The 72,089-nt window shown below is 47.1% G+C and overlaps 1 protein-coding gene across 1 annotated transcript; it reads right to left on the reverse strand.

Annotated features, from left to right (window-relative positions):
- Positions 1-14,384: 14,384 nt before the first annotated feature.
- Fam160b1 (family with sequence similarity 160 member B1) lies at positions 14,385-39,831 on the reverse strand. The gene is made up of 17 exons (XM_032892249.1): positions 39,497-39,831; positions 32,451-32,529; positions 29,806-29,975; positions 28,180-28,284; positions 27,854-27,976; positions 25,982-26,275; positions 25,648-25,844; positions 23,999-24,113; positions 23,623-23,699; positions 23,353-23,545; positions 22,392-22,561; positions 21,941-22,081; positions 20,993-21,083; positions 19,547-19,690; positions 18,390-18,530; positions 17,395-17,498; positions 14,385-17,311 (listed from the first exon to the last, which is right to left on the reverse strand). Exons 1-17 carry the CDS (start codon positions 39,539-39,541, stop codon positions 17,206-17,208), a joined length of 2,295 nt encoding a protein of 764 aa, XP_032748140.1. The 5' UTR covers positions 39,542-39,831; the 3' UTR covers positions 14,385-17,205.
- Between the last annotated feature and the right edge of the window lie 32,258 nt (positions 39,832-72,089).

Consider the following 72,089-nt stretch of genomic DNA (forward strand, 5'->3'; position numbering starts at 1 on the left):
TCTGGTTGGTTGGCATTGTTGTTCATATGGGGTCTCGAGCCCCTTCAAGCTCTTTTTAGTCCTTTCTCTGATTCCTTCAACGGGGTCCCATTCTCAGTTCAGTGGTTTGCTGCTGGCATACGCCTCTGTATTTGCTGTATTCTGGCTGTGTCTCTCAGGAGAGATCTACATCCGGCTCCTGTCAGCCTGCACTTTGTTTCATCCATCTTGTCTAATTGGGTGGCTGTATGTGTATGGGCCACATGTGGGGCAGGCTCTGAACGGGTGTTCCTTCTGTCTCTGTTCTAAACTTTGCCTCCCTATTCCCTCCCAAGGGTATTCTTGTTCCCCTCTTAAAGCAGGAGTGAAGTATTCGCATTTTGGTCATCCTTCTTGAGTTTCATGTGTTCTGTGCAGCTAGGGTAATTCAAGCACTTGGGCTAATATCCACTTATCAATGAGTGCATACCATGTGTGTCTTTCTGTGATTGGGTTACCTCACTCAGGATGATATTTTCCAGTTCCATCCATTTGCCTACGAATTTCATAAAGTCATTGTTTTTGATAGCTGAGTAATATTCCATTGTGTAGATGTACCACATTTTCTGTATCCATTCCTCTGTTGAAGGGCATCTGGGTTCTTTCCAGCTTCTGTCTATTATAAATAAGGCTGCTATGAACATAGTGGAGCACGTGTCTTTGTAATATGTTGGGGCATCTTTTGGGTAATGCCCAATAGAGGTATAGCTGGGTCTTCAGGTAGTTCAATGTCCAATTTTCTGAGGAACCTCCAGACTGATTTCCAGAATGGTTGTACCAGTCTGCAATCAATGGAGGAGTGTTCCTCTTTCTCCACATCCTCCCCAGCATTTGCTGTCACCTGAGAGTTGGTTTTTTTTTTTTTTTTTTTTTTGGTTCTTTTTTTGGAGCTGGGGACCCGAACCCAGGGCCTTGCGCTTCCTAAAGGCAAGCGCTCTACCACTGAGCTAAATCCCCAACCCCTGAGTTTTTGATCTTAGCCATTCTCACTGGTGTGAGGTGGAATCTCAAGGTTGTTTTGATTTGCATTTCCCTTATGACTAAAGATGTTGAACATTTCTTTAGGTGTTTCTCAGCCATTCGGCATTCCTCAGCTGTGAATTCTTTGTTTAGCTCTGAACCCCATTTTTTTCTTTTTTTTGGAGCTGGGGACCGAACCCAGGGCCTTGCACTTGCCAGGCAAGTGCTCTACCACTGAACTAAATCCCCAACCCCTGAACCCCATTTTTTAATAGGGTTATTTGTCTCCCTGAAGTCTAACTTCTTGAGTTCTTTGTATATTTTGGATATAAGCCCTCTGTCTGTTGTAGGATTGGTAAAGATCTTTTCCCAATCTGTTGGTTGCCATTTTGTCCTAACAACAGTGTCCTTTGCCTTACAGAAGCTTTGCAGGTTTATGAGATCCCATTTGTCGATTCTTGATCTTAGAGCATAAGCCATTGGTGTTTTGTTCAGGAAATTTTCTCCAGTGCCCATGTGTTCAAGATGCTTCCCCACTTTTTCTTCTATTAGTTTGAGTGTATCTGGTTTGATGTGGAGGTCCTTGATCCACTTGGACTTAAGCTTTGTACAGGGTGATAAGCATGGATCGATCTGCATTCTTCTACATGCTTACCTCAAGTTGAACCAGCACCATTTGCTGAAAAGGCTATCTTTTTTCCATTGGATGGTTTTGGATTAAGGAGCTTTTAAAGCACGCGGTTGGAGGGCAGGAAAGCCTGGAGGGGGTGCCCTCACTGTGCTTGTTAGAGCACTACTTACTTCCCAGCACCCAAGGCTCACAAACACCTGCAACCCAGTTCCCAGGCACCTGATGGTGAATCCTCACGCGATGAATGGAGAGATCCACCCCACCCCCACCCCCGCTCAAGTGCTTCTCTGACGGCCAGGTTTGCACAGTGGCATGTGAGCACCCCACTTATTAAAGCAGTTAGTATAAAAACACACAACCGCTCTTGATCCAGAAACTGCTTCAACAAGCCTCACTGCTGCGGGTTTAGAGCTTTTGAGGTGAACCGGGACTGAGAAGCGAGGATCTAGGAGAGCTGATTAGAAGCAAAATTTCACATCAGGATGTCCGAAGGCAACTCACAGCTGCCATCTGCCCAGGAACGGAAAGAAACTGGAGATCACCCAGCACCTGACCCCCTTGGCAGTGGCCTTCTGGGATGGGAGAGAGACTCTTTGGCGCTATCGCCCCCTCGCGGCAGCACTTGGTAACTGTCTGGCAACAGAGGTTGACCTTGAGTCATGGTTGTTTTCAGGCACCAAGACTGTCCTGAGCCTCCAGGAAGTAGCATCTGCATCCTGCTGGGTCAACAGGGTCCCCTGATGTAGATGTCCGTTTACCCTGCCTGCCACGTCAGCAACGGACTTGGAACCATAACCCTGGGGCAAAGTTTATGGCCCGTTCTTGTCGGCAGTAAACAGGGTCGCTTATCATCCACTGGGACTGCTGAGCAAAGCTAGACTTTCTCCAGAAACTTTAAAGACAATGCAGGACAGAGCTTGGGGGTGTGGGAAGAAGGCTGATGCACGTGTACAGCAAGGTTGATCGATTCTTAGTTCTTGCCCTTCCATGAAAGTGGAAGTTGAAGGCTACAGGGGTACCGTGCCGGGAGGGACAGCTGAGAGGGTAACCAGGATGGACTGGGACAGAAGGCTATGCTGAGACCTGGCCTGCTGGAGCTAGTGTGTGGGGTGAGAGGGTCTCTGTAAAGAACATCTGATAATCCGTCAGAAACATCTGGGAAGTTTGCCCAGCAAGCTGCTGGCAGAACCCGTTCCAGCCATTATGATTCAGGAATCCTGGGAGGCTGGGAACATGTGGAGAAGCAGAATCTAGAGCTGCTACTGCGCACTAAGTCAGTACAACAACCCTCTGAGGGGGTGGCACCATCTCCATTTTACAGCTCAGGAGAGAGCAGCAGGTAGGTGGGCTGACTGGCTAGGGTGGGAGACTGGTTGTAGGGACAAATTCGAGAAACAAGTCAAATCCTTCATTTTCAAGTGCCAAATGTAAAAGCGGGGTCTGAGATAGGGGCCTGAGCCCGCGTTGCTCCCCGGGAGCAGGGTTGGATATGGAGAGGAAACAGAGGGTAAAGAGACAGGAAGACAGGCCTGACTGCCAGACAGCAGCCCAGACTGCGGATGCTACAAACGCACGCACGCAACGCACGCACGCAACACACGCACGCAGAGCAGGGAATGGCTTGTATGGGCGTTCCAGAGCTGTTTCCTGGTCCACTTCAAGCTTTCTTCTTTTAGTGCCTTTCTCCTCTTTTGACCTTTCTACCTTGAAAGCTTCTCTTGTATTCTTGCATTCACTCTTTATTAGAGGGGGTTTCTCATCCTTCACACAGCCAAGGCATACCCTTGTAGCCTGCCCCCTGTTCTTTTGGGGGGTGTGAGGGAGAAGCAATCCTTAAACCATTGCCACTCCTCCCCTCAAAAAATTCACACTGAAATCAGGGGCTGGGCTATAGCTCAGTCGGTAAAGTACTTGCCCTGAGTTTGATACCGAGCAATGCATAAAATGAGTGTGGTGGTGGGGACCTGTAATCCCAGAGCTTCGGAAACACTTGTCCCCCACCCTCCCCCACCCTCCCAGCCCAGGAAACATTGTACATCCAGAACAAAGCTCATCCCGGGCTGTGTGGAGCTGCCTACAATTCCCTGTGGCAACCACACTTATCTGGCTCTCATGTTTAATGCAAGCGAGCTTCTGAGAGAGCAAAGCTTTTCAGACGCAGCTGAGGACACACACGTGCTGCCCTTTGCAGAGCAAATGTGAGTGCACAGAGCGGACGTGGGCTCGCCCTCCTTACAGTAATTATGTTCTCGTCTGTACAGATGTAGGCAAACCATTTCTGTCAGAAGGCAAGAAAAATCCATATACAGGGGCCTCCGGCCTAGAAAGGCCTAGATCATCTCTACTGTTTTTGTCTCTTGGTGATTTCAAAATGAAGGGATGCCAACATAAGTTAGGAAAGTGCAGCTCACCACGAATGTTTATTATCAGCAACTTAATATTTTAATACATAAAAGACAGTGAAATAATACTGCCTGAGCTTCCAGGTAATTACAGGGCTTTTAAACTGTCAACATTCATTGTGAACATCAGCATCAACACAGAAATAATGCTGCATTTAATAACTGTGTGTATGTATGTGTGTGGTGTGTGTGTACACACGTGTGTGTATATGTCTCTTTGTGTGGTGCGCATGTATGTGTAGATGTGTATGTGTGTTTGTGTATGTATCTGTGTAGTATAGCATGGTATGTGTATGTATGTGTGTATATATGTATGTGTGTGGTATGTGTGCATGTGTGTGTATGTGTGTCTGTGTCTGGGGTGTGATGTGTGTGTGTGGTATGTATATATGTATGTGTGTGTGTAGATGTGTGTATGTGTGTCTGTGTAGTGTGGTATGGTGTGGTATGTGTGCTCATGTGTGGGTGTGCAGGTGCATGTGGAAGTGTGTTCCTCTATTGTTGTCCAGCATATTTTGTCAGACATGGTCTATGTCCTGACTGTGGAGCCAACCTCCATATCTCAGGGATGCTCCTGCCTCCACCTCCCCGTGTTGGCATTGCAGACGTGTGATATTATACTTGGCCTTTCTATGAATACTGAGGACCCATACTCAAGCCATGGTATGCTCGATGGCACACATTAACAACTGTGCTATCTCTTCAACCCAATGAATAATGTCTTTCAGACTCATCAGTATCAAACTTCTTTAGAAACAGAGCCAAACATCTGAAATGGAAGCCTTCCTTGTAGCTACTGAGGGGATGCTAGCGAGATGGTACAGTTTCTCATATACAAACTGAGAATGAAAAGAGACACCAGCATCCACTGTCATTGCCCCTTGCTTATCCAACAGCACTAAATGTATTAGCAATTATGTGAGACAGGGTCTCCGGTCTGGCCTTGAACTCCTGATCTTCCTGCCTCTGCTTTCTAAGTGCTGGGATTACAGTTATGCACCACATTATATTGGTAACTATACATACCAGGCAATGTGTTTTAGCTACTATTCTCTACTTGATAGGATGCAGAATTCTACCAAAGGCCACGCTTCTGGGCATATTGATGAAAGAATGCATACGAGGGGATGTTTTATTTAGATTAGGTTGAAGTGGGAAGACCCATTCTATCTGTGGGTGGCGCCATTCTATGCACTGGGCCCTAGATTACATAAGGAGAAAGCCAGCTGAGCACAAGCATTCAGATAGTATCCTGGCTGTGGATACAATCTGACCACACTGGATACAATATGTGGATACAATCTGACCACACTGGATACAATATGTGGATACAATCTGACCACACTGGATACAATATGTGGATACAATCTGACCACACTGGATACAATATGTGGATACAATCTGACCACACTGGATACAATATATGGATACAATCTGACCACACTGGATACAATATGTGGATACAATCTGACCATACTGGATACAATCTGATCAGTCTTCTGCTCCAACCTCTCTGGACTGTTTGCCCTCACACTGTGAGCCCAAATAAGCCCTTTCTCCTTTAAGTCACTTCCCACTCTGAATTTGTTCACAGCAGCCAGAGAAGTTTCTGAGGCACAATGTAGTAGGACAGCCTCAGCCAACTGTCCGTTTTCCGCTGCTACAGTTTAGCCCATGACAAAGAACCAGAGACATTCTATGGAAGCCCGTAGGTGACCTCATTTTTGTTTTTAGCAGTAAAGGTCAATTTTACACAAAAACAGAATCAGGAGACTCAGTCTGACTTTCATGATGTAAACTGTGTTCAGCACAGCCATAACACTGATGTACAAGTGCATTATCTAGAAGGCATTTCCAAAGCCACAGCTGAGACAGTTCAAATGAAGCTGAGATTCCTTTCTTTGCCAATGAGTGCTTTTAGCTGTTAGAACTATAACTGCAGACAAACCTCCATTCTAGTGAGAAAAAGTATAGTCCAACAGATGGAAAATTAGTTTATACTTTAAAAAAAAAAAGCAGCTCCTGATTAATTGGTGTAGGCAGCAGCCTGAGGCTTGTTGTGGAAATGGAGTCATGGACAGCTATTAAGTCGAATGCATGGACTTGGGAGTCTGGATTTAATGCGTCAGTCTTTATAGTTGGAAGCATCACTAGTTTTCTTGGGTGATTTAACAAAATATACGCTCACTGGTAGCCAATGTCCAATGAGCTGATATTAAAAGTATATTAATGCAGAAAAATAATCCCTAGATGCAGGAAGAGAAGATGTGGTACCTACCTACCTATGTACAGATGCTCAACATAAATCCTGGGGGCCAGGAGGTAACCTCTCTACTCCCATTAGGAATGATTTGTCGAGGAGGGCTCCAGAGTCCTTGCAAAGCACCGGGGTTAGAAGGGAGGCTCTCCTGCAGAGTCAGCAGCCAACGGCGGAAGGAGTGGCCATTGAGCGGGGCTGGGATAGTAGAAACAACAGAAGAGAGATTCCAGCAGGAGATTTAACACTAGAATTTGTGACCTCAGTGTTGATGAGCTGAATGAAAAAGACTTTTTGATGACATCATCAGAAATAACCCAGGAAGCTGCTGCCAGTTCAGGGGACACTACAGGATTCAAGTTGGAGATGCGGCTGAGAGGGACTTGGAGAAGCATGCCACCATGCTGTTTCAGAGGCTTAAACTACCCTCTGTGAACCCATCACTGAGGTGACCCCAACAGACAAACTCAAAGGAAGGTTCTCTTGTTTTCCCTCATCCCTGAGAAAACCAAGCAGAAAACACATTAGTTGCTGGGGTCCAGGACTCGCCCCACAAACCACACAGACATCGATCTCAGTTAAACAGGGACCACTCCTCAAGACTGATTGACCAGGGCAACCGCTCAAAGCTGTGTGGTGGATATTTCCCAGGGCCAGCTTATAAAGGCTAGAGAAGCAAAAACCATGATGAGCTCATATGCAGGTGCTGGAAGCGCTGTCCAGTGGTCGCCCTGACTCCAGCCATTTTAGTCAAAGCGGCTCATAACTGACCTTTGGTGGGCCCTACGTGAGGCTTATGGCTGTGGATTTCCTAGGATTACAAACCTCCTAACATACTGAACATACAGGGTATGTGGTCAGCACGACCCTGCTCCAAGTCAAGTTATATTTCTGTCAATGACTGGCAGGCACATTACAGCAATGATATGAACTAGTCGGTGGTCAGGGAACAAAGTGGCTACGGCTATGCTGGGGGTGGGGTCAAGCCTCAACATTAGTAAAGGAACAAGCCCAGGGCTGCACAACAAGACTCTATCTCACCCCCTCAAAAGCAAAAACAAAAACAAAAAAGACTGAGTCATCGTTAAGGGAGCAGCTTCTATGGTGACATAAGCGCAATCTGGAGACTTTGCAGAAAATGACCTGTCATAGGGGCGGAGGAACTAGCAAGGCTTACGAGTCAATGGGAAAATCGAGCATTTGTCTGTCCAGCACCCTTGTTTAACCAAGAGGTCCGTGGTGGTTGAACCCTGCTGACACAGATCTAGAAAAAGGACCAACACGAAATGGCTTTGAATCAGAAAGAACGGCAAGAAGGAGCAGTGCAGGCAAGGACAAAGAACCGCTAACAATGCGAAGACCTTACAATGGTGTCGAGATTGAAATGCTCAGACTGGAATTATCTGTGTCAAATTAATCAGTCTTCGCTCATCTTTTCTTCCCATTGAAATAAAAATGATAATGAGTAACAAGGCCCCGAGAGATGAGTATCGGCTTCTCAGAAACTCTCGGAACTCAACGAGTATCAATTGTTATACGCTGCGCATGGAAAGATGCCAGCCGTTAAGGGCTGTGGAAAATTTTCTATTTCAACATCAGCTTTCAAAGAAAAACACCCAGAAATTGCTAGGCACATTTGCCTTTACAGCTTTTATTTTTAGGATGTGGTTCTGAACCCAGATTCCAGGGAGTCTCACGTGTGCCTGAGGGCAGTGTGTTCAGGAAAAGGTTCAGTTCATCAGTGTCACATTGTATCATTCTGTGGGAAACAAAGCCTTTGTAGTATCAACCCACTCTTGTCCAGGAGTCCAAGGGACCATGAGCCCAAGAGCAAGTGTGAGCTTTCCTCGATTTCAGATCTTTTGGAACCCAGCACTGAGGTGCTGAAGGAAAAGATGGTCCTGTTTACTAAGCATCACTAGAACAGAATGGAGCCAAGCAGCCGGCAAAACTCTCAAAGTCACAGGTTCCCTGCCTGCCTACGATGCTGAGAAAAGCAATGGAATGGAGGTCTCAGCAGAAGAATGCTAAGTCGGTGGGTTTGTCTGCTTCTAGAGCACTCCAAGGTTCTCTAGAAAAGTCTAATTGAGACCCTCCACGCTGGTGTACTGGAGAATGGAAAGAGGGATACATAGGAGAATCTCTTCCTTTCAGCTTGAAGGGATAGCTCCATCCACACGAGAGATTTGTGTGACTTCTCATTTTTCTGCATCTCAGTGACACTGATTTTATGGTTGCTCTCTCATCAGTTACAGGCTGGAGGCAGTGGCAGCCTGGAAGTCCCTGGGATGCCTCCTCCTCACTCAGAAGAGCCTTCAGTTGCTCTTTGAGCCACACATGTAGCTCTCCAAGCCTGTAATTGTGGCGACGGCTCTGAACCTTGACAGAAACGGTCTCTTGGATACACGGCACGCTCTTGGCTAGTTTGGAGGCTCCACCCTGAGAGTCATCACTGTCCTTCAGCACATCTCTAGAGAGAATAGATGAAGGCTCGTGTGAACAAGGTGGGAGGAGCTGGGGGAGGGGAAAAATAGGATCAAGTTATATTGAATAACAATTTAAAAACAAAGAACCACGCGGACACCACGTTTAATGACATACCATTATAAACTGACATCTATTATAAATCCAGACATGTATCCTTCCGCCTAAGCCTCAGTTCCTGACACAAGAACAGAGGTCACAGCAGTATTGAGTACATGGGAGTCAGCCAGTGTGTTTGGCTCCCTGGCGACAATTTGCTCAGTCCATTGACAGAATCAATACCTTAATGCCATTTTTATTTTCTTCTTTTTAGAGAGAGTTCCCAGACACGCTGACTAATCTAACCACAAGGAAGAGTAAGGTCATTGCGTGACATTATCAGGTACACTACATGTTCATTTCCATCCTTAACTGTCATACATAGGAAGGCAGAAAGAACTCAAGAAGACTGAGATGAAAGGAAACTGACGTCGTGTTCTCCCTTGCTGACCGGTGGCCTGGTAGAATGTTACTCGGGAGGTTTATAGCTTGCACCCATCCACAGCACACACTGATGCCTAGCCTCTGGACTTTCCTCACTCACTCATTCCCATTAGCACCAATTGGTTCTTTTAATTGTATATGCGTCACCCCAACATTGAGAACAATATTTTCAAGGGCATGCTTGGAAAGGGGGGCAGTTTGCAAACATTTGGTCTAAACCAAATCTTACTCTATGCAGCTGAGGGAAGTGCACTGGTACTGGCTTTTCAAGGACCTGTTTCACTTGGACTTTTGGTCCCCTGCTCCCTAAATCCCGAGGTGACAGGCATTCACCAGCATGCTGCCCCAGGTGCTCCGCCTCTTTTAGCCCAGTTAAGTCTTTCGGTTTTAATATTTTAGTTGGCCGTTTGCTTTCTCCGTGACACAGCCTGAAAGGTCATGATGAACAGGAAATTCTTACTCACTAGGAGAGAAAGTGCATGTTCCAAAGTGTAGCGGTAAATAGTTAAACCGCACTGAGCTCTCAGAGGGTGTGCACAGCTCTGGATTCTCAATGAAACACACACACACACACACACACACACACACACACACACACACACACACACACACCAGCTTAATTTTTAATGCCTTACTAGCTCAATGGTTGGGCCACTCCTGAACCTTTTTGTGGCTGGCACACGCTCTCCTCCAATATTCCTGAGTTACACTTTCTAAATCTATATTTTAACTTTGCTGCCCTGCTTCCTTCTGGGCAGCCCTCCCATGGGTCCCTTTGCACCTACATTTCAGGTCTCACCCTCCTGCTCCTTGGCTGCATGGTCCCTCCTATGTTCCTCTCACGGTGGAATCACTTCTCCCTTGCTTTTCTTGCCAGGGAATCCTAAAAGTCCCGCCTCTTTCTTCCTGCCCAGCCATTGGCCATTGGCAACTTCATTTTCCAATCAGAACCAACTGGGGGGCAGGTTTCTTTTAGGCTATACGTGGGACACTGCAACCAGTTTTTAGGTGGTAACAGGATTAGCTCGAGATCCACTCCTCTCCTTTAGAGTTCCCTGAGCTCCAAGGGGAAGGGTTTGATGGAGACTTCCCTTTTGGGCTGAGTGTTCTCTGCTTGCCTGGCTGTGGATCTCTGCTCTCACAAGGAGCTTCTCTGACGCTGAGCAAGGCACTTTATCGCTACATTCCTTTAATAGAACAGTAGTATTTAGTTTTACCCTAGGTCCCTGGAATATCTAATCCCCAACTGCTTGGCTCTCTAAAGCAGCATTAGGTATGGACTCCATCTCAAGAAGTGTGTCTTAAATCAGATATTGGTTGGTTACCGCCACAAACTTTGTGTTATTCCACCGAGGGATCTCTCAGGCAGCGCCGCTGCAGATCGAAAGCTTTGTGGCTGCATTGGTGTTTGCCTTTCTCCTTTGACAGCATGGAGAGAACCTCCAGCACCGCGAAAACTAGTTCACAGGGCTGAAGGCTCTGGGTAGGTGTTCGGTGAGTCGTGTACGTGTTGTCTTCAACAATGGGGCCTTACCGTCTTTTTGTGAAGAGCCACCAATAGTCTTGGCAATGGCCTAGGTTGTTTGGGGTTCTCATGGGACCTCCTTGGCCACCAGCGCAAATCAGTGTAACCCATTCCGGGTACTGGAAGGCTCACTTGATGATGAGAAATGGCTGGCTGTGGCTGCTGTCTCCTCGTGACTTGGCAATTTCATTTAGACTACCTTCATATATGTATATGCTTTAGGAAGCTTCTACTCAGGATTCCGTGTGAGCCTTCAAACAGTCCTTAGTTTTAGCTGGCCCTCCCTCTCCTCCAGCTTCCTTCCCCTCCCCGATTGGTCTCCCTGTTCCAGTTCCCCCAGCCCCTGCCCAATTATAACTGTCTATCCTGTTTACCCCTTCTAGGGAGATCCCGCCCTCACTTGGTCCCTTTCTCCCCACCTAACCTCTGTGACTATGAGTGTAGCTTGCTTATCAATGACCTTACAGCTGACATCCACACACTGGATACACACCATATCTGTCTCTCTGGGTGTGGGATGGCTTACTCAAGATGTTCTCTAGTTACATCCATTTACCTGAAAATTTTGTTTCATTAAAAAACGTATTAATTCTTGGTGAATTTCACATCATGCACCCCAATCCCACTCATCTCCCTGTCCCCTTGTATCTGCCGTCCTTGCCACTTCCCCCTCAGAATATAAGATTGAATAAAAAATAACACAACCCCTCCCACCCTTGTCGTGAAAGCTGCACTTTTGTCCACACTCCTTTATTTGCAAATGTTCATTGCGATCGTTATTGGTCTGTTTTGAGGCCTCTGGCTTCTGCTCCATCATCAATATTGAATGCTCAGTGGGACTCCTCTCGGATAGCCTGTTGTCACCCTGTGTCACGAAGATCCTGCAGCTTTGGCCCCTCCATATGCTCTAGCAGATCGTAGATAGATGATATGTAGATCATAGTGGTGGGCTAACTCAAAGCCAAGGATCTAGGCCTGGGAGGTAGCTGAATTGGTCAGCTTGTCAACTGTCCTGAACCAGCAACCACAGGGCAAGCTTTCCAGCGCTGCCTGGGCTAACTTACCCAGTGCTGAAACTGGTCAGGGGCAGCAGCGTCAGCTCTCCTGCTGGAGTGTCCTTGGGGTGCTCTCCTCTTTGCCTTCCCACCAGAGCCAGACATACCGTGCTGCCCAGGTGAGTTGTAGGGTCCACTCTCCCCGGAAGGGCAAGGCCAACCAACTCTTCTGTTCTGATGACCTCAGAGCCAGCTCTATCACCTACCATCCGGGATGATGGGAGTGGGGAACAGCTCTCTCTCCCCCAAAGCCACCTATAGGCAGACAAGGGGCAGGTCCAGCTCTCCTGTGCCACACACTTGAGGAAGCTCACCCATACCCTGCCCCACCCCACCCCCATCAGGGTCAGCTCTACTGTGCTGCCCAGGCTGAGGTCATCTCTCCTGAGTATGGTAACCAGTGAAAGGCAGGGTCAGTTCAGCACAGTCACTCAGAAGTCAGTCCAGACCAGAGACATCTGCATGGCCTTTGGTAGTAACATGGACCTGGGACATCAACACAGACCCCCAAACCCAGACATGGCCCCTGGCTGTAGCCTGGATTGGATGTCCTCATGGCTTTAGGTGACAGGGCAGGCCACTCAGATCAGCATGTCCCTGTTGCAGTAAAAATAAATAAATAAATAAAAAGGCCCGAGTTGGTGATCAGTTCCGAGCTGCATATCACTCCGCTCTTTCTCTCCTGGTGCTCCCTCTGACCTGGGCGGTCCATGAGCATGTGGGAGGGGTGGGAGGGAGGATACGGACAACACACCAGTCGAGACGCAACACCCGCCTTTTCTTTTTTTACCACATGTCTCCCCTTGGCTGCAGTGCCCTCGGATATCCACATGGTCTCTGGTGGTAGCCCAGACCACAGACACGGGCTTGGCCTTTGTTTGGTAACTCGGGCCAGAGACATTAACACAGACCCCCGCTGCAGCAGGACTAAGGACCCCGCCAAGGTTCTTGGCGGCAGTCCACCAGGCCAGGACCCCACCATGGCTTCCTCACGTCTGCCTGTCCCTCACTGCTGTAGACTCTCCAGTTCCCTCTTTCTCCAGAGTAAGGGCCCCAAGGCTCTGCCTTCTCCTCCATCTCTCCACCCCGCACCCCATCTCTCATCTCTGCATCGCACATTCCTGTGCCACATTCCTCTGTTGAGGTGGCACCATTGGCAGACATGTAGGTTGGTTCCAGTTTCTGGGTATTGTGAAGAGAGCAGCAGTGGAACATGGCCGTGCACCTCCGTGGTAGGGGAAGTGTCCTTTAGGTATTTGCCTGAGGACGGCATAGTTGATCTTAAAGACAGGTCAGTTCCCATCTTTCCAAGGAACTGCAGAGCAGTTTGCATGGTGTAAAAGGCTGCTTTCATCTGAGAGCCACCGAGACGAGTAAGGCCGGCCGTGGGCTCTCGTCACGTAAGCAAACTTACTGGCTGGCCTTTCCAGTTGACTACCCCATTTCCTCCCAAAGCTATCTTGGTGACAGTGGCTGAAAAGACAGACATCATTCCATTTTTATGTGTATTTTTTTTTTTTTTGGTTTTTTTTTTTTTTTTTTGGAGCTGGGGACCGAACCCAGGGCCTTGCGCTCGCTAGGCAAGCACTCTACCGCTGAGCTAAATCCCCAACCCCTTTTTATGTGTATTTTGTCCCCGACCCTCACCCCATTTCCAATTAAGGTATTTGGGCAAATACTCAAGTGAGGAAGTCTGTAGTCTGTTTTAAATGTCAACTAAAAGGAAGTGTTTTTATAATGTCGGAAAACAGGTTCAGACTCAACATTTAAAGGACTGCTTCCCTCAGACTCCCGTGACATCTTCCTTTAAGAAGGCAATGCTCAACCTCTGGGTCCTGACCCCTTTGGGGCTCTAACGGCCCCTCATGGGGGTGTCAGGCTTATCACAGGCATTCGAGATGTCCTAGGTATCAGATACTGACACGGCAACTCATGAAGTAGCGATGAAACAGTTTGATGGTTGGGGGGCGGTCACCGTATCATAAGAAACTGTTAAATGGTTGCAGTGTAAGGGAGGCTGAAAACCGCTGACTAAGAACATGACTGTCCGGGAGAGAACTGAAAATTACACGTTAAAACGACCCAGGAGAGCGATGGGTGCCCAGCTCTCTCACAAATGACGTTCTCCCTATGAAGGGGAACCGTAGGACTCAGGGGCTCTAAGAGAATCGCTGTCGCAGTGTTCGATACGATGACACCTGGGAACCTGCATGACACAGGCCTGTCGACACTGCTCCCTCTCCCCAAGGAGCCATGAGGATGGCTGGTGGGTCACTTCCTTCAGCGGTGTAGCCTCTGCTAAGGTGGCCGGCTCAGTAAAATTCACACCGTCACATACTCGTGCCAGCAAGTCTAACCTTAGTGGATCAAAACAGCACAAGAGGGCTGTGCTGGAACAAAGTGCTCAGCCAGTGAGCAGCGGGGAAGACCAGGTAGCGGGCAGGATGAGAAGTGGCCAAAAAACGCTGAATCCGTGAGAGGCTGTCAAACGCTAAGAGGAGTCACAGTCCCACACTTAGCAGTGGGTGACACGTTTGCAGTTACAATTCTACAAAATTATAAGACAGTATTTCGTTTAAGTCACATCGATTTATTTTCTTGATTTCCCTCTTTGTCCTGCATGCACTGTAAGCGCAGAGTTGAGGCTGATCTCCCCTGCCTGGAAGGGACAGTAGAGTCACCTCAAGAGCCTCCTCAACGGTGGCCCGGGAATCCAGACCTTCAAAACACTGCTAGTGACCTACGCGGTGCTCATGGGAAACACGCCGAATATCCTGTTTAATGTAAACAAGGCAGGAGGCCAACAGAGCATCAGTGACAGACTTTACGGGGCCCAGAAGTGGGACTATCTAAGCGTTACGATGACATGCATATTTTACTTTATTGCTCAACCCAAAATGTAAAATTACCATAGTTTGTGGGTTTAGCATTTCACCGTAACTTCTTCTGTTACACGGTAAACGTCATAATTAAATGGTAACTATACAGTAATGTAATAACTTATGGAGACATTACCATGAAAAGAATGAAGTAATTCTATAATTTGTGCCCTATAAAATTAAATGTAACAATATTTACACTAGCGACAGCGTGAGCAAGCTAAGGATTTTGGTCCTTTTATAGATATATAGATATATATATACATATACATACACATTTATATACACACATGTACACACAATAATATACAGTTAGGCCAAGAGCTATGAATCACTCGCAGCTTCGTATTGCACAGACATGTTATGAGGACATTACATACTTATCACGTGAGCGCTACAATAAAAGTGGCGAAGACAAATTTGATTTTGTCAAGTGAAAAATGGTTCATTACTGAAAATAAACCATAGGCTACATTGTTAGAAAGTTAAAAAAAAAAAATGTGCACGCCTGTTTCCTACTCACACAGACAGGAGGCAGGCTAGAACTCAGCATGGCGACCACCAGCTAAGGGGTGCTGTTCACCCAGCAGTCTGTGGGAATCCTAGGATCGCTGAGACTGTGAGAAAAGCCTTAGCTGGGCTCGTGGTTTCCTTAAATGAAAGCAAACTCAGTTCCGTGATTTGTGCTGACTCTGGGTCTGAATTAAATATGAAAAAGAAATTAAACCTAGAAGAGAACAGGCCAACCCTGGCTGGCTATGGGCAAGGTCATTACGACAGCTTAGGAGAAGCGTGTCCTCCGGTGCGCAGACAGAGGCAGAGCTATGCCCAGCTCCTCGCGTGGGGACCACAGGTCCAGGTGGAGCGCAGGGTGAGGTAGCTCTGGAGCTCACCTCACTGCTACCTGCTGAGCACTGTGAGAGCATTCGGAACACCGGTGCCTCTCAATGCCTTATCAAAGCCACCATCACACAGCTGGTAGCAACATCTCAAGATGGAGGACCGTGGGGATTCCTGCAGAAACTAGTCAGTGACTACAACAACGGGGACCACGGCTCATCGCTCAGAGCCATGGAAGGAAGGCCTCGCGGGGACCACTCCTCCCGTTCTGCTTCTCTTACTGTCTGTCCTAACAGATTTCTTGAAGGGACAGAGAGTTGCACCATGTTAGAGATGGAGTGGATGCTATTTTAACAAAGATGGACACTCTGGAACGGAATCTTGTGGCATTCTGTCCCCAAGCAGCTAAACTGAGCTATAAGATGAACCTGCAACACTAGTAAAGCAGCCGGAGCGGTGTGTCAGACAAGCTCCGAGCCCGCCATGGCTGTGGCTGTCCCCCAGCTGGCGACTGCCCCGTCCCACTCTCTCCCACACCGCGATGGACAGTGAAGAGGAAAGAGCTGCTGCTTAACACCTCAGTAAGGAGAGGACATGAGCTGGGCGACCGGTGTCAGCCACCTAAAGAGCAGACAGACAGGGGACGTCCGCGTGTCCTGCAGCTGTGCCCTGCACCTTGGCTAACCGAGACGGCCCTGCATCCGTACCACTCACACGTACGCACTCCGTTTCCTTAACCCCTTTAAGGTGTAAACTGAACACGAAGACTTAAAAAGATCTCTCTGGAATCACTTAAGACAAAAGACTGAACCAAGTGAGACCTGTGAACACGGAGGCCCTCAGCTCGCCCACTGCTGCTCCGGAGCCCGGGCCGCTAACACTGCTGCGCACGGGAAGTCAATGGTAAAGCAATTTCACAAAGCGGCTTTCAGAGAGGAAATGGAGGGGGGTCTCAACCGGCATGTGCTAATTGGCTTAAAACAATACTGCGAGCAAACAGGAGCAGTGAGCGTACGTCAACACTGCTGCGAAAATGACAGCTTCAAATAAACCGGGAGCCACACGGACCAACCACAGGCACGGCTGTGTGCACCAGAGTAAAAGAACATTTCTTTAAAAATATATATAATATATTAAGAATTTCTTTATCATAGTAAATTGTTATTCTTATAAAAGCTGAAGAAGTTGATGATGCTCTGCGCGTTTTCTCCTCCAGATTCTTTTGATGGTTCCTCAACGGTGTTTTTCCTCATTTAGTTTTCCTAAATTATTTGTATGATAAGAACCTTAACCTTAAAAAGTTATAAAATTAGTGATTTTTTTTTTTTTTTTGCTGCTTATTAATACAAAAGCATCCAAGTCCCAGAGAATGTCAAATGCTTTGCTGCCTAAAAGGACATTGAAAGAACAAGCATCAGCCAGGTCCTGATGTCCCAAGTTGGGCAGCTTTTCAGTCACGGAGACTCCATCGAGTCTGACTGTGTCCGGGGTTTGAGGGACGTGCAGTCATACAGAGAATCATCATGGCGAGTGATGGAAGCAACATCAGGCCTCACTGGGCGCAGTCACACAGTGGATTCTCAACATTCAGTGCAGCCGCCCGCCATACTTCATTTACAAGGCTTTTTATCCTCTCGGCTGAGTGGAGAAGTATCCAGTGACCCGGGTTCTTCACGGTGTGGAGGAAGCGTGGAACTTAACAAACGCGATGGCTGCCAGCTCCTTGCAGAACTCCTCTAACACAATCACACCCTCCAGCAGCGTGATGTGGTCAACGCTGCAGAAAGCAGACAGAAAATCAGAATAACAAAGCAACCCTGCGATGGGAGGAATTTTAAAGTCTGTAAAACTCTGACTCACATGGGGCCTTCGGGCTCCAAGCCAAGCAGCCGCTTTCTGACTAAGAGAAGCTTGGGGGTGAAGTCTTGAATACGCTGAATTCGAACCATGAGGTCTCCAACAACCTGCACAGAAGTGAGGAATTCCGTGTGACCTTCCTTCCCAGTCACCAGATCTATGACCACCCGGCTTCTATTTAATCTTCGAAGTTAAATGTCAGGGCTAGGGAGGTGGCTCTGTGGGCGCCAGGCCCACTGTGCTCTGATCCCTGGCACCCACATGACGCTGGGAGCAGGGGTGTGCAGCTGCATGACGCTGGGAGCAGGGGTGTGCAGCTGCATGACGCTGGGAGCAGGGGTGTGTAGCTGCATGACGCTGGAGCAGGGGTGTGCAGCTGCATGACGCTGGGAGCAGGGGTGTGTACCTGCAACCCTGGCACTGGTGGTAGAGTCAGGACAAGCCCTGGGGGTGGGGGTGGGGCTCACTGCCCGCCCGCCTGGCTGAGATGGAGCTGTGGGTTCAGTAAAAGCCTTGCCTCAAATGCTGGAGTGACCAAAGAAGACACCAACCTCTGGCCTACACAGAAGCACAGCTGCATACACATGCATGCACATATGCACACATGCACACATGCACTATATAAATAAGACAAAATTTTAGATTGACTTACTTTATTCATATACATGTTTTACCTAATGCATGTGTATACGCTACATGTATGTTGGCACCGTGGCCTGTTGGATCCCAAACTGGAGTTAAGGATGGCTGTGAGCTACTGTGTAGGTGCGGGGGACTGAACCTGGATCCTTTGCAAAAGCAAGTGCTCCTAACCCTGGAAGCATCGCTCTGGCCCAGGTTTTAATGACTTCAGTGAACTCCCGTGGCTCTATAATGGCTCAGAACGCGTGGCAATGACCTACAGGCAGTAGCCATGTCGTACTTTCCACTACACACAGTGAGATGAGGATGATCACATAGGTGATTGATCCCAGAGAACAGAACATCAGTGAACTCACCCTGACAATCACAGAGAAGAGAGACCTACAGCCAGAGGCCAGGTTCACGTAGGGATCCAGAAGGTACTCGTGTGTGTGTGGATGAGGGAACAGGGAGAGTCTGGACAACACGGAGGTCACCTGCAGGTTCACATCGTACGGCTGTGAGGAGGAAGAACAGAAGTGTTCATGCCCTGTGCTTCCGGGACTGGGACGCCTCCGCCCTGACCCGGGTGCCGAGACTTAAGACAGAGAACAGGCATGGGCACCCAGAGAGACAGCTTCCTACAGCCATCGCAACCCACCAGAGTGTCAGGCACAGCTCTAACTAGGAACCACAGAGGACACTGAACCATATCCTAACTAACAAAAAGTATTTGAACTTCTCAACACAGTGGTGTAATTTTAGGCCTACTTTCATGTGGATGAAGCTCCTCAGACACCTCCAGTGCCGACTCACACGACTCTGTAGCTTAGCCGTTCACGGCTGCTTGCTGGCCCTAGAGGCTGGCACTAGGGAGGACGGTGCGGCTGAGCACTTCTCCTGGAGCCACTCGCCCAGCCTAGCTCTCTTTTCCCATGTAGCCAAAAGAAACCAGTGGGCTTAAAGCTAACTGCCTAGAAGACACAGGCACGGCAGCCTGGGACAGCAAAGGGGATTCAGGACCAAGTTTAGATGCAGAGTGGACTCTGTTTCCATGCTCTGACAGTGAAAACCAGGAGAATGGCTGGGCACATGGCGGAGGACAGCAGACAGCAGAAGGACACTAGATGCGCCCACCTCCATATTCTGTTATAAGGGACCCAAAGCATAGCTTCTGGCTCTCAGTTCAACTGTCAGATTTCTTTCTTCACGAACTGATAAATACAGAGGTTTTGTGAGAAGAGAAACTACTTTCATGTCACCCCTTTTCAAAATCTTGCCTTAAACAAGACAAAGGAAACCTAAAATCCCAATAAAGGAGAATTTTAAAGTATATTTTCCTACTTGTAATTATTGGTGACAGCGCGCGCGCGCACACACACACACACACACACACACACACACACACACACACACACACACACCTCCTTCATCATCTATGCACAGCCATCTATTAGAAAAACTAAGATCAGCCAGTGCTACACCGTGGAGTCAAACACAATAGTATGAAAATCAGGATCTTCCAATGCATTACCTGATCAAGAATTCTTCCCATTCTGTCAAATAAAACTTTCAAAAAATGTCCTTCAAAGAAGGCTGCTTCTAAGTCACACTTCTCCAGTGGTTTGGGGGCTCCAGGCCACTCCCATCGTAAGCACACAGCACAGTAGTCTCGGAACTATGAGGAAAGCATTTGGATCATTAGAGCAGCCGAGAAACAAGCCAGGAAGAAGCAGAACTTCCTCAGATACTGTCGGCTGTGCCTGAGGCGTCAGAACCAGGCAGGAGGGATGGGAGTGTCACACGGAGCCCATCGAGGGATGGGGAAAGGGCTATCTGACTTCAGGGCTTCCTCTGGTCCTTGACTGACTCCTCCAGTCATCATGGCAGACTTGGAGAACATGTGGTTCAGAGCCAAAGTCTGATCTAAGATGTTACCTCCAACACTGCATGCAAAGGGTGGATGACGTCTGTTACTAAGCAAGCTCGCTGTCCTTAGAAAGGACAGACAGTGGGCATGCCACAGTGAAAGGCAGAAGCACTACTCTACAAAGGGGGCTGTCCACAGGCCGGTGCTGACCCTCAGAGTCCTGTGAACATGACCAATGGTAAGAACAGAAAAGGGGGTGCTAGCTCTCACAGCCCTCATAATGTAACTAGACAGTTTCTTATCAGCCAGGTCTAACAATGAAACAACTACAAGCTTTTTTTGGTTTTCATTTTTCTAGGAACTCATTATTGTGGGTTTTTTTGTTATTTCTGTACTTTAATAACTTGTTACATGCCTACGATCATATGGCAAATTACCAACTTAGATTTTTTTTTTATTTGAAATTGTCACATACTGGTAAATAGTGGATAAATTGCTTTGTTATTAAATATTTCACTTCAAAACCTTTAATCAATTTTTTTTACAGTTTTCCCTCTTTTTGTTAAATATTTATTTACATTCAAATGTTAGCCCTTTTCCCAGTTTTCCCTCTGGAAACCCCCTATCCCATCCCCCCACCCCCTGCCTCCACGAGGGTGCTCCCCCACCAACCCGCCCACTCCCTCCTGCCTCCATGTCCTGCCATTCCCCTACACTGAGGCATCGAGCCTTCCCAGGACCAAGGGTCTCTCCTCCCACTGATGCCCAACAAGGCCATGCTCTGCTACATATGTGGCTGGTGCCACAGGTGGCTCCATGTGTATTTATTGTGTTTAATGAAGTGTTAGCATGTGAGAGAGTGAAAATAAAACTAGTCCTTGAGAGCCTGCTATGGCGGCCCACATCTGCAATCCTGGCACTCAGAAGAGCTCCAGGCTATAAGCAAATTCAAGGTAGCCTGGGAACCGGAGACCTCAGTGCTTGCTCGGAGAACTAACGCCTTCTCCGGAGTCAGGACAACACACGCACATAACTGGACAGGTAGTGTACGTGGGAGTGACACGTGTATGCAATCACACGCCCCCCCAGTCAGTCGGTCGAGTCACTTACCTGCCTGTGAGCGTCTCGGAGGTAGGTGTCATAGCCCGTGCCCTCGACGTGGTAGGAGGACTTTGCTTCATCTGGCACTAGACAGAGGAAACTGAAGGGAAGGGCTGTGATGAGCACAGGCGCCCACGGCAGCACTGTACACACCACACCCGAGAAGAATGACACACAAGCTTAACTGCTAACATGCGCAATGGGAACTTAAAAACCAAAGTATACGGCGGCGAGTTCGATAAAAGGCAACTCTGCCCTCAGATTACAAAGTTAAGATTATTAAGTTACATACAGAAAATAACTAATTATTATAATTATGTATGTAACACAAATAAATCTAAAGAGACTTAATTTTTGGATTGTGGCGCTACGGACTGCTTCACTTATTAACCTTAGAAACTGTATTTAAGTAACTGAATGTGAGATGTTTTTAAGGGTATAATTTCACATTTAAGCCAAATGTCATTTTTAATGTCACTTGCCAGGACCAGGCAATAACAGAGCTGAAAGCAAACACAGAGAAAACTCTCAGGAAAAGACACTTTGAAACAATGGACACAGAGAAAACTCTCAGGAAAAGACACTTTGAAACAATGGACGCAGAGAAAACTCAGGAAAAGACACTTTGAAACAATGGACACACAGACTGAGAAGTCTGCCAAAGTCGCTCTAGCTGTGAACTATGTAGCTTTCAGTCCCTGAGACTGTTACTTTTTCTTCCTTCCTCCCTGTGCAGGCTGACCTGGGGAGCTTCTTATGGTGACTGGTCAGTGCTCCTAACAGAAATTACTTCTCTGTGAACACTGTCTCTTCTCCTGCTATCAACTGCTGTCCCAGCTGTCTGTCCCCTGCTCCCTGCAGCACCTGCACTCACAGGGCACTCCTGTGACAACCTCGGGGCAGCACAGCCTGGCTCAGAACCCGTGACGCATTCACGCCAGCCAGGCGGTGGCTCACCTGTTGACGACTTTGTGCACTTCCGTCTTGCCGTCGTTTTTGGGATGGTCTGGGCTGGCGCGGGGTGAACAGATCCACTCTTGGTTTGGCAGAGTGTTATCTGGTGAAATGTCAGTAAATAATGGATCTTCCTCCAGATCTCTACGTTTAATTTAATGATGTATAAAAAACAACATTTATTACGATATTTTCTAAACCAAAAGATTCTCTGCTAGTTTCTGAGATTATATTACATAATATATAAAGAAATAAGGACTAATGCATTTAATATGCAAATTACTAGTTTACTCTAACAATCTCAAGGGTTCACTACCACTTTAGTTAAAGCTCAGAGAATATTTAGCATCTGCCATTTACGAGGAGGCGGCTAACCCCGGAAGTCATCGTTCAATGCACCTGTGGAGAACCCAAGCCCTGGCTGGGGAGATGCCGCCCCGGAGCGGACACTTACACAGCTCCCGCTATCAGCCCGTTCTCCACCACGTCCTTGTCTTCTGGGCATAAAGGTTTGTATTCCGTATAGTTTCTTTCTTCAAGATTCCTTAGGACCAGGTTGTACAGGATGTGCTCATTGGGTTTTTGTAGCAAATGCTCAAACATCCTCAGGGTCATTATGCTGATCTGAAACCAAGTTGATGGAAGCTCAGGGGACACCTTCAAGTCGGGTGCCCTTCACAAGTCAGACAAGTCAGGTGTTAGAGCACAAAAAAGAGACTCATTTGAAGGGTCACAAGCAGAGGCCATTGAGGTGGCTCTCTGGGTAATGGTACAGGACACCAAGCCTGATTACCTGAGTTCGATCCTGGGGACACACACATGGTGGGCGGAGAAAATCTGACCTCTACACATTCACTGCGACGCATGTGCTACCATCCCACGCCTCACCAGCACCCTCCCCTCACCAGCACCCTCCCTCACCAGCACCTCCCCTCACCAGCACCCTCCCTCACCAGCCAGCACCCTCCCCTCCCCCAGCACCCTCCCCACCAGCCCCTCACCAGCACCCTCCCTCACCAGCACCCTCCCTCACCAGCACCCCCCTCACCAGCACCCTCCCTCACCAGCACCCCTCCCCCTCACCAGCACCCTCCCCTCACCAGCACCCTCCCCTCACCAGCACCCTCCCCTCACCAGCACCCTCCCCTCACCAGCACCTCCCCTCCCCACCCTCCCCCACCAGCACCCTCCCTCACCAGCACCCTCCCCTCACCAGCACTCTCCCCTCACCAGCACCCTCCCCTCACCAGCACCCTCCCCTCACCAGCACCCTCGCCTCACCAGCACCCTCCCCTCACCAGCACCCTCCCCTCACCAGCACCCCAAAAATTACAAAAGCCATTACAAAATAAATCACAAGAACATAAAAAAACATTTCCAAGTATCTAGGTTCAGCACAGTTGACCATGGCTTACCTCATCAGATATGTGATCACAATGTTCGATTAACCTATGTCTTAGAGGATGTCTGCTAATTTCCGACAGAGTCTCTGGTTCCCTCTGTTCTCCGAGGATGAAGACCACCATCTCCTGAAGCAGGACGTCCGAGGTCACTTGCCGAACAATCCGGTGCAGCAGGGCCGTTGACGTCAGAATCCCCATCTCGGAGCTGGGAGGAGCAGACAGGGAGTCAGTGGGCAGAAACGACAAGCTGTGGCTAGTTCTGCACGGTGAGGGGACACTCACGTCTGCATCAGCTGGGGTTCCATGACACCAACGAAGAACCTCTCATGGATGGCTTTGGCGAGAACAACAGCCGCAGTCTAGAGCACACAGTGAACATCAGTAAATCGACTTGGCCCGAAGACAATGAACTCTCACTAGACGTCAGTGCCACGTAGAGCTGGGAGCCATCTGGGTCCTGTGCAGGGCAGCCATCTGCTTCTGTACCACCCCTCTCCCCTCAAAACTAAGAATGGGGGGAAGATCCCAATAAGGAAACATCTCTCCAAAGTCGAGATGTTTATAGGCACTTAAAGGCACAATTAAGATACTTTTGGAACAGTGATCCAAGTTTTACTTAATAAACAAAAGCTATCAATAAACGACAAAGAAGTTAAACCTTTTGGGCCTCCTTGATGAGCTGATCACAGTAATCAAACCAGGAAAGGAATGAAATTAAGGCCCGCTTCCCCGGGAACGCTGACGTGTCTTCTTTATGACTGTATGAGTCCAACCTGCACGACACAGAGAACAGCCTGAGGCCAGGCAAGGGTGCACACGGACAGGAAGCACCCGGACAAGCTCAGGCGACACACGGAGTAGCACGGGACACCAATCAGGAGAGATTTACAGGAGACGCAGGTAAGAGAGGCCCCTTCAGATAAAAGCCACATATACACCAGTTCACTCCTCAGGTGGGAGGACGCCAACACAGAGAACCACCCAGACGGCAGAGGTTTGACCAGGACTCCAGCTGGGAGACAGGGGAGGAGCAGGAAGGGAACGGAAGGTCTGCCAGGGCAGGCTCCCTCTGCCCTAACCCACAATGTGCTCATGACCTTAACAAGTGTGGCCGGCTGCCTGCAGGACATAAGCAAACTCACTGTGGCAGTCCTCAGAGAAAATGGCAAAGGTGGACAGATTAAAATATTAGGCCGTCATCCACTGGACTCAATGAGTTTCAAACAAAAGGGGCGGCTGAGGTGGGTGGGGACAGAAGCAGGGCGGCTCTCAGAGGTGGGACAGGTGTGCATATGACCAGAATACAATAGGAAAGCCTCAAACAATTCATATAAATATTTAAAATTAAAAACAAAGAAAATACTAGGCTGCTGGTAGGTGGCAAGTTTGTGCATAGTTTTTAATGTTGCTTTTATTTTAAAATAATTTATAAATGTTATGTCAAATTCACATTTTCTTAAAGATTTTTATTTTTAGTGTGTGCAATGTATGTGTATAGAAATGTGCATGTGTAGAAATGTGTGTGCAGTGTGAATAGAAATGTGCGTGTGAATGCGTGTGTGTAAAAATGTGTCCATCTGTAGTGTATAGAAATGTGCATGTGTGTATGTATGTATGAGTACACGTGTGAGTATGTGGGTGACTGTGTATATAGAAATGTGCATGTGCGCACGTGTGCATGTGCATGCGTGTGTGTAGGAATGCGTGTGAGTGTAGACTCCCATGGAAGCTAGAAGTGTGGGTCCTTGGATCCCTGAAGGTTGTGAGCCGTCCCGTGTGGGTGCGGGGAACCAAACTCTGGCTGTCTATAAGAACAGTATGCACTCTGAACTGTGAGTTGCCTCTCTAGGCCAAAAGTGCGATTTTCTAACAAGAACAGAGTGTGTGAATTTGAGACGCAGAGTAGATGGATGCAAGCACGACACAGGAGAGCCCACAGCGCAGCTGCAGGACACCTCAGCCTGCCCTGGAGCAAGTCCCTCCTGTACGGGACGCTGAGACGAAGGCAGGTGTGTCTGAGCTCGGGGCCAGCCTGACCTACAACGCAAGTCCCAGGCCAGCCAAGGCACTGACAAAATGAGCAGTTGTCGATCTTAACATACACCTCACAACGGAAGAAATAAAAGGAGCGGGAATCTAGCCTGGGCTCCCCTCCCCACAGCACTGTCACCACTACCACGTGAGAACAGGAGACAGTCCCATTCACTGCGCCCGGCAGTGCTGTCACTGGGAAGGGGACACAGACTTTGAGATGCAGGTGCAGATCGCAAGCCTCCCCTCCAGGAACGCAGAACAAACGGTGCTTACCCCCAGTTAACTGCCTCCACGGTTTCGATGTCTAAGGGGTCCACTGACTGAGGTAGGGCCTTGTACAGGGAGGTGAGCCTGCCGGTCAGCAGCTCGCACAAGCAGGTGCTCTGAGCAAGGCACTTGGCAGCCGCGGGCTCCGGCAGGCTCACCAAGAGCATCAAGCCCTCACACGCTTTCACAGCTATCCGGCCGTCCTGAGAAAGAACACACACATCACTTTGGAATTCAACATGAAAGGATTCAGTGTTTTTTCATTAAAGGAAGAATAAATGTGTTTCTGCTTTAAATACGTATTATTGCAATCGTGGGGGAAAGTCAGAAGCTGACTCACCGGACTTCTTGTCAGGTTTAACAAAGAATTCACTAAGTTGTAATCCTGGTTTGGCCGGATGGCAGAGGCCTCTGGCAGTGAGGTGACATTGAGGTCGTCCAGACTTGCAGACAGGTCATCCATCTGATGAGGGGGCTCTTCCTCGGACTCCGCGTGCTCCACCCCAGTAGCACCTGACAGCTCCTGGGGCTGGTGGCACTGGCTGACGTCTCCTGACACGGGGTCCTGACCTTTTGGGCTATCCTCTGAGATGACACTCAGAGCTCCTCTGGACATCAGAGACTTTGACTTGTTCTGGAAAGAAGTGTGTGTCTGTGAGGGTCATGTTCAGAACAGAAAGCAGAGGTGAGCGGTGGCACAGCTACCACCTCAAGTGAACAAAACCCAGAAGTCAGATCGGAACGGCCTCCCGTCTCCCTGTCTCCCTGTCTTCCTTTCTGGTGGTGTGCTGGGATCCACGGCCTGGGCCTCACTCGGCTAGACAAGCTCTCTGTCCACCTCTGAGTGTCATCTCTGGTGCTAATAGATTTAGGTGGAGGTAGCCACGGTGCTGGATGTTGAATGAGAGGCCCCACACGGGCTTGGCAAATACTGTACCACCGAGCTACACTGTCTATTTCTATTTTGAGATAGGCCCTTATTTAGTTACTCAGGTAACCTTGAACCTATCTTATAGTCTAGGCAGGTCCTGATGGCAATCCTCCTGCCTCAGTCTTCTAAGTCACAGCTATTAACAGACCTGTGCCATCAGGCCCAGCTTGGATTATTCTATGATTAGTGTTCCCCATGCCTAATAGAAGGTGGTAAGTGCTTCATGAATATACAGACTTAAGCCACCTTTTAGATGTGACGTCACAGTCACTGGACGTTACCGACCTGCCATGCTAACACATGTATTTTACACTGACCAGGGATGACGTGATTAGTGATGACTGACTCCTGCAAAGTACCAGCAATGGTAGTCACTCAAGAATGTCACTACAGAACGTCACCTCAATGTTACTCCTGCTAGGGTCATGGGGAGGGCCTTAACTTTTCAGGTAAGTTTGGGGTTAAATCCATATATCTAAAGTACTAAGTAAGAAAACAGTAGAAAGAAGAAAACAAACAAACAAACAAACAAAAAAATAACTTTGGGAAGAAAACCCCAGGTTACTCGTAATGTGAGCCTACACAACACTGAGAATTCTAGGCCAGCCAGGGCTACAGAGTGAAGTCCTGTCTCAAGACACACACACACACACACACACACACACACACACACACACACACACACACACAAAACCAAAGCAGCCAGGCATGGAGGTATTTTCTTCTTTTAAGCTGTAAGTAAAATTCAAAACCATGTCTTGATTATGACTGTAAAAATAATACAAAATACTGCAGCCATCCAAAAGGGAAAAAAGCTGTCAGCACTTCACGCTTCCGTTCAGCTTGCCCGCCTCTGCATCTGCTGTCCTTTCCCTCCCCCTTCCCCAGTGGCCTCCTCCCTGAGCCTCCTTCCTCTGAGCCTCCTCCCTCTGAGCAGCCTCCCTCTGAGCCTCCTCCCTCTGAGCCTCTTCCCTGAGCCTCCTCCCTCTGAGCCTCCTCCCTCTGAGCCTCCTCCCTCTGAGCAGCCTCCCTCTGAGCCTCCTCCCTCTGAGTCTCCTCCCTCTGAGCTTCGGCGTGCTGTTCAGCCCATCTTAGTCCTACCCTATCTTGCTCAACTGCACTCCTTGAAATTCTCCTTCCAGTGTGACTTCCAGTTGAAATAAACACTGATCTTAAATGAAAACTGTTTCTGGTTGGCAGAACCTGCAGACCTGAATTGCTCTCAAGAGGATTGGAGTTTACCTTTTATAACGAGCTACAGATCATAGGAGCACCACATACCTCCAGGAAAAAGTTGACCAGGTAGGGATCCTGTTTCAGCTTCGCACACACGATGCAGAGAAACTGGATCTCTTCATTCTCCGTTGGTGTAGCAAGGACCTCGCCACAGAGTCGAATTAATTTCTGTCAAAATTTTTTTTCAGATTTAAAGTATAGCACATTACAGAGAATTAGAAATATGGTGAGATATAAGGAAAACTCATTTGCAGATTTTTATGCTATTGTTACATAATTTCCTCCATTATTTTTACTCTTAGAAAAACAATGTAAAATCTTTGTATACTGAGTTCAATGTGCTTTCAATCTGACGTCAGGGGAGTACATACCTGCACGGGCCTGTGTACATTGATGTGAGGAAGCAGGGGCTGCCGGATCCTCCCCAGGAGCTTGGTGTAGAACACCAGGACCTGCTGCTTCATGCCTGGAGGACACTGGGCACAGGACAAACATGACATGTGCAAATGTTCACAGCAGGACAGACCTGTCTCTAAGTACAGCCCCTTCACAGGCAAAGCTACTGGCCAGTTAATGGCTCTGCCAGGACAAAGGTTTCCACTAATATTCACAACCGGCCCTCCAGAAACACAATCATGCATCTGAGACCGTGACATGTATGTGACCACAGCCACAGGTGACTGCACACACCATGGGGACATGTGCTGTTGAGGCCAGTATCTGCTTCAGGCACCACCAGGCTGGGACAGGAGCCTGTGAGAGCTGACTCCCCACCAGACCGAGGGCAGATCTTACTACTTACAGCAACGAACAAGTTCTAACTAGCACACAGACATTAGTAAAAGGGCGCCCTAAGGCTCCTTTAAGCTAATGCGAAGGTATCTGCGCTATGAGAATTACAGAGACTCTCACTGGATGTCCTCACAGCGTGCCAGCTGCTCTGCTGAGGAGCAGCGAGCTGACGTCACTCTGGATTAAAGGCACATGAGTCAGGCAAGCCATACGCGCTGGGATAAAGCAGATGCCTGCACACGGGTCAAACGGCCAGAAGATGTGTGCACAGGAACGCTATCGGGAAACAGCCTAAAACATAATCTTCAGCACAATGGTATTTTTAGAGTAACAACTACCTTATATGAGTCAGATAAAATGTTAACGATATTTATAATCACTCGTATCAGAAATAAATTTACTAGCAGTACAACCACTACCATTCTGCTAAAACATCAAACTAACTGGATTGTAAAATTCCTCACCTTTGTGCAAAGGATGGGGACAAGGGACATAAGGGTCTGGCTCCGGTTCTCAGGGGACAGGTTCCCTCCTTAGAAAAGAGTGCGCTTAACTTAAATGCACCTCAAAATAAACTGGGCATTAGAGACTTTGTTAAAAAGAAGTTGCCTTTAATATGATTTGCAATTATGTGTTATTAAAATGCCCATCATTTCTCTTTAGTGTTTTATTTTACAGAAATTCACTGAACCACTGAGTTTTCCAGCTAGAGGGGGTACTACAATCATTTCCAGCTCCAGCCTGTGCACACTGTGGTGTCCGCAGCACAAAACCAGCTGACATTTCCCAGAACATGCCCTTGCTTTGGTGCCAGGATGCATGAATGTGAAGCCAATGTAGTGGGAAACACTATCTATAATAATATTAGATTTGCAGAGATTATTTTTCAAAATTCATTAGGCCTATAATCTGCATTATATCCACTGTGACTCCATGAATGTCAGGCTAAGCAACAATGTTCCCTTTTAGGATGGAGCTCTTACCCCTTTGACTGTGAGCAACGGTACTTGTTTGCCTTGGATTCTACGGGGCTAAGCAGTAGTGTGGTCAGAGCACTGGCCGCTCTGCTCTCTCTCTGTGGACGTCGTAGCTGCACAGAACATATCTGCCCCTCCCCGACTGCGCCATGCGCCATTCCCATCCCTGCATCTGAACTGAGCACCTAGAGCTTCGCCTGTGTTACACAGCGTGGGTTAGGGACTTACATCGGCTTTCCCTAAGGTGTACAGTGTTTCCAAGATCTTGTGATGGAGCAGGTATTCCATGCATGGCCCTGTCTCTCCAGATTCCCGCTCGTTTTCCTCTTGGACCAGTATGTCTAGCATCTGTTCCAGGTGGGATGGGATGTTTGTATCAGTCACTGGGGCTTTGTCATCTGAACAACAGAAAAACTCATCAAATCAATACTCAAAAAGCTTTTTAAACTTCCCATGTGCAATACATTACCCTCCTTTCCCCTCATCCCGGCTCAGCAGAAAAGTCTGAATCACACACGTAAGGTTTGCTCAGTGCGGCTATCTTTGTTAGAAACTGTGATCCACTTCCTAGAACATAGCTCACCAGTGAATGCTCACCATCCTCAGTTAGAAATGGTCTCTGAAAGACAAGCTCTAGTTTGTCTCCTCTTGTCCGTTGTTCAAACCCTCCCTGCCCCTGCGCCTCTGCACACACTGCCGCCTGTGATGCCTCCTGCTTCCTACTCGGGAGCTTGGACACTTAGAGCCCAGGTCAGACCCTGCTCGCCCTGACTCCCTCTCTCTCCATCCTCTCTCTATCCCGAGACTCTGCCTGACTCAGAGCACGCTTGTCCCTCACATAACTAATACACACACTTCAGCTACCAAACAGAGAAAAAGTCCCTTAACTCAAGATGTGTGTGTCCTTAAAACCCCAGAGAAGGGGGAAAAAGAAATCACAAAAGCTAATCGTAATAGGTGAGTAGTCTTAAAAAATACCTTTGCAGGTGAGCTGCTAAACATGCAAGGTGCTCGGTGCATGCAGACTGCACACATGACATGTGAAGGGCTGTCCCAGCCTTAGAGCCACACAGGATTCTTGTCTTTGAAACATGAGTTACCTCTGACCCCATCTGCTTGCCAGCGGCCCCTCTCAGTTTTTCACTCGGCCTGTCTTGAAGGATGTGTGTGTCTCATCTGCCTATTTACCGCTGCGATGGCACAACCCTCAAGAGAGCAGGTTGTTAAACCTTAGTGTCTGGGGCCCGTGAGGCCCACCTCAGTTCACATGAACCATGTCCGCACAGCAAGGCATGGCCACTGCTTGGGTTTGTGTGAGCTTGAAGAACACTACGTGGCCAAGAGGGCCAAGGATACACAATTCGCTAATCCTTAAGACACTCTACCTGTATCCCCCATATTTACCCTTTCTGCTCACTGACTAAAACAGGACTGCCTACCCCTGGCTGCCTCATTTCCATGGGCAAACCATTCACCAGTCGCCTAAAGGCCACGCCCCCACTGGAGCACTAGCTTCTCTTTCCTCCTTAATGATGATGCCCAGGAACAACCTTACCTTAGGTGAACAGTCTGATCCTGCCCTTTCCTCCCCTGGATTCTGTCGATGCTACTCACAACCCTTCTTTTCCTCCCTCTTTCTATTTCTTTTTTTAAATTCTGGTGCTGGAATCTAGCATCTAACTTACGCCAGACAAGTACTCTACCACTGAGCTCTACCCTCATCCCAAAACCTTACACTTTTTGAAATAATTAAAACATCCGGGGGATACTGGGGAGATGGCTCGGTGCGTAAGGTGCCTGGCAGCCAAGCATGCGGACCTGAGGTCAGATCTCCGACACCATGATGACCCAGGTGCTATGGCTGTGACCCCAGTTCTGTGGGAGGAGAAGACAGGCAGGTCTCAGGAACTCACAGACTAGTCAATCTCGTGAATCGGTTAGCTCCAGTAAGAGACGGTGTCTCAAAAAGTACAGTGGACAGAGCCAACAAGATGGCTCAATTGGCAAAGGTACTTATGTGCAAGCCTGATGACCTGAGTTCAATTCCCAGAGAGAACCAACTCCACAAAGTTGTACTCTGATCTCTCTATAACCAAAGCATGCTTATTCATATGCATTACGTGTACAGACGTCCGGACACAGACATATGGACACACACACAGAGACAGCCATACAGAAATACATGCACAGGAGGGAGGGAGGGAGAGAGAGAAAGATAGGGAGAGAGAGAGACTGATTGATTTAAAAAGGTGGAGTGCTTCCAGAAAAGACCCAGTATGGTTTTGTGTCCATCCCTCCCTCCCACCCACACACTAAAGAAGTTATAACCTCCTTTGCCAAACACTCCCCTCTTAGGTCCTCTACAATAATCCTCAGGAGAACAACCCACATACTGTCTATACATGTTTTCTATACATTTGCTCCTAAACGTAATCATGGATCATCTTTTCTCAAGAAACCAGTGAGAGACTGAGGGATGGAGCAGTAGACAGAAGTAGCTGAGTGAGGGCCTCCCCAGGGGAACAGCCAAAGGGCATCGTGGTCTTCCCTAGCCTGAAGTGGCCATCTGTCCAGCCTACACCCCCACACCCACTGCCACCACCCTATCGAGCCTGCTTCCCCCTAACACTTATCTACACACTGTGTGTGCGCGTTCCCACTTACTGAGTGCCTCCCTCGTCAATGTATAAGCTCTATCAGTGTGTGAGACTGACCGCTCCTTTCCTCCATGCCTAACGCCCAGCACAGGGGATGCTCAGAAACTACATTTTAAATGACCCTAAAAGACTAATCAAAGGTAAAACTGTTTAAAGTTAAAATAAAATAACTGAGGACTCATCTCGAAGCAGATCTTAGGCATGAATGCTCCTTACCTGAGGTTTCTATGTAGTAATGGGTAATTGCCTTCCAGTGATAAACAAAATCTTCTTGTAACGGAAGAGACGGTGCAAGCTACAGAAACACAAAAGGCCAGACTTAGAGGGTGCCATTAAAGGATCCTACAAACCTTAGTATTACATTTGTCCGTGATGCAAGAGAAGCACCAAAATAAAGGGGAAGCTTGATTCTATGTTAAATATCAAATAAGCCAAAATGAGTTGAATCCAAGACAGCAGAATGAATTATTAAAAGAAAAACCACCTTTATCAATGTTACTATTAAACCACAGCATTAACCTTTCCCCCTATTCTGTTATCATATGGCTTCAAAAGTGATAAACCAGACCCCCATTCCATGACTGAGCTATCTGTAAAATAACATCACTGATAACCAGAGACCTTTGTACCTGGGACTTTGGAAGGCGAAAGGGCAAGGAGTAGCTGGCAGTCGCTTACGTATCAGGATCAGAAATACACGGCCCTGCCAACGTCATAATCTGATTAAACTGCTCCCTACTTTCCATGGCATTCTGATGTAAATCTTTTCCTTTGTAAGCCTAGATCATGCAGTGTGTACTTTTAGCAAAATAACTACATGAACAAGACACTTCTACAAAATGTGTCACACTGCAGGCTTTGAAATGCACTTCGTAAGTTTTAAGTCCATAATTATAGCCCTCAGCCATCTTGCCCTAAGCTGGCTGGCATTGGGGAATTTGTGTTAAAACAGGAGAAAGGTGGGCCAGGCTTCTCCTTCTCCTTCTTCTCTTTTCCTTGAAAGAGTGAGAATGGGAGCCGGCCGCCTTGAGCTGTCATCAATCTTTGTCAGAAAGTACTGTGCTGATCCACGGTAGTGTAGAGCTAGAGGTTTCGGTCCTGGGAACAATTATTTTACAGTCTCACTGGGTAAACTGCCATCTCGTGTTCCTCCTGTAAGCGCCAAGAATGTCCAACCCTTTGACACTGTGACCAGACGTGGCCATCTACAAGCTCATGCTTGAGAATGCAGCAGATTGAGTGCACACACACGCACACGCACATGCACAGTGCTTTACGTAAGTCTTTGGTTTTGTGTTGAGCCACGCTCACACCCGCTGGATGACCTACTGCAGTCAGGCCTCTCTTAACTTCCACCTGTTCCATGCTGACCTTTGGCTTCCCAGCTAGTGACTTTGAGGTTGACAACTCTGTCAACACAATTTCTCAACTCTTGTGCAACTTATGGGTACAGTCACAGACATGTTAAGTCTCTCAAGCCACAGGTGCAATATGTTTATGAGAAGAAAACAGAACTGAAGAGTTTTGATCTGTCATTGGCTTCTTAAAGCCAACTCTTCCCATACTTGCCTATGTGCACAGAACATGAAAACAGAAATGAATATTTAGTGCAGTTGTGAAAGACTTAACAGGTGGTTAAGCTTTGGGAGGACTCAGCTTTATGGAATTAAATTTACTAACAAATGGGACAAACACAGGAGGAACTGATTCTTTCAAAGAAAGGATGTTGTATTTAATGTAGCAACGATTTCTCCTTTTAGGTTGTTACACAGTATCCTTCCTCCAGCTTTTCCCCCAGCGATACCACACAGCAGATCACCTCTGCAGGGGAGTGGGGTGGGGTGGGGTGAGGTAGTGTGTGTGTGTGTGTGTGTGTGTGTGTGTGTGTGTGTATGTGTGTTGGGGGGGGGGGTTACCATATAATAGCATCAAATCCCAACCAGGAAGAAGAAGACATTCCTTCAATGCAGGAGGGAGACAGATGAACTGTTCTGAATTGCTAGTAAGTCAGATGAATACAGCCCCGTTCGTACTTTGTGAGACTGGTAAACTTGCCTTTTTGTTACTATTGTGCAAACTGCCTGTTTTGCCATTGCATAAAAACATTCATCCTCTGATAGAGATACGTGAACCAGCAGCAGGAGACTATAATTTTTTAGTATTTGGAGATTAATTTCTCAAAACTCTCAAACCTATAGCCACCTCAAATTGCCAGGACGCCTATTTGTGATTTCCTGTTTGCCGGTCTTGGACTTCCTGATCTCCTATCTGGAACCTTCTTCTCTCTAGGAAGTTTCCCCTTCTCCACTTTGAGGCACCTGCCACTCTGAGGCTTCCTCCTAGCCTTGACCCATTGCTCAGCTGTCTCTCTTTTAGGCTGTAACTGGACAAGGGCTGGGTGGAGCCATCTTTTTCACCAAGCAGACTCCCATTTTTTAACTCAGTGATGGAGCCGTCAGCATCAAATACTCATCCATGAAGAAATGGTGGCCACCAGTGGCCGACACTGGATTGGCAGGCCTGCAGGCCAGCACTGCACGGGTCACACACACTCACTGGCAGAACTGAAGATGAAGCCTAGGGCTTGGAGGTAAGCAAACGCTGCAGCACCATCAGGCCACACCCCCAGCACTCCTTTAACTGTTGACATTGTAGCAGGGTCTCGCATACACTGCAGGCAGGCCTTGAACTTGAGATATTCTTGCCTCAGCTGCACCCCCCACCATACCCAGCCTAAGACTGTGTTAAACTCTCACCAGAAGTTCCTGTTTTGCTCAAACTCCCATCAAAGTCTACTTGTTAGCCGACTTGCCTTAGGGAACAATGCTTTTTGCTAGAAACCTGGACTCTGTCCAGCACGTCCAATACACAAAAGAACCTCCATCAACAATTTGGACAAAACATTCTAGCCATTAACTCTGCTTTAAATATCTACAAAATGCATATTTTAAAAGATCCTTTAAAGTGCCTTTTCCTACCCCAAACTTATTTAAATCTCTGTTTTTGTTGTTTGTTTTTGTTTGAGACATGGTCTCTTGTAGTCTCAGCAGGCTTCAAACTCACTGCATAGCAGGGGTCTTCAATTCCTGATCCTCTGGCTTCCGGCTGCCCAGGGTTGGGATTACAGGCGTGGGCAACCACATCTGGATGGCTTGCTTTGCTCTTCCTTCCTTCTTTTCATTTATTCACTGTACATCCCGCTCCCTGTCCCACTCTCAGTCACCCCCGTCTTACTTTTCTTAAGACAAGGTTTTATGGTAGAAAAGTCAGGAAGGTCAGAGGCACAGTGTAAGCCCCAAAACCTACTTCCTCAACTTCCTTAACACATCCCTGTCCTTTCTGCCTCTCTACTACCTAGTTCCAGTCTTACCTCTTGGAGCCTTCTGCAACTACCCATAGGAACTGTTCTCTTCCTCCTACACCCCCCTCGAAGCCCCCACAGCCTGGCTAAACCAATCTTTGACTCGTTATCAACCACACCTCTCCTATACAACTCATTTTAACCTCTGCAGCCATCCTGTGCACAAACTCGAGGTTCCATGTCAACTCGGAGGGGTAGTGGCTGGACTGGACCCTGCTCTGACTCCAAGGCAGATCAACCCTGTGCATTCCTGACACTATGACCTCCTGGGTGTGCTTAGAAAGCTGGCACTGTGATCCAAGATGCAGACACACTGTGTTCCCTTAGCCAGCTTTCACTCACTCTGGCTCTTAAAAGTCAAAAGGGCTTGAAAAACAAGTGCCAAGACAGAACAGTTTTCAAGACTTGGTAGCCAGGAGGCAAACTGCTAGAGAGAAGCAGAGGATCAAGGGCAGGCTGGGGTACAGCTGGGAGATGGCTCAGAGGTAGGAGGCTTTCCCTAACAGACAGGAGGCTCCTGTTCAGAGCCCAATAGGGTGGGATGCTGGTCCCAACAACTGTCTATTAACTAGGCTTTGAAAACATTCTGAAGGATGACATCCACTGAGTTAGTGAAAACAGATAAAGCTCAGGGGCCTGTCCTTAATCCTCCCTTGGAATAAAGGGAAAGAGTCACGATGATGCCTCTGCAGGACCTGGCCCTCAGCAAACCCTCAATGGGAACTGCTAAGACAATGGGATCTAATCTTAGGACTAACTTTAAGACAGGCTTCATTAGAGTTGAGACATGTGGCAACTGGCTAACAGAACACATCTATTCCTAAGATACTTACTAACTAACAGATTCGAGCTATGTGAGGGGAGAGTCATCCTTTCCAGAAAGGGAAGAGAGAAGTAGACTACAGGTCTTGGCTTTTCTTCAGGTGTGAAGTCTTTCCTAATCTCGCATCGTGTCTATCAGGTTAAAACGAGTTTATAGACGTGAAATTATGAAAACATCTCCTATTTCTCCCTCTTTGTAAGTAGTTAATGGCAAATGAGGAAGAGCCATTTATTTAATCGATGCACGACAGGTGCGACAACACATTTCTGTAATCCCAGCTACTTGCAAAGCTGAGGCAGGAGGACCACAGTTTAAGGACAGCCTGGATGGTTTAGTGAGATGCTACTTCAGAGTGAAAGTTTGAAGAATGGATTCAGGAAAGTTAAAGCTGGATTTGGTTTAGCAGTTAAGAGGACCTGTTACTCTTGGAGAGCACCGGGTTTGGTTCCTGGGGACTCGGCCTCCTTTTCTGACCTCCACGGGCACCAAGCGTAGGCTTGGTTCACAAACATACACACGAGCAAAACACTCGTGCAAATAAAATAAATCTGAAAGGAATTTCTTTTTTTTGTAATTTAGAAGGGATAGGTACTAAGATGGCCCAGCAGTCAAAGGCAGCTGCTGGTGTCTGACTGCCTGAATTTAATTCCCCAGGATTGGTACCAGTGAGAGAGAGAAACTGACTCCAGAAAGATGTCAGACTTCTGTCTGATTTCTCTCTCTCTCTCTCTCTCTCTCTCTCTCTCTCTCTCTCTCTCTCTCTCTCAGACACACACACACACACACACACACACACACACACACACACACGCATGCACAAGAGGTCATAATAAAAAGGCTCTGAAAAGGCCAGGGTAGAAGACTGTAGGACAGCCCTCACCAAGCCCTGGGTGAAATCCCCAGTACCAGAAACTAAACAGAAAACAAAGAGTGAGCCTATAACCCCAGCCCTTGGGGGTATGGGGACAGGAAGCTCAGGAGTTGAAGGTCATCTTTGGCAGAATAGCAAGTTTGAGGCCTGTCAGAGACCTTGACTCAAGAACAAAACAAACACAAAACTCAAACCCCTCATCTAAGCTCATGTAGATGAATATACATCTGGTCAACCTTAAAAACCATTGCAGGCTGACCTGACCTGACTATGGACACTTACATGCTGATGACGTAAGAGGTTAGGACAGCGTAGTTCTGAAGATGCATAGGCAAAGAGGAAAGAGGTCTGGTCACCTGCAGCCCTGGAGCTCCCTCCCTCCAGAACCCTGAGAACTCTGCTCATTGGTCACAAGGTAGGAGGAGAGAGAATTAAGGAGTGGGAAGACTTGTTCACGGACAAAACCAAGCAAAACAGTCAACAAAACTGAGTCACCGAGGAACATTCTTCAGCTACCAGAAGATGGCTTATTTATCATTTTCTGGGGTAGTTCTTTCCCCCAAGAAATGCTGGACTAGCCTGAGCTACATGAGACCCCCTCCCAACAAAGCAAAGCAGAGCCAATCAGATGTCAGGAGCAATCCTTTCTCTTGGTAAAGTGTGTGGGTGGTGGCACAGCCTAGAAACCAGCATTGAGCAAATGAACTTGACATTTCCACACCAGGCATTTGTTCCCGGGACTGGGTGAACCTAGTGAACGTCTCTCCTCACAGCAAGAAGAGGAAACTGGATACTACAGAGCCAGAGGCTTACTCGGGTAATTTGATAGATGCTAATGATACATGTAATTATAAAAAGATTACGAAAACAGAAAACACAGGCCTTGGGACCAAAACGAGTCTATAAACCAAAAATCCTGGCCAGGCTTGGTGACATGCTTAGAACTTAAAGGACTCCAGAGGCTAAGGTAGATGTTGGAGGCCAGCCTGAGCTGAGCTCAAGTGAGTTCAAGGCCACCTTGGGGCACTGGGTGATTCTCTATCTCAAAAAAATGAAAGAGAATAAAATAAATTCAGTGGGAGTGCTTTTGCCTAGAACATGACAGGCCCCGGGGTTTAATACATATAACTTATATCTAGTTCTCTTTTATTTATCATTATATCAAGCTATGTTCAACTTTTAAAAGTTTGCCGACTCTTTATAGTCTCAAGTATAATACAAAATATCAATGTAACTTGTTAAAAGTTTTCGTAGTTGTTTTGCAAATGCTGTTGCAGGTTGACTCCACATTAAGCAAGGAAAGCAGAAGCGGTATTTTAAAGTCCAGTCCTCTCCCCCACCATGTGTCAACACTGCTCCTCAGAACATCCCATTTCTTTCTTGGTTTGGTCACAAGACAAAGCAAAACCCAAATCGCTCGTAGTATGTAAAAAGCAACTGCGTTAAAGTTTTGTCTCCATATCTGAAATTCGCAACTCTAATTTCGTTAGCTGAACCTAAAAATCACCGTGGTGTTTTGGGATCTTTTTTTTTTCCTTTAGAAAGTCATGTGAATTTGAAAGAGCTACCATTCTCAATATGCAAAGAAAACGTCATTTAAAAAAAAAAAAAGAACACAGTAACTTTCTTCACACAAGGTGATATTCTGTCCAAAACAAGCAAGTAAAATAGAGCAAAGGCTGGTGTTTGGCACTGGCAAGGCATTCTCTTCCTAGGGTCTTCGGGTGCTGGTTTGTTTGGCGATTTGAGTTCTGTTCCTCTGGGCGGTTTAGGACCAGCCTCAAAGTACAGCGGTTGCAGGCTGCGCCAAGAGCCTCCAGGAAGCGCATTATAGACAAGAAAGGGGAAACAGATGGTGTGAGCTGAGCGATCGTGGACCCGCAAACTCCCGCAGATTGATCACCGAGGTCCGGCTGAGGTGGGCCGCCGGGCACGAGCTGGCAGAGCCGGTACCGGCGTGGACCGGGCCCCGCGGTCCCCGTCTCTCCTCTCCCACCCGCACGAAAGCAAAAACAAGCCCTGCCCACGGGCACCGCCGTTCTTTTGTCTTACGCGGCGCTGGCCACGTAGCCCCGGTGGTTAACGGCCAGGAGGCCCCGGGAGCCGCCCGGTCCCCGGCGGGAGGGCAGAGGCCTCGGCGGCGCCCAGGCCTCACCGCAGCCTCCCTCCTCGCGCCCCGCAGCCCCCCGCGTCCCGCGCGGCCTCACCGCCTCCACGGCGTGCTGCAGGATGGACGTGAGCTTGGAGAACATCCTGTCCCGGGACTGCAGCAGCTTCTCCCGGGACGACCTGGAGAGCTCCTCGATGCGCCGCCGCCGCCCCTGCTGCGGCTGCCCGGACCGCTCCAGAGTGAAGGCCGGTGCGGGCGGGCCCGGGCGGGGAGCGGAGGGCGGAGGCCGGGCGGGAGGCGCGGCGGCTCGACTCGGAGGGCGCGGGGCCGCGGCGGGCGGCTCCGAGGACGTTCGGCTGCAATCGGGGCCCCACGGAGCTCGGCGGCGGCGGCGCGGACACGGTGGCAGGAGCTCGGGCTCTTCCGGCTGCCGTGCCCACCGCAGCCTGCAGGGGGCGCCGGTGCGGTCGGGGGAAGCCCAGGCCTCCGCTGGCGGCGCTGAACGCGGGGCGGGGCGCGCAGAGGCCACGGCAGGGGAGGGCGGAGTCGACGGAGAAGGTGGGGCCGGCAGGGGCGGGCAGGACTGGCGCGGTGCACCGGGCGGTGCTCGCACTCCTTTCGGTGACCGGCGCAGTGTGCGCACTTGGCAGCGACGCGTAGACGTTGCGCTTGCGTACTGTACGTAGGGGCAAATCTGGAAGGCCGCTAGGGAAATATCACCTTCCCGAACGCCAAAAACGAACAGCGGGTCCACGTGCTAGGAATTCGACCGCATCAAATGCAGGTGGAAAGACTCCGCTAGACTAAAGTAGCTTATCCTTATCAAAACCGGAAGTGCCAAATGGACACGTGGGACGAGGGTTCGGTTAAATAACGCAGGATGGTGGCTTACAAGATTTCAGCGTGTTTCTGGGAAAGGAAGTAACATTCAAGATGCCTAATACTGATGAGTGTAGCCGCAAAGTAATGAGCCCTTAGCTGGAGGCTTCCCAAAGTACTATGCAGAGGTGTATTAAAACAAGCCTAGAGGAAACACTGACCGACTGGACCATTTTAAGTTGGTTGATACAACTTCTGAGTCTGGAGAACTTTGCTTCAAGCTGGTATTAGCATTTCACCAAGAGGATCGGGGAATTCTGCATAAGAGTGAAGTAGATTTCTCATTAACATGGGTGAAAATATCTATTTATAGTAGAATTCGCTGAACAGGGGATAGAAAGGGGGCAGAAGAGGGCGCCACCGCTCCGAGCGGGGTAGAGAAGCCTGTTAGGATCCAGCTCTGCCATTCTGGGGCTTGAGGTTATCAAGGCAGTGAAGGAAGCCAGGAAAAGCTGGCTTTGCTTATTGTTATAATATTAGTAACAACACAAGAGGGTGGGAGACCAAGAGAGAAAGGAAGGGGAGACTTGCCCCCTTTTCCATGCTCTGGTTGTTTGCTTCTGCTGCGCTCAAAGACAGGTAAACGTACCCTTGATTTCTGTAAACTAAAGTGCTGGCAACATCGTCTGTTACTTGTTGGACATTGAGATGTGTTCCTTACTACGTTCAAGCTCCTTCTTCCTGCTCCAACCTAGAGCACACAGTGTTTGTTGTTATTATTCATACTACTACTTATGAGGTTTGGTTAGTTTATTAACCATAATAACTCTCCTGGCCTAATTATATGGCATTTTGTATTTTCACAATGCCCTACAGCCACCACTGGCTGTAGTGAGTGGATATGTTTGAGCAGGCTAGAAGTTGTGTGTGGTGGATATTTAATTTTTACATACTTATTATAAGCACCATAAAATATGTATTCGACTCTGAGTTAATATCAATACTCGATGGTTTATCTGCCTGGTCCCTAATGTCTAAGACTCACGTGTTAGCTAGAACTGTAACTGAACCATAGTTATATTTCCTACTGTCATCCCAAATGCTTGGCGTGACACTAATGGGTAGCTTGCCTAATGCATGGGTGCAGTTGGACTCACCTCAACCACTGCCTTGAGGAAACTCAGGAGGAGGCTTTCTTTACCCTTGAAAACACCGTGGATGCCTGAAGTCCCTCAGTTGGAACTTCGTGTATTTATTCTGTTACAGCAATAATGGGTTTAGTCCTTTTTTGAAAATGGGACTGGAGCGTTGGTTTATGGCTAACACTTGCTGCTCTTCCAGGGTACCAGGTTCAGTTCCCGGCATCCGTTGCCCGTCACTGGTTGTGACCTCCTGCAACTCCAGTTCCAGAGGACCCAACACCCTCGTCTGCCTTTTGTGGCTACGTGCACACATGTGAACTTGGAAGAAGCATACACCCGTCCAAACACAGGGAGCCTGGAGAACTGACGTCCAAGTGGGATGGAGCCAAGAAAATACGGGAACAGTTAGATGATGCTTATTTTCAGCGTCTGATGGCTTCTGGTACAGTTGGTGGATGGGAAATAAAAAATGTAGCACCATTCCCTTCACAAGTCCCGATGAACGGAGAGTAAACGAATCCCTTCTCTATAAACACCCAAGAACAAGTTAGTCAGAAGACACAGCAGCAGTGATAGGAGACCAGGAGAACAGCTGAAAGGGGTTACCTTGATGCACCGGTGAAGAAAGAAAGGTAGGAATGAAGGCAGTGCATTAATTCTGAGAACTTGTCAGGCGTTAGAGATGGAAGGAGTGACGCGACCCTCGTGGACTCCCGTTTCATTAATCAGTCCCACTTGATGGCGCTGCTCAGGGAAATTCTAGAACCTTTAGAAGCTGGAGGCTTGTTGGAGAAAACACACTGGGAGCCTGGCTTTCAGGTCTATAGCTTGTCCCCACTTCTGGTTCCCCTTGGATCACTCAGCTTCCTGACTGCTAGGCTGACCCCCAGCTCCTGCTACCATATCTTCCCGCCATTGTGGACTGTAGTCTCCAGAACCGTAAGCAAAGGAAACCCCCTTCCCCACCCTAAGGTGCCTCCAGCTGTGGTTTTGTCGTGACGACTGAAGGAAGCAGAAGAGCGGGTACCTGAGCAAATGACACAGCCAGGACAGGGCAGGTGAAGTCTGTTCTGGACCTGGTGGGGCCCTCCCTTCTCTGCGAGGCCTCTCACTGCACTTCTGCAGTCCTGGCATAAGATGACTGGACTCAGGAGAGGGCAGAAAGGCCATATTAGGAGCTTGGGGGAAGGAAAGATTGGAGTGAGACAGACACACCCCTCACCCTCCTTGTCTCCTAGAGCCCGACTCTGCAAGATGGAGGGAGGAAAGGAAAGGTTTCTTCGGAGAATCTGAAAAGACCTGAAGATACTGAGAGGGACACTAGTGCAATGCTTCCGAGCTCTTGCCACACACATGCTCAGGGTGCTCCCTCAGTCTCTCCTAAATGATCAGAAACCATGGGGTCATCAGAAACATGAGGAATGGGTGTAAGATCCATGGTAGAGACCAAAGAAGGGTAGGAGAGAGTGGAGATCTCTGGTTTCATCAGAAGAGATGAACTCGTTTATCGAACAGATTGAGATGGAGACCCGTGGAAGAGCAATGTCATTGCCATTCTCCAAGGACAAAAGAAGACACTTCGTCAATAGCAAGTGTGAGCTGCTATCTCTAAAATAGCATCAGAGAGCAAAGAACCCAACAGTAAGACGCAGAAGTTGAAAATCAATATAAGCAAGATGGAAACATTTTCCACCCTGTTGGCTAAAGACCAGCGAAAAGCATGGGGGTTGCACATCTATAATCCCAGCTCTCAGGGCCAGGAGTTCAAAGCCAGCTTAAGATTGCATCCAGCATTCCAGGCCAGCAGATTACTCAAGGCCCCATCTGTCCTAGGTAGGCTTTCTGTTGCTCTGATAAAACACTGACTGGAAACAGCTTGGGGAGGGAACAGTTTATTGTAGCCTGTAACTCTCCAGTCCCACTCCACTGCTGAGGGAAGATTTCCAGTGGGAGTTGTGGGGAGCGGTGGAGTTGATGACTGGAATACGTATGTGTTTGAGCAGACTTTCTAGAGAACAGGGAAGTTTGATATTGAGATAGTAATAAATTAAAAACAAAAGTTAGGTAGTAGGAGTGGTCGTAGTGGCTGCAGGAAGAAGGTTGTTAACACTGAGAACATACAGTACAGGAGCAGGCGGTCAGTCCTCGTAGAGCAAACACATGGCACTTCCAACTCGAACTGTGAACACTGGTTTAGTTACGGCAACCAACAGAACTGCGGAATCGGGAAGGTGAAGGGATGTATAGGTGAGATGGTGTGCGTGTGGGGAGGTGTGTGTGTGCTGATCATCATCATCTCAGTGGGGAAACAGCAATTGCTGAAGAAATGGCTCTGCGCTGAAGATGATATATTGCTCTTGCAGAGAACCCAGGTCCGGTTCTCAGCAAACATGGCTGTTTACAATAAAGCCAGTAACTCCCAACCCAGGAGAGCTGATGCCTTCTGGACTCTGCTAGCACCTGCATCAGTGTGTGCACATATGTGCACACACACTTTTACTTCCAGCACCACACGGTGGCTCACAGCTCCCAGAGGATCTTGGCCTCCTCGGGCACCAGACCCAGACATGGCAAAAGACACAGGTGTAGGTAAAACGTGTACACGTAAAAGTAAATACATCGTTTAAAAGCATATTCTTCAAAGAAAGGAAGTAAATACCGAAGGCATCCTCTCCTGGTGTTAAAAGACCCCCACCACCACCACCCCGTGAAACCGGAAACTGGAAGTTTGGAGGAAGGACTGCGGCTCTCACAACAAACCTTGTAAAAGGCTCTGGAATGAACTGTATGCTGACACAATGCAAAGTTTGTTTAGCAAGGGCGGAAAGGAAAAGCTGGGAGCCACTCTTAAAGCTTTTTACAAAAGTTCAGAGGAGACCACAGCCCATGGGGGTTAGCAGCCTGTCAGATAGGAGGGGCATGGCGGACTTGAAAACCAAGGTAAAGTCAACAAAATTTTCAGGTTACAGGAAACATGGATGAGGAGACGCCAAATACTGCTAAGTTCCTGGCTTGAATGAGGTCAGTCGCTTGCAGTCCCATCACTGGGTCCTGGAGATGAGGATCCATGAGCTGTAAGCCAATGAGAGACTCTGTCTATAAAGCCAAAGTGGGGAGCTCCTGAGGGTGACCCCCGGCCTCCATGTGCATAAACATGCTCGCTCGCACCCCCCAGAGCAATACATATGCAGAGAAGATAAACTGGGAGGAATTCTGAGAAGTGCTGCAAATAGTTTTCTGTGACATTCTAGTAGTGTCAGTTACCGGATGGCGGCCGCCGCCGCTGCCGCCGTGGCAGAGACCTCCATTTCCCTCCTGTGCTCTTCCTCTCCCTTATTCTTTCCACATACGCATATCCTGTGATCTGGAGTAAACCACCACTGTCACGTCTTTATTTCAAGTTCTACTTTTAAGAAAACCCACTGGGAGTTGGGGGTGGGGCGGACGTGAGGGGTGCATAGGGAGGAAGCAGAGGTGGAAAAACCCTAATGAGGACGCCAGCTGCCACAAGTTGGGGGAAGGCTGAGGGAGACACCCTTTGCCACCTCCCTCCCACGTCGCCTACAATAACAAAGCAGCTCCTGGAAATGAGCAGTTCCTGTGCGGTCCAGCTGCACGGACCAGCAAAACCGCACATCAGGAAGCTCAAAGAGTCTCTTCTTTAAAAGAACCTGGAGTGACTGGAAAGGTAGCAGTCAGGGTGCTTGCTGCAGATCAGTTCCTAGCGACCACACTGGGAAGTTCACAACACCCTTTCCCGGCTTCTCGCAGGCGCTGCACACACAGGGCATACCCTCACACAGACGTACACACATATGCGTGATTAAAAATATATACATTTTTAGTTAATTTTCTTGATAATTTTTTTTAAAACGTGTATGGGTGCTTTGCCTTCATGTAAGTGTGTGGATCGCGTGTGCCTGGTGCCTAGTGGGGCAGAGGAGGGCAGAGGATAACCTGGAACTGGTTCTTCTGCAAGAGCAGCTAGCCCTCCCTCCAGTCCAATAAAATATAATTTTAAAGCAGTTTCCCAGGTTGAATTGGGGCCAATGTGCAGCTCTAAGATAACTGCACAATTTTAACAGTTCTAAACTCCCCTAGGCACAGCCACACCCGGGGCCACTTCCTGGTCACATACAGGATCAAAACCACCGATTTCCAATACAGGCAGGGGCAGGAGGAAGGGAGAGAGGAGCGTTTCCGTCCTCTCCTTAGGAAGAACTTCCTCACACCCCACACATCCGCTTACATCGTCAATCAGGACTTTTGTAACCACAACTAAAGATTAGGAAAGAAAATTAGTAAAATTAGTAAAGGTTAGGAAAGAAAATTAATAAGAAAATTAGTTGGCTTCTGGGTAACCAACAGAAAAATAATCTCGCAAGGTGTAACGATCAAATTTAGTACAAATTTCCCCTCAATCCAATGTAATATAAAAAATAGCACGAGACAGCGGAGAAAACATAAAATTGGTCTGTGATGGATACAAGACAGAGGATTTCAAAACAATACTCTAAATACTCTTATTGTTTTGTTTTGTTTTTTTTCGAGATTGTGACTGCTATTTCATAAGCACACTAAGTGGTTGGTTTCACCAGGATGTCTTTGCTCATGCTTGGCTCTTATCTCTGCATTCTGCTTCCTCCTGCACAGCTACTCCACATCTCCATCCTTCACTCTTTCCACATTGCCTGCCCTAAGATCTTCCCCTCTCTCTCGGACCAATTTCCAGCTTCATGACCTACGTACACATACAAACATACAGAGAGACAGAGAGACAGAGAGAGACAGAGAGACAGAGACAGAGAGACAGAGAAAGAGAGGGATAGAGAGAGGAGGAGACAGGCAGAGAGAGACAAAGAGGGACAGAGAAAGAGACAAAGAGAAACAGAGAGACACAGGGAGAGAGAGAGAGAGACAGAGAGAAAGAGAAAGAGAAAGAGAGGGATAGAGAGGGATAGAGAGAAGGAGACTGGCAGAGAGAGACAGAGGGACAGAGAAAGAGACAAAGAGAAACAGAGAGACACACAGAGAGAGACAGAGGGACAGAGAGAAAGAGGGACTGAGAGACAAACAGAAAGAGGAACTGAAAGACAGACATGGACAGAGAGAGAGAGAGAAAGAGACAGAGACAGAGAGAGAGAGAGACAGAGAGACAGAGAGACAGAGAGAGACAGAGACAGACAAGGGAGTTAAAACCAGAATCTACAGATGAGCAAACCATGCAGTTTCCTTTCTGAGGGCTTGTTTCAGGTAGCATAATGATTTCCAGTTGTATCCATTTTCCTCAAAATACCATTACGTCACATTCCTTCAGGGCTGCCTGGAGCTTCCTTGTGTGTACGCAGCACGCCATCTTTCCACTCATTTCTAACATACCGTTAACACTGTAGCAACGACCCTGGATGTGCACGTATCTGTGCAGCATTAGAGTCTTTGGGTATAAACCCAGGAGTTTAGTTTTATTTTTAAGGCTCAGTCCTATGGTAGATCTATTTTAAAAAATAGCACTATATTTCTTAAAAGAGTTAGATTTAAAATGGAAGGGACAGGATCAAATAAATAAAAGAAAACCAGAATTTTAAAAAAGCCAGGATAATAATTGTGTCATATAAACTATGACCAAACATGCAAAATATCACAGATAAAGACAGGATGAAGAGTAAAATAATCACATCTCAAGGAAGCACATTGTGCTTATAACATACCTAATGGGATAGACACAAAACACATCAGGCAGTCACGACAACATCGACATATAAATTTAAATCTAGACTAAATATGAGAGAAAACATGGGGTATTTATGTTTCTTAATTTGTCTTAACATAATGATCTCCAGTTTCGTCCCATTTTTTTTTTTCACTGCAACTGAATAAAACTCCAGCACATTATGTAGCACATTTTCTTCACTTACTAAGACGCTGGTGGACTCCGACTGATCCCATAGCTTGACTATTACAAAACTACAGCAGAAGCCATTAATGTGCATGCATCTTTCTGCAATTGCCGATGCTATGACATATCATTGTGTGTACATCTGGGATAGCTGGATCATACGGTAATTCTGGTTTTTTTCGTTTTTTTTCTTTTCTTTTTTTTCGGAGCTGAGGACTGAACCCAGGACCTTGCGCTTGCTAGGCAAGCGCTCTACCACTGAGCTAAGTCCCCAACCCGGTAATTCTGTTTTTATTAGTGTTCTTTTTAACCAAATCGCTTACATCACACACACACGCACGCACGCACGCACGCACGCACGCACGCACGGAGGTTATATGTATCTGAGAAAGATCGTTCTTAGAACGCGTTTTCGTGCTTCTCCCGGGTGTGGCAGATAGGAGGGAGTTTACTTCAGCTATTCATATGCCTCTGTGAACAAGCTTGGTTTTGCCCCTTGCAGCTCGTCTTTGTGATATACACTTTACCCATGTGACTCTTCTTAACCCTCAGAGTATAAATTGTCCGATGCTCTGAATAAAGCTGACTATTGCGTGAGACTTTGGTCCTAATTTTTAGGCCCCACTCTCCCAGGTTCATGTTGCCAACCAGAGTGGTAAACATCGAAGCGCTTGCATAGCTGTGAAGACCATGGGTTCTGTATGTGGTACTGTAAACTAAGTAAATGAATAATCAGTAGATAAGGCATACGCAAACGAGTGAGTAAACAAGTTATACGCAAAGTATAAGGTGTCAGGGTAAACAAATCAGGGGAAGTGGATCGCTTCTGGCCGAGAGCTCAGGGGGCACGGAAATCTGATGGTCAGTGGCAAACGTTGCGCATGCCTGATGAAGATTGCGCATGCCTGATGAAGGCCCGCTTGAAGGCAGCAGGGAGCCATGAGGAATGGAAGATGCAAGGAAAGCAGTGACAGAGACAACTACAGGTCAGATTGCATAGAACACTAGTCTGAGCCCTATCAGATCCCTCTTTATGTCATGTAAATAGCTTAATAGGAGTATAACGCGTGCATCCTGACATGTTAGAAAACGCCCTGTGTTGGGGGAGAAGATTTACTGTTTATTTGTGGTGTTAGAATTGCTCTTCCCTCAAGAGTCACCCCATCAAACAAGACCCTATGCTTGTGAATTGCCCAATTTTAGATGTTCTATTGATACAGCCTGATTCAGCTCTTTAGCTCCCAGACCAGTGATGCTTTAATAGTCTATCTGTCCGTTCCATCCAAGTCCCACAAGCATCCTGATCGATAATTTGCCGTATGGAGACATTCTGGTTATTTGAAGTAACTCTCATTACAGCAGTCTCTCCAGGCTTGACTCTGGTGGTTAGGCGCCGGTGCCTGGTCGCACCACTTCGGGATTACGCTACGCACTGTAATCGAGGTAGTCTCCATAGCATGAGCAGCTCTGTCTTCCACAACCAGAGAGACTTTCAAGGATGCTGGCACTGTCTGACTCAGAGTATCTCATATGCCTAGTCCACAGATGCCTTCTTCGGTTTCCTGAAAGATGTTGTGGGGGATGGGGACACGTGTTGCAAACGATAAATGAGCTCCACCTTCCTCCACGTCTGTGCCAAGAATGCTTGATCGTCAATTTTATGAAATCCTGAGCCCAAAATCCAATCCACCAAGGAAGGTGTCAGATCCACTGCGGCTACACTAGCACTCACATGTTAAATCTAGACTTGCTTTTACATGCATCTATATGAGTGCATTTGGGCTAGTCTAATTTTGACTTATTTCCTCCCTGGTGTAGCAGCCTTCATACTCATTGTCAAAACGTTCCTCGGGCTCTCATCTCTATATATACCATAAAAACATGGAAAGTCTTTCAAAATATAAGCCATATGCTCCGGGGCTAAAGCTGGCTATTCATCTTCTTGGAGCATGTTGAGACCTGTCTCTCGTTATCAATCTGGAGTCATCCATGTAGGACAGAAGGGACCTTGAAAAGGACAGGCATCTTCCTCAAGGAGAGCTGACCCCCCCTCCCCCAATCCCTCACCCTCCCATTCCCATCAATCAGGAGGCCTCAGATCCTCCAGTGAGCCAAGTTTAGGAGAGTAGATTTGGAACTGATTGGATGCAATTATATGTATTTAACACACAAACCAAGTCTTGATTACAATAAGGGACATGATGAAGTAGGCTTCTATGGTCACATGTAGAGTCTGCGTGGAAGTGACAGCTACTGATGTATACAGACAAAATCAGGTGTGTCCAGGGTGGGTTGTAGCGGTCCCCGATAAATCTACACAATTTGACCCCACCCCAATGTTCTGGGTTCCCATGGCCGATCTACCTCCTCCGATATTCCCAAGTTCCCAAATTATTGCTTACTAAAACATATATTCCCTCTTGGCTTCCCTGGACCCAGACGTGCAGCCCTCTTCGGCTGCGTTTCATCCCCCTCCCCCCACCGGCTCCTACATGGAAGCCATGCTCTCTGTCCTGCACCTCTCAGGCGTGGCATCTTACTCCCCTTCTCTCATCATGATGGATCTCCTCTTCCTCCTTTCTCCTTCCCTAGCCCCGGAATCCTGAAAGTCCCGCCTGTCTGCCCCGCCCACCCGTAGGCCCATTGGCTGTCTTTATTTACCAATCAGAATCAACGGTGGGCAGAGTCCTTTAGTCTGCCCTGACACAGCAAACAGGTTTGGGGGGAACATAATTAGCACAAGAATCTAAGCAGCTACAATAGATGGCTACTGTTCTGACAAAATTAGGTGTGTTTAGGGTGGATGGCCACAGAATATAAATATATTCAGATGTGGTGTTGTTCTGGGGATACAAATTACAAGAGTGGTCATGCCGTAAAGTAATTTGCTAAAGTGGTGGGCGACTTTTGATAATATTCAAAACAAAATAATGTATTATTCCTCTTACAGAGCAGTGGCGTGCAGTCCTGACACTCTATTGCATACTAAATACTCAAGCAGGGGAAAATACTTTTATCTAAATGAATATCCATCTAGAAATGGAAAACTTAGGTAGGAAAGAGGTGCTTAGCACTTTATGGTTGTGTACTGTAATTGCAAGAATAGCCCTCTGTAAGATCCCAAAAGAACTCCTGGGAGATGGTAATACCGTCTTCATGAAGACTAACCCACCAGAGTGTCCACATCTCAGCATGAGTGACATTGGAAGCCAGGTGGCTTTGGTACTGCCTGCCTGCCTGCTGCCTGCTGCCTGCCTGTCTGTCTCTGTGTGTCTGTGTTTGTATGTTTCTGTCTCTGTGTGTCTTCTGTGTCTGTCTGTGTCTGTCTGTGTCTCTGTGTCTCTGTGTCTGTCTGTATCTCTATCTCTGTCTGTCTCTGTCTCTGTCTGTCTCTGTCTCTGTCTGTCTCTATCTGTCTATCTGTCTGTCTCTGTCTGTCTCTGTCTCTGTCTGTCTCTGTCTATCTGTCTATCTGTCTGTCTCTGTCTGTCTCTGTCTCTGTCTGTCTCTGTCTATCTGTCTATCTGTCTGTCTCTGTCTGTCTCTGTCTCTGTCTGTCTCTGTGTGTCTGTCTGTCTCTGTCTCTGTCCGTCTCTGTCTCTGTGCGTCTGTCTGTCTCTGTCTTTGTCTGTCTCTGCCTCTATCTATCTGTCTGTCTGTCTGTTTTTGATACGTTCTCATAGGCTGGCATTGAACTCATGATTCTCCTGCCTTAGCTTACTTAATGCTACAATGACAGCTATGTGTCATTGGGCCCAGCTTAACCCAGCGGCTTCTGCATGGGGAGTAGACTGTGGGGGAGACAAGAATGGCAGGGGAAAGCCTAGATTAGAGGTCCCAGAATTCCAGAGAAGTTGACTACTGTAGTTTACTTTACCAAGAGAACTCAAGGAAAGGAAGATTTATTTTGCTTTTTTGGTTTTTAGGGTTCATTCCAAGGTTGCTTGGGCAGAATATAGTGGTTGTTCCTTGCCTTGGAGTGAGCAGAAAACAGAAACAACATTCAGGAAAGAAAGTGGGCAAGTCGAGCCTCCGAGGACAAGACCCACGGAGAGATAGATGCTTTCCTCCAACCAGGTCCCACCTTCTGCAATCTGATAATGAATCAAGGATTGATCTGCCCATTAGACTTGTGTTAAGGTTTGGTCTATTGCTATGTAATGTAATGTATACTATGTAATGTATGCTATGTAATGCTAAATTCTGTACCCAAAGGTCTAGTTGCCTACAGGTGATTTCTCACGTTTATCAGTTTTTGGTATGTAAGCCTTGTTATGTAATTTAAAACTATCAGTTAAATAAAAATGACTACAGCCAATTACTGGAGGAATTACAGGCAGATGGGGTTTTAGTTACCTGTTTGGGGGTTGCAGAAAGAGGAGAGAGGAGAAGGACATAGAAAGAGGATGAAGCAGCCATGAGGGGAGAGAGACCATGAGCATGTGGCCAGGAGAAACAGCAAATATCTGGTGTACACCACTGGGGAAGTAGCCAGACCAGCAGTTAGACTAGTTATTACCCCCAAGTAATTGCCAAAGTCAAATAAAATAACCATCGTCTGTGTCTCATCCATTCATAAACTAGACGGGGGTGCATTTAAGTTGGTTCAACTACAGGTTGGAGCCCTCAGGATTGACTTGCCTCTGGAAGTATCATCATAGACATCCCCAAAACTCTACTTACATAATTTATTGGTGTTTCTGAACCAAATAGGCTTAGATTAACCGTAGGGGACAATGGCTTGAGTGAAGGGGTGGTGAGAAGCATCCAGGTTCTGGGTGTGATTCTCCACCAGCAGCACAGGTGGGGCTTGGTAAGAATTGGTCTTGAATGAGGAAGAGAACAAAGAGGACGCTAACACCAAGCTGGGGTGATGCTTAATGGAGCATTAAGTGCTTAAGTGGAATTTTAAGTGCATGAGCCTGGATGTGGTTATCAATGAGGGTGACTGTGGGTAGGAAGGAGAAGAGCTGAAAGGATATGTGTGGCGGCATCTAAGAAAAAGAGTGGTGTCATGTGCTCTAGAAAGAGAGTGATGTCATGTGCTCTAGAAAGAGGGTGATGTCATGTGCTCTAGAAAGAGAGTGATGTCATGTGCTCTAGAAAGAGAGTGATGTCATGTGCTCTAGAAAGAGAGTGATGTCATGTGCTCTAGAAAGAGAGTGATGTCATGTGCTTTAGATCATCTGACCATAAAGCAATAGCTAGTTAATAATAAGTGGCGTCCAGTTCTATTTCTCAGCAGTGCCCGGAAGCAAACAGAGGGCCTTGTGCGAGCAAATACTCCACCACGGAGCTATAGTAACATACCGTGCGCTGATTTCATTTAATATTAGTAATTACTCTGTGTTTGCCTTGTTGATGGCAGATAAACTCAATGCGGAGGAGAACGGATCCAACTAGGCATTCAGGCCAACAGAAGTTCAGACCCAGACAGAGATGACGGCTACATAATCCTGAGCAAGGACTGACGCCACAGAACCGTTCGCTTTGAAGCAGCTACTTTGTCACATGAACTCCACCTCAACAAGAAGTAAAGGAACAAGTGTAAAATCAGGGCAGCCAGGACTGGAGAGATGGCTCAGTGGTTAGGTGCACTGGCTGCTCTTGCAAAGGATTCTGGTTTGATTCCCAGCATCTACATAACTGCTCACAGCCTTCTGTAACTCCAGTTCTGGAGGATTTGGTGGGTTCTTTTGGACTCCGTGGTCCCAGGCACACATGCAAGCACATACATACATGCATGAGGCAAAATACCTTACACATCAAGGAAAAAAAAAACCCTTCAAGGAAACAGCGAGGTTGTGATGTAGGAAGAGATTAGCAAGGCGCTTCAGCAAAGGGCCGTCTTTTGCATGTGCCTACTGCAGCAGGACAATTGCGTGGGCTTCTGCAGATGACAGAGAGACATGGATACAAAAGGGAAATCTATATATTCCAAAAGCAGATGAAAGCGAAGGATAACGCTGTGAGGGCAAGATTTTCTTAAGCAAGACCTTAAACGTCAGATCACAAAGAAAAATATCAGGGGGTTAGCAGTACCAAAAAAGAATACCGTCTGCTCAGTAGTAGACAGGACTGTGAGTTAAGAGATAAATAACAAGGCTGGGACTACAGTGCAGTGACAGAGGGACCACTTCATAGCTGTGAAGCCCCAGGTTCACCCTCCCGCACTCCGCACTCCCCAATCTACTAACTTCCTTTTGCTTTTATAACCATTTACCACAAGCTTGTAGATCAAAGCAATACAGACATTTTCTATTCTTGCGATTCTGGAAAGAGGTTCCGCTGAGCTAAAAGTCCATTTCCCCAACCAACTATGAACACTACCAATGGAATTATTAACATAATGTTCAAAAGATGTACGATTTTACATGTTTTAGGTACTATCATGTAAAGCAGTGCATTACTTTATACAGAAGAGAAAAGAGAAAACAACTCCATTTAACATTACTGACTTAAAAAGGACATCCCCGAGTTACCTGTTTTACAAATCCAGTTAATATTAGAAACAGAAAGTAAAGGCAGTGCGTGCTGGCCCTCGCCTATCGTCCCAGGAAGATGGAAGCAGGAGTTCCAAGTCAGCTTGCACTGTGAGTTTGAGACCATCCTGGGCTACATGAGATCATCTCTGACAAACGGAGAAACAGGAGAAAGAGAACGGTGTCTGAGAATGTGTAAGGAAATAGAATTTTGAGCAGAGATGGAGGGACTGAAATCACATCATAGGAGGAAAGCCCTCCCAATTCATCCTAACAAGAGGAAGGAATGGGTCCAGGCATAGAAATAAGTGTTTGCTTAACCAGTTCTGTCTCTCTGGAAAGGAAAGAGAAGATGAGATGGAAGGGTACACAGTTCTGAGAAAGTGACATAGTCTTTAGCCTATGGAGGGGAGAGAGGTGGTGAAGATGTGGGGGACACATTTACTGTGAACTAGTGGGCTTTGGAACCCGGTGACCATGTGACTAATCCACACCACTTGAGACTTTCTTCAGTGGCCTTCAGTACAGACCTGCCTGTCTGTAACAGGAAGTACAAGGCAGTCACCTGAAATCAGTCCATTAGAATGAGGGTTCACTGTTCAGAGAGTGACCAGCCAAAGCGGTGGCCTCTTAAAATCTAATCTGAGGGCAGAAGACTGGGGAGACGGTTCAGTCAGTTGAGGCTGGCAGTGCAAGAGTGAGGCCTGAACTGGACCTGCATCAAAAGCTAAGCGTGATGACGTGCACACGCAATCCCAGGGCTGCAGAGGAAGACAGGAGGAAATAACTGCATCACTAGAGTTCCCTGCAGCTACACTAACTGCAGTGGATTCCCAGGCAACGTGAGAGGCCTGTCTCAAAAACAGAGGCCGAGGATGACTTAAGATACTCATGGTTGACTACGTCTGACCTACACACACACACACACACACACACACACACACACACACACGTGCACACACGAACACACACACAGAAACACACACATGCACACACGAACACATGCACACATACACTCATGTACACACTCATGCACACGCTCATGCACTCATACACACATAAACACACTCACACACAATACACACATACACATGCACACACATACACAGAAACTCATGCACACAAACACATGCACACATACACTCATGCACACACTCATGTGCACACTCATGTACTCATACATGCACACACTTATATACTCTCACACACAGACACACACACACTCATACATGATACACACATACACATGCACACAATCATACACACACGACACACAGGATCTCATGCACACACAAGAGTACATGCACACACTCATGCATTCACAAACACACACACAATACACACACTCGTGCACATATGCATGCACTCATATACACACACCCATGCACACACACACACACAGACACATGCATACATGCATGCAAACACACAAAATCTAATATGAGGTGCAAATAAAGTGAAGACAGGAGGAACTTGATACAAGTCGATGGGACAGTGTTCTGGAGATTCCAACAAGGCGACCTTATCTCTTGGGTTGACTTGCTCAGAGAATGAGAAGAACAGAACATTCTTATGATAGCGTGAAAGAGTGAGTTTCCTCTTATAACGTTAAACAATTTTGGCGGTGAGCAATTCAAGTGCCAAGTGGAGCAAATAGGCAGAGACAGGGAAGTCAGGAACAGAAAGCTTTGGGGCAGGAAGGGACGCCCACAAGGACTCTGAAGCAAGACAGCCATGAACTGGGGGCAGCCGTAGACCAGGTGGCTGTCAGGAAGCTAGTGGGAGGATGTGGCCAGGAAGGGTATGAATGGCAGTGTTTAGGAGTGGTGGTGGTTGGTATAGTCAAAGGACTCAAAGACAAAAGTTGTAGGGAATTTTACATGAGAGCAGGGAGGCAAGCCGAATGGTAGCACTTGGTGGGGAGAGGAGGTCACGTGGCTCAGACTTCACTCTACAGAAGAGAAAACTGAGGAAGAAAGGACATTAGCTAACCGGAGATGTCCTCGATGCTCCCTGCCCGCAGACGCTCACTCTTCCCACAGAGTATCAGCGTATGCTTGTGGAGGGTAGAAGACAGATGAACCAATGCTATATTGCATGTCAGACTGGGCTGCGATGGCTGTTGCGGGCTCTATCCAGCTGTTCTCTTGTTTGCTTTGGGGGAAGACGGCTGCCACAGCTTAAGCCAGCCTAAGGAGAGGCCTTTAGGGTAAGGAACCAACGTTCTTGGTGGGTTTGTGAGTGACCTTAGCAGTAGTCTCCAGCCCATACCAGTCTTCAGACGACAGAATGCTACCTCACAGTTCCTTTGCCACTCTTCGGACTCCCTGAGGAGACCAACTGAGCCAGCCTACAGAAACCGGAAGATAACACACACTGCTTGTCCTAAACCGTTACATTTGGAGCGACTTGTCAGGCAGCAATGGCTAAATAAGAGTTTTTGTCATTTATGTCAAACCACAAAGCTGATTAGCAGTCAATTCGAAGTGAGAGCACAGGGCTCCTAACTCTCAGTGTTCGGTCAAACACACCTTGCCCTGGTGTATGTATCCTCTCCCATTTAACATTTCCACCAGGGCATTGCTTATACCAAGGTTAAACGTGAAGGAATGTTAATGCAAACAAAACGTTTCAAGGTAGATTCTGGGTGGTTGGGGTGGTGCTGTTTAGATTTAAAAATGACAGAAGAGTACTAAACCCCACACATGCATTATGTAGGCCGGAAGTAAATATGGCTTAGTTGGTGTCCTTGACAATTGGGAAACAGATACTGTCTCTCCGGCAGTTTGGGCTTCATTAATGGTACCTGACGTTTTCTGCCTTCCTCAGCAGAAAGGACAGATCAGAGCCTGGGAGGAAGGACCTGTCCCCCCAACCTCCATGGAACACCCACCCCTCCCTCTACATGGGATGCCACCCCTCCCCCCGTGACTTCCTCTTCATGTAGCTACAATCTTCCTGTCTTCCCTTCTCCCTCACTTGCATTTCATATCTGTGACTCAGAAAGTGTCAACAAGGGCTGGAGAGATGGCTCAGTGGTTAAGAGCACTGACTGCTCTCCCAGAGGTCATGAGTTCAATTCCCAGCAACCACGTGTTGGCTCACAACCATCTGTAATGAAATCTGCTGCCCTCTTCTGGCCTGCAGTCACATATGCAGGCAGAATGCTGTACATAAAATAAATAAATAAATTTAAAAAAGAAAAGAAGAAAGTGTCAAAAACACTCAGGAAATGGTTCTGCTTTTTCCGTAGGCAAAGAAAAGAAACCCTGTGCTATGCTTCCTCCAGGAATACAGAGGGCGACCTGGCTGTGTAAATCTTTTCTGTGCCCCCTCTAGATAGTCACATGTAAGCATTTCTAAACGATTTGGAGTAATGCAAGGGTGTATAGTCGCTCGCTGGTGAAACCAGAAAAGCAGTTCTACTTAGCTCTTTACTCACCGGGCTGCAATGGGTTCACGTCCCCACGTATCTATTATGCCTTTAAAATTCTTCAGTTAAGTGTGACCTTCCTGGGCAGCGAATCAATGATTGGATCTAGTGTCTGCATTTCTGCCTGTGACCTCCAAATGCAGTATTCAGAGAAGGGCAGGTTGCCAAAAAGGCACTTTGTGACTCCGGTTTCTATGTCTCAGTATCTGCAATTTGTATGAGGACGATCGTTATGACAGAGAAAGGTCTCCAGCTTGGGTGACCCTTTGACTTCTAACTTGGATCTCAGGTTTTAAAATGAAAATACCACATTAGTTCCTCCTGCCTTAAAGATGCTTATCTAGAACCAAACTGCCTTTAAGATGCTTATCTTTGTATCTGCAGAGTACGAAGGTTGGCTACAGGGGACTCTCCATCGATGCTGGTACAGGAAGTAGTGATTGGACTCAGTGGGTGTGGTAGTTTGAATGAGAAATGCTCCCCCCCCCACCCCCAGTCTCAGGCATTTGAATTCTTGGTCCCCAGACGGTGGCACTTTGGGGGTAGCTTTAGGTGGTGAAGCCTTCCTTGCTGGAGGAAGTGGAGGGGATGGGCTTTGGGATTAAAAGTGTCCAACACTTCCAGTCATTTTCTTTGCTTTGTGGTTGTGCTTGTGGCTGAAGAGGCAAGGTCTCAGCTTGGAGACGCCATGTCTGCCTGCCTGCTGCAAGCAGCCGAGACTCCTCACCTCATGCACTCTTCTCCCTGAAACCTAACAATCCAGGCGAACCCTTCCTCCTATCAGTTGCCTTGATTGAGGTGTTTGTGTCACAGGACAGGAAAGTAACTCATGCAGTGGGCTGTTTTTCCCCCCAAGTGGTTAAGAAGTCGGGAAGGGGATATGGTGGAGGGTCCTGGAGGAGTTGGAGGAGACAGTGGTGGGCAGATACAAGCAAATTGCATTGTATGTGTGGATGAAGTTCTCAAAGAATGAAAATGTTACACAATAAGGAATGTGACTAGAAAAATAGCACCGGCACTCTGGGTTCCCCTAGAACATGTGTGATAGAAATACACTTCAGGATGCTTAAGGTTCTGAACCTCTCCAATATCACGAGGTTCAGATGTGTGTCCGTGGCTCCTCATTACAGCGTGACTTAATTTCTGTCATAGAGTCTAACTCCAGAAGAATCTTTTTATTTTTTCCTAACTGTGCTTTAAAAAATAAAGAAAGAAAGGAAGGAAGGAAGGAAGGAAGGAAGGAAGGAAGGAAGGAAAGAAGGAAGGAAGGAAGGAAGAAAAATACTTATCAGCCTTCCCCGAAATCACTTATGGTCTTGAGAGTTAGAGACAGACAATCTTCACTCCTTTCACATTCAATAGCTGTTCCCTGGCTAGAATCTTTCTAATTAAGTGTGGGTTGAACTTACTTGAGATAAAAATGTCATTTCATAGTGAACGAGTTAGTGATAAGTATGGAACTGAACTTTTAAGTTACAAAACTGCAACATAATTTTCTATCCCACAAACAAGAGGAGGATGGGAGTATGTGTCCCTTCCCCCACACCGGAAACAGTTTCTTTGTGTACCCTGTAGACCAGGCTGGCCTCAGATCCACCTGCCTCTGCCTCCTGAGTGCTGAGATTAAAGGCATCCACCACCACCCCTCCATGTGCCCTCGATTTTAAGAATATATTTTCTTTTTTCTTTTTGGTCTGTGAATGTTTGCCTGAATGTATGCCAGTGCACCTAGTTCCTGAGGAAGCTAGAGGAGGGCACCAGATCACTGTGGGCCACCATGTGGACCCTAGAAACCACATTCTGGTCTTTTACAGGATCATCAAGTGCTCTTACTCACTGAGCCACCTATCCATCCAGCCCATGTCGAACTGCCGATGGCATTGACCTCTCTAGTTGTCCCAGAAAAATTCAGTTGCTACTAAGATAACTTGGGTGTATGAAATATGTTTAAAGATTAACCTTATCAATGGTTTCAGCAAGGATTTTTTCATTTACTCATTCAATATTTGTTGAGTATCCCACGTGCTGGGAACATGGGGGACAATGGTAATGGGAAAGACAAGCACACAAAAATAATGTATACCAGCGCTCGGGAGGCAGAGGCAGGTGGAGCTCAGAGTTTAGTTCTTCACAGGCCTGGTCTACAGAGTGAGTTCTAGGACAACCCGGGCTACAGTTACATTGTAACAAAATTCCTCCAAGGAAAATAAAGCTAACCAGGAGGATAGAGAAAGCCAGACCTGAAAGAGGAGGTGTTAGAAATTGTGGATGTGGAGCAGAGGCATCCCAGAGGAAGGGCACACGCAAAGACAAGTAAGCCACGGTTGGCTGGTGATGACATGGCCAGAGGCCTGTGTGGCAGTGGTAGAGTCAGCAAGACATGGGAGCTGTGGAGCAGTGTGGCCTGGTGGTGAGCACTGGGAAAGATGTTAGCACTTGTTTGAGCATGTCTGGCTACTGTGTAACAAGTCTAGCAGACAGTGATTATGGAAACAGACAGAACCATTAGGATTCTAGGTGTGTCTGGGTCCTTCAAGAAACCGGGATGGCCTGAGTGCCTATGTGGAGGCGGTAGGTACCAGGACAGACCGAGAACCTTCTGGCTTCAATGCAGATCTGGCCCCTGGGAAGGACAAAGGGAGGACAAGAAAGGTCCTATGGAAAGTTGTTAGATTCTGTTAAGTTCTGAGAAAAATCGACAAGGCTTACAGAGTCCTTAAGTCAAAGTCACAGATCATGGAAGACCTCCTGCCTTGGAATTGACCTGTTGTACCCAAATAACAAGCTGGGGTAGCTATGGAGAAATTTGTCCTCAGGGAAATGATGGTGGTTTTAGACTATGCTGCTAAGGCCACAGGCTGGGCACACACCCTGCTTGGGAGAGCTCATGGGTGTGACCACTTGGCCATGGTAGACCCTTGCTCTGATTTCCATACAGATATGGTGGTCTCATGGGTTAGGGAGGTAGGACAACTTTTAACCTTTGTTAATGTAGATATATTTTGAAGGCTAATCTGTCTCTATTTGCTAATAGATATGGAATATGATGGAAGGATGGGAGATACAAATGCCTCTGTGTTTCTCTATTGCATCGGAAATATGGGTTGTTATTTACTGAGGCAGTGAAGAGAATGGAACTAGAGGAGAAGAGAAATATGGAGTTTACTTTAACCTTATTTGCTCTGAAATGTTGACCAGGCCTTCAGGAGGGTGCAGAAGCAAGCTGAACATCCGGCTGGCTTTAAGGAAAATGACTAATCTGGGGATGCACATTTGGAAGCCTTTCCCGCACATGCACTGTTTAGAGATACAAGCTTAGCTTAGCTTTAAAAATCTCTCTCTCTCTCTCTCTCTCTCTCTCTCTCTCTCTCTTTCTGTGTGTGTGTGTGTGTGTGTGTGTGCGTGTGCTTATGTGTAAGTGTGGGTGCCCATGGAGTCCAGAGGAGGATGTCGAATCCTGAGTCTCTGGAGTCTCAGGTGGTTGTGAGTGTCAGTCAGGGATGTGAAGAACTAAATTCAGGTTCTCTGCTTTCTCCTGAAACGCCTTCTCTCCAGCCCCTAACTTGGTTCATCTGATGGATGTATATCAATAGAGAAGAGTTTCAGGCGATGTCCGACAGGGCAGAGACTCTGCCAAAAGATGGTGAGAGAGAAGCACCGGTGGGACTGGGAGGTAGGGCACAAAGGAGCAGAAGTCAGACTGAAAATCGTTGCTGGAACAATGAATGCTCGTGATCTTACCTACTGCTTTAACCTGATGCCCACTGGACGAGAGTTCCATTAAGGCTTTGGTAAGCAGACTGGCTTTAAATAATTGAGAAGAATATATAGCCTATCCACGTGATCGGCTTTATTTTTTGCCGAGTCCTAAACCTACTGTGCCACTCATTCCTTTCCAAGGAATCGTTTCTTAGCTTCTGTTTTCTTCTCAGTCCTCCTTTCTGTATAGGAATTGCAGAGTTGTCAAGGGCACCGTGTTAAGAACTGTCAGCAGTGGCTGAGACGATAGCCAATAAATGGTACACAGTCGGCCATGTCCTCATCTCAGGTTTTCTAAGGGGGAAAGCTATGATGGAAGGATTCAATGTGGATGCTTTCAGATTCCCCTGCTCTGACTGGGCCCTAACTGTTCTGTCTTTTATCTGCGTGCCTGGGAGACAAACCCTAGCAGACACCCTGTCACTGAGCTATACTCCTACCCTAACCCCCACCTTTATTTAAGACAGGGTCTATTGTAGCCCAATCTGGCCTCAAACGTGATATGTAGCTGAGGCTGGCCTTGAATTCGTGATCCTCCTGCTCCTGCCTCCCGAGTGGTGAGACTATAGGTGTATGCCACTGAGCTCGGCCTCAGTCCTCAGCCCCCACCCCAATTTTTTACTTTGAAGTAAGCGTAGTTTTGAAAATTTGCACACTTCCTTTTAAAACCATTTACTAGCAGAGACATAGTCTCCCCCACCCCTTCTCCCCTCTCCTTTGGATTTTTGAGACAGGGTTTCTCTGTAGCCGGGACAGGTTGGAAATTCACTGTGGAGGTTGTGGAGAAGGCCCTGTGAGTAAGAGCGTTTGGTGTACAAACGTGGAGACCCAAGTTCCCGATCCAGTGCCTACATAGTGATACCTGGGCGTGGCCACAGGCACCGAGTTGAGCCTGTAACTCCAACACTGGGTTACAGAGTCAGGTAAATCCCTGGATCATTGGCCAGTCTAGTCAGTATAGGAGAACGCCTAGGTCAGTGAAAAGCCCCTGTCTCGAGGAAATACAGTAGAGAGCAATAGAGGAGGGTGCCCCGTGTCTTCCCCTGCCCCCTGTGAATGCTTGTGCACACAGTCACGTGCACTGCCACACGAGAATGCACTGCTGCACAGCCCCGGGCTGCTTTAGGCTCAGGTCCACCTCTGCGCTGCTTCAGTAGAGCCTTGAAAATGCAAACATGGTTTGCCAGAGAGTTATTTAGCTAACTGGAGATTGTTTCACAAAACACCAGCACCCAAGCCTTTGTGAGTTCTCTCAAAGGGTCAGAGAACATGCAAATACATATGCACACATACATGAATTCACATGCATACCCAAATAGCTATATACCCCATGTTACATGTAGGGCGCCCTCCAGTGGTGAACAACGGTACTGCGCATGCGCAGGTTTTGCACCTGGCGTCAGTTGGCCGGTAATATGCTAATGAGGGGGCGGTACCATGCTAGTGAGGTGATTCATTCTCCGCCAATCCCTGGAGGACAAGTAGCAGGGGTGATAGTAGTGGGAGTGATTCATGCTCCACCAATCCCTGAAATACAATTAGCATAGCCCCAGCCTGTTGTGTATATAAGGCGAGCGCTTTTGCTGCTCGAGGTCCCCGTATCAGCAATGAGGTGGTCCTGCAATAAAGGCTGTTGAGAAGAATCCAACCGTGTTGCGTCTTCCTTGCCGGACGAGGTTGGCGTGACAGTTACACTCATATGTACACAAACACAAAAGCTTATACAAGCATACACATGCCCTCCAAATACATGTGCTTGCCTACACACACACACACACACACACACACACACACACACACACATACATACATGGAAACATATACATACATACATGAACACATATACACACAAGGACATGCTCACATGACCATATACTCTTACATACAAGCACACATGTTTACATGCAGACGTGCATACACACAAATATACACACCAAAGCATGCATACAAGCATATACTCATATACACACATGTATGCATACATGTATAGACACAATAATGAACATGTTTACATATACACATACACACATTGGCAGCTGCCATGCAGGAAGAGCTGCAGTGGGCGAGGGAGCTTCTGGAGACAGTCCACCATCTTGCTTGGCTGTGATGGGCTTATCCTGGAGAAGCAAGGACCCAGGGGCTTCATCCTAGGCTTGCTGTTTGCTACTGATATGCTTCTTGTCTTTCTCATTGCTCTATTCCTCATATATCTAATGTGGTGTGACTGGGCATGGGGAGAGCCTCACTGCCTAGAACCTGGTGTGATTACTTCCTGGATGTAGCCCACTGTTGGGCAAGTTTCCTGCCGATCAACATGAAGATGACTTTCATGAGATAACGCTGCTTAGATAGGTTAATGATTCCATGAAATTCATGATTTGATTTAAGTAGTTTCAGGAAGTTAGTTTGACTTAGATAATTTTGGGAAGTGAGGGAGATTGATGGAAAATTTAAAGTTAGAATCAAGAATAGAGTGTTCCCCTTTCTCATAGAACAGCAAGAATTGCATAGGTTAGAAGTGAGGTAACCCAGACACAAAAGAACACACATGATATGTACTCCCTGATAAGTGGATATTAGTCCCAAAGCTCAGAAAACCCACAATACAGCTCACAGATCACATGAAGCTTAAGAAGGAAGACCAAAGTGTGGATGCTTCAATCCTACTTCGAAGGGGAAACAAAATAATCACTGGAAGTAGAGGGAGGGAAGAACCTGGGAGGGAAAGAGGAGGAGGAGGGCAAAAGTGGGGGAGGGGAGGACCAGGTATGAGAAGAGACAGGAGAGAAGTCCAGAGGGTCAGAAAAATGGATAGAAATATGTAGCAGTGGGGGATGGGGAACTGGGGATAGCCAGTAGAAAGTCCCAAACACTAAGGAAGTGAGAGGATCCCAGGACCCAACATTTTTAACCCAGAATTATTCCCATCTAAAGGAAATACAGGAACAAAAAATGGAGCAGAGACTGAAGGAAAGGTCATCTAGAGACTGCCCCACCTAGGGATCCATCCCATCCGTAGACACCAAACCCAGACAATATTGCTGATGCCAAGAAGTGCTTGCTGACAGGAGACTTGGTATAGCTGTCCCCTGAGAGGCTCTGCCAACATGTGACTAATACAGATGATGATACTTACAGCCAATCTTTGGACTGAGTCCAGAGACCCCAATGGAAGAGTTAGGGGAAGGATTGAAGAGCTCACAACCCTACAGGAAGAACAACAATATCAACTAACTGGACTCCCAAGAGCTCCCAGGGACTAAACCACCAACCAGATTACACATGGAGGGACCCATGGCTCCAGCAGCATATGTAGCAGAGGATGGCCTTGTCCAGCACCAGTGGGAGGAGAGGCCCTTGGTCCTGTGAAGACTCGATGTCCCCGTGTAGGGGAATGCCACGGCTGTGAGTGGGAGTGGGTGAGTGGGTGGAGGGCACCCTAATAGAAGCAAAGGGTATGGAGGATGATAGAATGGGAGTTTGCGGAGGGAAAACTGGGAAGGGGGACATTTGAAATGTAAATAAATAAAATATCCAATAAAAAAAGAGAATAAAAGGAGTACAGTGAGCTTTCATGCGTTACAAACATGTGATTGTAGTAGCAAGAAAAATAGGCTTGGGACAAGTTAATGATCCAAGAACATTCATTCCAGGCTGGGCTTGACTTACTTGATCCTGTGATCTAGGGGTATGGCTAGAGGTTTTGGTGGGCACCATGAAGAGGAGGGTCATGAACAAAGAGTAGGTAATTTCATTGTGAGTGTAAGAACAGAGAACAGATGATTAGCCCATTTAGATGACCAAGATTTCAAAAATCAAGACATGAGACAGATGACTTGTTTCTTCGTAAATACAAATTGTCGTCAGCTAAGCATAGGGGAAAACTTGCTACTACAGACTTGGCTTGCTTAAACTTTGTTAATCTATGACATGGAAATTATTGCTTTGGGGTTACAATGAAGTGGTGGAGAGAAAGATAGATGAGGAATAGATATTTATGTATAAGTTTCAAAGGAAAAACATGTAATCAATCCTGTTGTAATTCCCCTCTTGTGTGACTACTTTAATCTGTGTTTTGAAGAATATGTTTTTAGAGAATATGTAACTTGTGGCTATGAGGTCACTTTGCCTGAGGGGTTATACAAAGGGCTAAGGGAAAAAAATAACATTATTGGGACCTACTGGTTGAAGTTCTGCTCCATTCACGAAATACATATGTGTGTGTGTGTGTGTGTGTGTGTGTGTGTGTGTGTGTGTGTGTGTAAAGTGACTGGGACTTTGCTGCATCAACACACTATGTGAATGTGTGTGTGGGTGTGTGTGCGTGTGCACACACGCGCGCGCAGTTTTCCCCCACTCTCTTTTCTCCTGTCACTGACTGCCATCAGCAGTAGTCACCATTAATTACCTTCTGAATTGACCCCCCATTAGCTCTACCAGTGCTGTTCCCTGTCAACTGCTATTATTAGTACCACCCCAATCACTAATGCAATATGGCCCTCCTTGGTGACATCCGGTGGTGTTAAAGCTGGCCTTTGACAACATATATTGACACAAATACACAAATGTGTATAAACACACATGAACACACAAAAGTATGCTGTCATACCTATACAAACACATTTACACATATATACACAGATGCAAACACACTCATGTAGAACACATATGTGCGCACAGACACACAAACCCATGCACACACATGTACACATGCACATATATGCATACACATGAACTCAACATGCAAACATATATACAGATACATAGGTGTACACTCACTCCTTTATACATGTATAAGCACACAATAAACACACATTGATACACACAAGTACAAACACATGTACACATATACACACATGAGCACTAAACATAGAGCACTAAACATCCTGTTTTTTAAACTCCTTACATCGTGGCAAAGAAAGGCTGACTAGCACACTTTCTAATGTACACTTTTTATTTTTTATTTTTTTATTTTTTTTGGTTCTTTTTTTTTGGAGCTAGGGACCGAACCGAGGGCCTTGCGCTTCCTAGGCAAGCGCTCTACCACTGAGCTAAATCCCCAACCCCTTATGTACACTTTTTAAAAAAGTGTTTAGTTTATTATTTGTGTTTGCATGCACATGGGCATGCAGGTGCCTGAGGAGGTGTCAGATATCCTGGAGCTGGAAGCCAGGCAGTTTTGAGCCTCCCAGAGTGAATGCTGGGAGGGGATGGTCTGCAAGAGCAGCAAAGCTCAACTCCCTGATCCGCCCAACCTGCTGCTCTTATGCACATTGCTTCTTCGAATGTGTTTTGACTCCTTGAAGTAATGCGTTATTACTTATAATCATTCACTGCAAATTTGACCTAAGAACCTCTAATAGAAGCTGTAATAAAAGAATCATAAACAATATAAAAAGATAGATAACTTCTATAAGTTCTAGAAACATCTATATATCCCAGGCCAGTAAACTGCCCAGCAAAAGAGAGGTTTTGATGAGAACGGGAACCTTGCAGTTTGTCAGGGACGAGAGTGGTCCCACAGCTGTGGTAAGATACCTAGACCTTCGCACAGAGGGAACATCGAAAGGCTTAAACACCAGGCTGTAGTCAGTGTTATAGTTTTAAAGCTTTGGCAGATGCAGCGAATAAAAGCAGAAGGCCTAGGAATATGAATTTCATACAACAGTGAATAACTACTTTTAAATATTAGGCTATGCTTTACCTGGTAGAGAGAGTATAGAAATGTTTTATCAGAATAGGTGCATTCTGCCCAATGTGAGTAGCTATGCTAACAGTGTAGCTATGCTAACAAGTGATTTTCTGTTCTGTGTTGAGATAGGGTCCTATTCTGTCCCTTAGACTGGATTCCTTCTGCTCTAATCTTCCAAGCAGGTGTGATTTCCTGTGTGTACCACCACACACGGTAGCATGACTGTTGACATAGATTAAAATTTATATGAGTTGTTGAACTTTGTATGGTAACTGTACTGTTTTCCCCCATTTTTAAAGGGTCTTTTAGCATAACCAAGGCTGCCCTGGAAGGCCTGACCCTCTAGCCTCTGCATCCTGAGCACCAGGATGACAGATTCTTCTCATTTTTCTGTAGTAATAAAATGATTAAATAAATCCCGGCAACGGCATGATCCTCGCTTCCCGCCCCAATGTTCTGGATTCCCGAATGAAAGACACACACACAACCTTTCTATTTTGGTGTGCTTTAATCAACTCAATGGCTGGGCCACTTCCTAACCTCCATGCGGTTAATCAATCCACCAGCACAACCCCACATAATCTTATCTGGGCTGCTCTGGATCCAGAGGGCTGCCCAGCTGGGCCTCTCTCTCCCGGATCCTTCAAATGTCGGCCACGCCTCCCTGTCCTTCACTCTCCTCAGGCGTGTCAGCTCTCCTCCTCCTTTCTCCCAGTCCCTAGCCTGGGAATCCTAAATGTCCCGCCTCCGTCTGCCCGGCCCAGCCATTGGCTGTGGGCATCTTTATTTACCAATCAGAACCAACTGGGGGCAGGTCACTCAGTGTCTTGCGTGAGGTGCGGACATTCCTGTAAACAGGTTTTGGGGGGAGCACAGTCAACGTGAGAATGCAAGCAGCTACATTTTTCTTCTAAAGAAAACTATTTAAAAATTATTTATTTGGGGGTGGGGGGGACACATGCCATGTCATGCATGTGGGAATCTGAGGACAGCTTGCCAGGCTTGGCAGTAGGCGTGCCATCCTCTGAGCCTTCTCATTGGCACCTAGATATTCTTAATACATGCCGGAAACATGACAGCTTTCTTTTCAAAATAAAATCTGTCATTGGCACATACTGTATCGGGTTTCATTATGACATTTTTCAAACACTTTTTTTTATCCTCTACTACTGTCTCCCCAACTGCCTGACCTATTGTACCCTTTCCCTTCCGACTTGACCTCGTTTCTCTTGTTGACCAGGTGAGGGTTTTTGTTTGTTTATTTTTTTATTTAATTAGTATGCATTAATTGTAAAAAAAATTAAAGCAACAGGCTTCATTATGTATTTTCTCACAGGACATGTGGCAATTTGAAAATATACCTCATGGCCGCTGTTGGCATTCTATCTAAGCTCCACCCCCACAGTTACCTGGCAACAGCCAGGTATGCTCTGCCCCACAGTTACCTGGCAACAGCCAAGTATGACTGGCTCACTATAAAAGGGGCTCCTCCTCCTCCTCCTCCTCCTCCTCCTCCTCCTCCTCCTCCTCCTCCTCCTCCTCCTCCTCCTCTCTCTCCTCTCTCTCTCTCTCTCTCTCTCTCTCTCTCTCTCTCTCTCTCTCTCTCCCCCTCTTTTTCTTTTTTCTTTTTTTTTTGGAGCTGGGGACCGAACCCAGGGCCTTGCGCTTGCTAAATCCCCAACCCCTTCCTCCTCTCTCTCTCGTTCTCTTGCCCTCTTCCCTTCTTCTCTTCTTCCCCATTGTCCCTTCTCTCCCCATTCCCTCCCCTTCACGTGTTCACGGCCTGCCTTTACTCCTCTCCTCTTCTCTTCTTCTTCTCTCATTAAACCTTTCCACGCGGAACCATGTTGGCCCTGGCCCGTTTTGTCTGAGATTTCTACCCCAACAGCCGCCTCTGTGCTTCCTGACACCTGCAGGTGGCAGTCTGATCGGAGAAGTTCACAGGAGCTGCGCAGCAAACTCAACGTAGGGCCAGCTCAATGCATGGCAAACCTGAGTTTAATGTGCTATACAAGCCACACGTTTACTAAGACACTTTAAATACACATAAATAGAATTTTTTTAAAAAAAAAAACCAAACTCAATATAGTTCTGGTAGAAGGAGAAAAAGATTCCTTCAGGTGCAGGTTGTCCGTCCTCTGACCTCCACACATGCCCTGTGGCATCCCCACACACATATGCATACACATATGCACACAGTAAACAAACAATGTGGTTAAACAACAACGTGACTCGAGGGGCTAAGGAGATGACTCGGTGGTTAAGAACACTGGCTGCTCCTCCAGAGGACCTGGGTTTGACTCCCAGTAGCCACTTGATTGCTCACTACTGTCTGCGACTCCAATTTTGAGGGACCCGACACCCTCTTCTGGCCTCCAAGGTATCAGGCAAGTGCTACAGACCACTTAGGCAAATGCTCATATACATAAGACAAAAATAAAATTTAAAGAAATCTCTAAGATCAAACACCATGATACCATTTAATGTGAAGAGGAATCCGTGGGCAGGTGATCACCCAGCAAGGCAGCGGCCATGACCTTGAAGATGGTGGTCTCAGGGGAGGCTCATTCGCCGTATCTGGATGTGCTGACCACCGCATTTCCCCCAAGTTTGGGAGACTTGGATGCATAATTTGTCATAGCTTGCATGTTCCCCTGACATACAAAAGGAGAGAGAAGCTGTTCCTATCAGTGTGAGATTTTACGGACACTCAAAACTGTTCTTATAAGTGACTTAATGCTAGAGTTCAATACACATGCCTAATCTTATCATTGGGTTTACACAAAAATAGTACAGAATTATAGAAACAATTGCATCCACACCTACCTCCCATTTAAAGAAAGGGTCTTTTTTCCTATTCCCCTCCCTCCTTCCCTCCCTCCCTCCACCTCTCCCTTTCTTCCTTTGAAATAGGGTATCAGTTCACATGGCCGACCTGGAATTTGAACCACAGAAACATCCTGCCTCTGTCTCCCAAGTGCTGGGATCAGTGTGATGTACCGCTACGCCCAGCACTAAAACGATCTTATCCCAGAGCCCTATCTTTGTACAAACCTAAAGACCCAAACACACCCACCAGATGAAATCGAGGCTTTAAGCGATTCACCCACCCATCACTGTATTCCGAAGAAGTATAAATATATTTTTTCTTACTTACTTTTTAAAGCGTAATTCATTTCGAGTTTTAATTCAATAGATTTCAGATTTTTATCAAGAACTAACGTCGCCACCGACTGAATCCTTATAACAAGCAGTCCTAACAGAGTGAATCGTACGACGCGGGGCTCTGTACCAGCCCATAACCTATGCTGTGAACCAATGAAGAGTTAGAATCTATGAATATGAGTTTACAAGGTAGCACCTTTAGGTGTTTAGGTTCACAGTTACTTTAATGCGTGCTGACTCATAAGCTGTAAAACGCAACACAAGTCAAAATAGTTATTTGAGGCATAGACGTTACACCACTAGGTGGCGCTATTTGGCAACGTGATACCTGTGCTGACTTCAAGGATTAGGTTGTCTTTGTTGGGTATTCTATGAGGCAGGATCTCTCTACTTAGCCCTACTGATTTGAAACTCGTTGTGTCTGAACAGTGTGCTCTCAAACTCGAGGCATTTCTCCTGCCTCTGTGTCTTGAGCGTGGGAATTCCCGCTGCAAGCCGCCACATTCTGCTAGATAATGGTTCTGTTGTACTTCGCCACACTCCACCATTATTCCGAAGGTACGCAAAGCAATTCAGTATTTGTGATTTTAAAGTAATAAGCTCTTAACTTAAACATAGGGGTCGACAGAAGAGTACGAGTGGAAAACCCACCTGCAATTCTACATGGCGGTAGCTTTCAAGCTTCATTTCTTTATGGTGTGGAAACAAATGCAGGGGCCTCGCCGAGAGGCCACACCCTCGACTCCCATGATGCTCATCGCAATCAGACTCATAATCTCACTGAGCCGTAGGTATTTGTGGTTTTCTCAGTTTTGACTCTTCCTCCTCCTGCAGCTATTCTTTTCACATTATTGTTTTATATAGTGTGTGCGCGCATGAGTGCATATATAATTATAGTTTGCATTTACCTACCCACCTCTTCTGTGTTCTCTTCTCCTCCCTCGCTGGTCCACCCTCCCCCCAGGACAGCTACCCTTCTTCTTTTATGTCATAGCTATAGATACAGATGCAGACTCAACATATAAGAAAAAAGATTGCAACATTTTGTCTTTCCTTCCCCATAATCCTCTCTTACCATCTTTCCCTCCATTTCGGCCTCCTGTCTATAGTCTCCACCTCCAAGCGCACACACAGGTTCTTTTTATATGAAAAACTGAGACGTCTGTCTTTCCAAGTCTGGCTTATTTCTCTTAACACGATGGTCTTCAGATCCATCTATTTTTCTGAAAAATCACATATTTCATCTGTCGTCACAGCTGAATAAACGCTCCAGTGTGTATAAATGCCGCGGTATTGTTTCTTTTTAACCCACCATCTGTTGATAGGTGCCTAGGCTGGTTCCTTTCGTAGCTGTTGTGAATAATTCAGCAGTAAACGCTGACACACAAGTGGCTCCATGCTCTGCCGACTAAGCTCCTTCAAGGGGGGTTGTATAGAGGGTCATTGGGTGATTCTATTTTTAGTTTGTTGAGAACCCCCACACCTTTGAGAAACCATCCTGTACCTGTGTATATTCCCCTCAGCATGAATAAAGCCCCTCTTTCCCCACATCCTTTCCAGTGTTTGTTGGTATTTGCTTTTCTGCTGATTTCTGCTGAAATCCCAATACAGTTTTAATTTGCATTTTCTTAACGATTAAAATTGAACATTCCTCCTCCACTTCCTCCTCCTCTTCTCTTTTTCCTCCTCTTCAAGACAGGGTTTCTCTGTGTTACCCTGGCTCTCCTAGAACTAACATTTGTAAACCTGGCTGGCCTTGAATCCAGGGATCTGCCTGCTTCTACCTCCTGGGTGCTGGGACTAAAGACGTGCACCACCATGCCTGCCTGAACATTTTCATGTATTTATTGGACAATTTAGCTGCTCCATAATCCAGAAATGATTCTTGTTGATGTCTCGAGCAACATGCAGGATGCCAAATTCACCTTCCTGTCTCTGTCTCATGCTTCTCTAGGAGGCAGTATGGTCCCTGAACCCTGTACCAATGAGGACTGACAGCTAATTGTGTACACCTCTTTCCAACCCAGGTTCAGTAGGCTCAGAAGCCTAAAGTTAGGTTAGGGGAGAGTGTTTATGCCATGGAAATCAGCTGATGCTTCGAATTGGAGTCTTTCTTCCTGATAGCCACTTGTTAAGTGTTTACCTGCACTCCGAGGGAGGTTGGCCGCCATCTTTGCCTTCACAGATTCTCTCCCATCCCAGTTTCTCTGACTCAGCCATTGCTTTTCATTAGCATTCTCCCGGAGTTAGTTCTGGATCTCTCTTGTCCCTCTCAAACATTAGCTAGCTTCAGGAACAGTCT

The sequence above is a fragment of the Rattus rattus genome, chromosome 2 (assembly GCF_011064425.1).
Source record: "Rattus rattus isolate New Zealand chromosome 2, Rrattus_CSIRO_v1, whole genome shotgun sequence".
NCBI classification, from domain to species: domain Eukaryota; kingdom Metazoa; phylum Chordata; class Mammalia; order Rodentia; family Muridae; genus Rattus; species Rattus rattus.

Bases quoted from the DNA above. Each gene is read 5' to 3' on its own strand.
- Fam160b1 (XM_032892249.1), bottom strand. From the start codon at position 39,541: ATGTTCTCCAAGCTCACGTCCATCCTGCAGCACGCCGTGGAGGCG. The intron at 28,285-29,805 runs GTAAGTCCCTAA...TCCTGTGCCCAG, and splicing joins ACACCTTAGGGAAAGCCGAT to TGTCCTCCAGGCATGAAGCA. The intron at 24,114-25,647 runs GTAAGCACCGTT...TGTGTCGTGCAG, and splicing joins GTGGAGGCAGTTAACTGGGG to GTTGGACTCATACAGTCATA.